Genomic DNA, 72089 nt, shown 5'->3' with positions numbered 1-72089 from the left:
TGATAGTAGACTAATGGTAAAGCCAGATCATTGAGTTGATAGTGAACTCTAGAAAAAACCAGATCATTGAGTTAATAGTGGACTCTAGATAAAGCCAGATCATTGAGTTGATAGTGAACTCTAGATAAAGCCAGATCATGACTCTAGATAAAGCCAGATCATTCAGTTAATAGTAGACTCTAGATAAAGCCAGATCATTGAGTTCATAGTGGACTCTATACAAAGCCAGATCATTGAGTTAATAGTGGACTCTAGACAAAGCCAGATCATTGAGTTGATAGTGGACTCTAGACAAAGCCAGATCATTGAGTTAATAGTGGACTCTAGACAAAGCCAGATCATTGAGAGGTGGGATTAGGTATCTTGGCTGAAAGAAGTTTGTAGATTCCACCCAAATAAAATATATCAAAGTATCACAGTGGACGCTCTCTCTCTCTCTCTCTCTCTCTCTCTCTCTCGTAACAGACATAAATTTTCTAGTCTTGACGATAATTGATGACAGTTCGTCAAATAATAATAATAATAATGAGGACTTTGTATAGCGCCTAATCTTTAGAAGCTCTAAGCGCTTTACAACATTAGACAACATGATCTTAGTAGTGGGATGATTTCGCTGCATGGACTATATTTGTGAAATTCTTCTTAGTGGCTTCATAGATTTGCTTATGAATAGTGAATCTGGTGAAAAGCCAAAGTCTCTCAGCTTTACGGTGGTCTCTTTTAGCAGTGCGAAGCTGGTCCCTAACACTGCTATACCATGGAGAACACTTTTGAATTGATACTCTGCACTGGGTAGCTGGTGCATGTTTGTCAAGCAATGAACGCAGGCACTTATCGAGTTGTTCTGCGGTAGGAGGTAAGCAAGTTGTTAGGTTAGTTTGGATGTCGTGCATTAGTTTGGTTCTATTTTTCATACGGAGGTTTCTCTTAGTAGCAGATAAAGGTGTAGGGTTAGGGACTGATACGTCAAGATGGCACTTATCGAGCTGTTCTGCGGTAGGAGGTAAGCAAGTTGTTAGGTTAGTTTGGATGTCGTGCATTAGTTTGGTTCTATTTATCATACGGAGGTTTCTCTTAGTAGCAGATAAAGGTGTAGGGTTAGGGACTGATACGTCAAGATGGCATATAATGCAGAGGTGATCTGATGCAAGGTCGTGGGATACCAGGGAGGACCGTAGAATGTTATCACCAGGTCTATGAAGAATCCAGTCAAAAATGTGACCATGTTTATGGGTGGGTTGGTTAACTGACTATCTGAGGTTGAAAACATTAATGGAATCTATGAGTTTTGATTTATTTGGGTTTCCGGGACAGTCAAAGTGGAAGTTGAAATCTCCAAGAATAATCAGGTTACCACCTATCGAATTTCCATAGTCCAGGAGATTCGGAAACTGCTCCAAAAAGAGAGAGTCAGCCAGCTTGTTTTTTTCTACTAGGAGGAGGGCGGTATAGACAGAAAAAATGGACTGACCTTTGCTCCAATGTGAGTGTGGTTTGGACTAGTTCAAACAATGTGTGGTCGAAATTGAATGTTGTGGTGTGTTTAAGACGTTTTAACATGGAGTTCTTTGTGATGATAGCAATTCCACCTCCGCGAGAATTACGGGGGAACGACTTGATGGAGTAATCAGTGGGTGTTAGATCCGCACACTTGGACTCATCGCCTGATGTTTTTAGCCATGTTTCTGTCAGGAAAAAGACATCAATATTCTGGTCGTTGATAAAATTAACTATTTATGTGCGCTTTTCCGGTGGTCCTACTGACTGGACATTGCATAATGCAATACGCAGAGGTATCACCTGGATAGCTGACACAAAGGTTGACGAATTAATAGGGATTTGAATTAGGTTATCTACATTAACGGTCGAATTTTTTTTTAAATTGTTGAGCCGAAATAAGGGAGAAAACTAGAATTCTTGTTCATGTTCTACGCCGGCCAGCTTTGAAACAACGTTTCTTTTTTCGCTACTGTTTACATTTAGATAATGATGAATGTAGTCCCAGTTCGTTTAGTTTAGAGCACAATGTCGTGTAGAGAGCCAAGGAGTGATCATTTAAAGCAATTAATGCGGGTCCATCGTAGCATAAACGGGTTGAATGGTGATTATCACGTGATGAAGGTTTGTTCAAAAACAGTGGAGCAAGACAGCTGATAAAAAGTCTAATTGTTCTCATTTCCAAAAAAAGAAGATGAAGAAACACATACGAATTTAACAGCCAATACATAATGAACACAATAACGAAGATGAAAACAGGCAACAAGCACAAATATCATGAAAACGGCAATAAAAAACGGAACAGCTGCTTCAAGCCGGTTAAACGATAGCGACCATCTTCTTGTTACAAACACTATAATCTACAACTTATAAGATCACAACTATCACCTTACTACCATAAAGATGTTTTTAGTGTGTGCATTGTTCCGAGGGGTCGCAGTTAAGACTAATAAGAGCCGCCAGAACTATCAGCTGATTGTACACAATATGTGTACATGTTCGTGTAACCCATGTTTAGTTACCGGAGATAATATTTATTGGATGCCACCACTTCTTATAGAAACTATTGGGCTACCCTTGATCCATGGCTGCACGTAGCCTTCGTAGTTCGCGGTCATTGCCTACTGAGCATGCGCATACTATGTCCTGTATCGTACACCGTACAAAGGGCGATATTTGCTACCAAAATGTGGTTCAGAATGGATTTTGATAAATTTTCAACAAAGTATTTTCATCTAATATTAGTTTCACCAAATATACATTATTGATTATAAATAATTATCCTTTTAACGTAGATTTCTAATCTTAAGACGAATTAGGATTTTCCAACAATTTTCCAAGTTTTCTCCACTATCCAAAACATTTCCAACTCCAATATTCAACACTTTTCCAACAGTATTCCAACTATCAACGGTTTTCCAGCTAAAGTCAAACTATACGATATCTAAGGTCTAGGAAAGTTCGAATCAGTAGCCAGCAAACTGATGAACAAACAACGAAGCAGCTGAGTGTATGAAGCCCAGATTCCTTGGGTATGTACAGCATCATGTAACAGTCAGGTTGAAAAGTCAATATAGCAAGACATGGGTGTCGGTTTTAATTTTAGATTTCAGCTAATTCTACAATTTATGTAGTTTTTATTATGAAATTGTTTTATCTGATTAACAATTTCACTAGTTTACAAATGTTAAGATACTAAAGTTAAAACTGTAATTTCAGTATTGAAATGTAGAACTTCAATTCCTCCTCTGATTCAGATATCAGTAACTTTCTTACTTCTATATTTCATCTAGGATCCATTTTCATGAGTTTGGAATATTTATATCTTCAACATTTAGTTCCTGCCCTCTCAGAAGATTGGTTTGACATTTCCTTTTTCAACTTCTTTATGGTGATCATTGGTGACTTTTTCTCACCACATATTGACTCTTCTTATTAGTTTATGTGTAGTCATTGAATGAGTCTCTTTTCTCTTCACATACAACAATTTTACTAATAATAATTGTGTATGGTCATTGAAAGAATATATTTTCTCATCACTTACCACACTTTTACTAATATTAATTGTGTGTGGTCATTGAATGGGTCTAATTTTTCTTCCCATACCACAATTTAACTAATATTAATTTGTGTGTGGTCATTGAATGAGTATATTTTCTCGACAAATTCCACTCTTTAACTAAGACAAATTGTGTGATCATTGGATGAGAATACTTTCTCCTAATATCACGACTTTTCTTTTCTATAAACGTACTTGTGATCATTGAGGGCATAAATTTATCTTCAAATATCACACTTTCTTAGACTGAAACTCTCAGTCTGACGAACTTTTATGCGTTTGTCGGCGAACATACTTTTCCTCCAGATACCACATTAAACTTGAAGTAGTATTGGTTTAGGACGCCGTAGGAGGGACACAATCCGTTTTTTTATTATCAGTCGCTTGACAAATTGTCTCCCTTAATCCATTGCACTCCTAGTAGAGTTAGCAATATATGCGAGAAGTTCAAGTAATAAAATCGTCTCCTGGCCAAAATTGTGAATTATACGAATAAAGAGAACCTCTCAGTAGTATTTCATCCACACATTCATTAAGAAATAATAAACTTACTAGGATGAAGTCAAAGAGATAAAGAAAGTTGGTGATTTTTTTCCCTGCACGTCAGTGACCGCAAGCAAGAATAAATATGGGCAATACAAGAAAATACCCATTCGTCAGACCCGAAGTCAAAGTGCACATCTTCACCATTGTGAAATATTTACGTTAATCCAGGCGATTGATGATTATTCGGTTCATTGCTGTATTTTTTTTTAATTTTGCATCTTTACTATTTTGACTTCAAAGAATGGATGACCCAAAGAGGGAGTACTGATATGTATTACTCATCTTGGTCTGTAAGAAATTATATAACTATCTAATTATACATTTTAGTACTATATTAGATCCTATACAATTTAACTAGTTTCTCTACCTGTCTAGGTTTGTATCTCTCCCTGTCTCTGCTGAATGTATCCATATGCGTCTTGGTATCTGTCCATATGATCAATGACAATACATGTACCAATGTGTGCGTGTACGGTAAAGGACACTGCATACGGGAGCATGAAAAATGGTACTTGGAGATTTAAAAATTAAAAGTGGCTTCGTATTATAAATATCTAGGGCTGGTCTTCTCATCACTTAGTATTTGGCATAAATGCCAAAATATTCAGTATGGAAGGTATTATTCTCAGTCAATGACAAGTTGCATAGGTTTGGAAAATTATAAATTGACATGTTTAACAATATGTTATCTGTTCAATCATGTGGGGCTGAAATTTGGGGCCTAAGTGAACTGTTTGATATTGAGAGAGTACGTGCGAACTACTGTAAATGTGTACTGATAGTTACAAGCTGTACCGCAAGACGCTTGGCAATGGCTGTAATTGACGGTAACAGTCTTCAATACTTTTGCATGATTAAGATTATAAAATACTGGCATCCAAAATGTCCAACCGAAGGCTTCCTGAAATTGGATTCAAAATGCAACTATAATTAAGTTCAAGACAAACACATACTCATTTCTCATCGTTTGGAAATGCCCGGTGCAATCAGGATATTGTTTACAGATGTAAGTTGTAAAATAGGGCTGATGAAATCAAATGTAGACCCATTTCCTATGTATACCCATTTCCTATGGGTTTAGAGAGGCTTGGTATAATCAAGGTGTTGGAGATGAACTCATATTTACGTAAATATTGACACAAAAACCTGGAATGCAAAATTAATGAACTGGATATATTAAGAGTTTACATATTCATTAAATCAAACTTTAGTCGAGAACTAAATCTTGATATCATGGCAAACCTGTTGTATCTTAACTTATTTTGCATGCATAGTGACATTCTGAATATTAGTGTCAGTATGGGTAGATAAAATTATACTCTATACTACATATACAATTATAACCGATACCACATATACGATTATAGGCGTACTCCATACCACAAAAAACGGTTATACTCCATACAACATATCCGATTATACTGCATACCACAAAAAACGGTTATACTCCATACAACATATCCGATTATACTCCATACCACATATACCGTTATACTCAATACCGCAGATACAATTATACCCATACTACAAATACAATTATAATCCATACCATATATACAATAATAGGCCTACTAGATACCACATATACGGTTATACTCCATACGACAGATACGATTATACTCCATACGACATATACGGTTATACTCCATACGACATATACGGTTATACTCCATACGACAGATACGATTATACTCCATACGACAGATACGGTTATACTCCATACGACATATACGGTTATACTCCATACGACAGATACGATTATACTCCATACGACAGATACGGTTATACTCCATACGACAGATACGGTTATACTCCATACGACAGATACGGTTATACTCCATAACACAAAAGAATATATCTCTTTTGTAAAAGTAAAATTAGATCGGAATGGAGATTTTGAAATGCTTCGCAAAATGTATTTACCTAAATGTGTTTTTATCGACCCTTCAAAGGATAATTTGTATGCACTGCGAGGTAGAAACAATGATACATTTAACTCAGTATTTGCACATTTAGTATATGCACTCAAGCATAGAAAGGTATTCCAAGATACGTATGATGTAAACTAGTACAAACAATAATGACATTAGTCATTGTTTTGTTCATGTATATTTCTTCTCTTTCTCTCTACATATTTATTTTCTTTCTCTCTGCATATTTCTTTCCTTTCTGCCTGTGTCATTCATACCTTTGTACTATTTGTTCATCTGTCATGCAAAGTAGAAAGTAAATGTAAGTTGTATTCTGCCCTTTGATATACAGAACGGAAACAACAAGAATCTTTAAAACCGGATCGGATGGATGATAATGGTATAATTCATTACATCTTTGTGTATGTCATTCCCTCACGTGCATATTATTTGTGAATGTTATTATATTTTATGTGCTAGAGGCCCACATAATCTTAATAGAGACTAGTAAATGAACAACGATGATAAACTTATCAAAGTAACAGAGTTATGATGAATGATAATGTATCGAATTCATGGTTACTTCCTGTCAGTCAATCATGCTTACGTCCACATTATATTTTTGCCTATGGCATATAATAAGACCACTTGCTGTTGCCAGTCGTTGCACTGGTAAAGCACCATATAACGCAGATTAGCTTTTGGGAGCATATCCGTTGTTTTTACGTGACTTAACAAAACGTGTGTACTTCCATATCCGCAATTTTGATTATCTAGCGGGTCTAGCCACACAAACCGGCACCTAACAACATTGTTCATCCCACATAATTATGAAGGCATGTCTCATTTTGTGCGCAAGGATATAATATAACATCAAACTCTGTTGTGCGTATCAACTGCACGAGACCAAATGCATGACTTGACTCCTTTTTTCTTCAAGTAAAACATTGAAAGTTCAGCCATCTTTGTTATTCTTTCATAAACAAATAGATCCATCAATAAACAGATGCATAAACAAATGGATACACAAACAAGTAACAACATGTAATGATTTTCAAGTAACATGGGTTGAAATCAATCATTTGATTATTGTTCATTAAAAAAAAAAACACTTGTAAATATATGTTACTACGGGCTAAGGATTATTTCCACTGGACCGAGTTCCAGTAATCAAACGAGTAATACAAATAACCTAAGAATTCCTTAAAACGGGGCGCTATGAATTCATTCTCAATAATCCCAGAATAATATTTAAGCCCAATGAACACTTTGTAATTCCAAAGAGAAATCCAACCAAGTGTTTCTGCTAAAATAATATCTAAACACAAAATTCAGCATTTTTGCTGACTGATATTAGAAAATAGGAAATATGAATTAACTAATTTGTCCACCTTTACGTCTTTATATGCATCCTTACGGCCCTAAATTGTAATTATTACTCGATACCTGACTCAAGTCACAATAATGTCACAAAAGAACCAACCCGATCAGAATTAGTCCAAACTGGTAAAAGATTTATTATAAATATTAATATTAAAGATCGTAAACACCGATGTATTATTATTATTATTATTACGAGAAATCCCGCACACACAACTAGGATATATAGCAGTTGCTTTTGGAATGATAAATCTAAATGATATTGGGTATTTGTTTAAAATGGCTGGAGATTACAGCAGTATTTAAAGAGGAAGAATACTATTGATAGTGGACTTTATATAAACCCAGATCATTGAGAGGTGGTGCCAGTATTTTGGCGGAAAGAAGTATGTGGATAAATACTATAGATTCTTTATCACGTTTTTGGCCCGACTTGGATTTTAGAACGTTACGACCGATAACCGTAATATCCAAATTCATTTATTTTTCTAAATGTGCTCGTCCATGTCGATGAATGCCGATGACGTTGGGCATGCATGTAGTAAACAATTTATACTGATATTTTACTGCCAGAACTCGTATGTAATGGTAATATACATTTTCAAAATACAACATACATTAGCTGAAGAAGAAAAACAAATGAGGAAGTTTACCATTTGATGAAAGTACCAACATACATTTACAACCAGTAATCATGAGCATGGGACAGCTCAGACATTGTTCATTATACTGTGACTGCAACGCAAATTAAAAAGGACAAAAACAAATCAAAATACTTATTAGGACATAAGTGTTGAGTAAAAGTATTAAGATTGAAATTTTCTCTAAATTGCATTAAAAGTAATTTTTCATTAAATTATATTGAGGGCAATTTTATTTATTTGTGTACTACAACTGTACACTATTTTATTAAAGATTGCGCTTTTTCGAGCAAGCGAAAAAAAATCTTTGTACTATAAAATACATTTCTCTTGTATCCAAAATTCAGCAAATTAAGCTGCTGAACAGAAAAATTCCTAAATTCCTTTTGGATGAGTGAGCTAGAAGATTCGCGCGTTTCTTGAAACGAATAAACCGATGCAGCAGAACTGTCTGTCTGGTGACGCACACAGACGCTAAACAGCTTCAGGGGAAAAAGACGAGAGCCTCTTTCTGATTTGAAATGAACGAACGCAAGTACTTAGGCGAATGTCCATATCTGGTCGTGAGTTTACGTTGAAAATTGCGTATAAATTGCAAACAAGCTTGTGCAAAATCAGCTTATCGAGAATCAGAAGCCTCAGTCTTTCCTTACAGGTAAGCATAGTCTGTGTTCGTAAATTTCTTTAAAGCATATGGACTTTTTAATGGTTGAGATTTTCACGGTAAAGTTCAATCTGGACTCGAATTTTGCAACATTTTCGTGAGTTCTCTCTATGTTATATTATAAAGAGTGGAATGTTTAATTGTTTCAAAAAATGTATACTCATTCGTAGGTATGGTATTGACTATTGGAGAAGACGAAATCGCTACCAACTTCATGTTTAGATTTAATTTAGAAAAAAAATATTCTTTAAGTAATAAAGAATGTTTTGGTAGCCTATTCAAAATTAGTATTCTATTTTAAATTTAGAAAGATACATTTTTTTTCAAAATGATTGGTGTATTAATCGCAACTATTGAATTTTGTACTTTTTGTCTATCATGAATTTAGTCGAGATTTAGTTATCTGTATTATATTCTAAAAGGCAGAAATTATGCAAATATATATACATTTTTAAATAAAGTTCGTTCATCGAGGATTAGAAGTCTCAGTCTTTCCTTACAGTCGTTCCCGTATTACCTCTCTCGCATCGCATTCTTCTCCAAGATGTAACCGTATCCACCCTGTTTTGACTGACACCTTTTGGCTAAGAAAGCCTTAATTCTTTCTTTTCTCTCTTTCTAATCATGGGCAAGACATTTCTTAAGTTATGAGATTTTCCTTCTCATATCAAGAAATGAGAAGAAGGTTTCGATCAAAATCCATTTTATAACACTTACTAAACTATTTCTGCCGAAACCATTTCGACTGGGCTTTCCTTTTATCTCACCTCCGGGAAGGAAGGCCGATTTTTATTCAACCTCAAAAGCCATCACAGACCACATTTGATTGTCCCATTCCTTAAAACACCTCAAAAACATTTCGTATTTGGCATAAACACTCCATATTAAACTACGACAATCAATGTATAACTTGTTCTGTAACGATGTTAGACTATACTCAGCGACGCATCATTGCACCGGTCGCAATGACTGCTAGAACAGTTACAGTACGGGGCCTCCTGTGAGTACGGCATTTGGAAATATACGTTTGAACAAGTTTTTTATGATATTGAACTTTTCCCGTCGCTTTGAAATTACTCTCTCCCCCCCCCCCCCTCTCTCTCTCATCGCTCATGTGTTCTAGTGGTTAGAGCGTCCGCCTCGGATGCTGGAGGCCGTGGATTGGATCCCCGACCGAGTCATAGCAAAGACTTACTAAAATGGTACTAACAACTGACTCGCTTGGCGCTCAGCATTAATAGATTAGTCTTAGGACCGGTCGGTTTGGTGTCAGGATAATGTGACTGGGTTGGACATCATGCTACATGTCTGCGGCATGATGCCCCAGTGTTAGACATCACTATAAACTGCCACACTGTAGACATCGTAGCGATATGACTGAAAAATTGTTAATGCTACGTTAAAAATCCAAATCACATCACACATTACTCTCTCTCTCTCTCTCTCTCTCTCTCTCTCTCTCTCTCTCTCTCTCTCTCTCTCTCTATATATATATATATATATATATATATATATATATATATATATATATATATATATATATATATATATATATATATATGAAAAGAATGATATGCAGGTGAAATCCGAACAAAATATTCAGCCCTACATACTTGTATATATTTTATGGTTAAAATGTATCTTTCCAATCGTGAGAACCTCTATACTGAACAATATGGTATTCCACCTTTATTTGACTATATAACTTACACATGCTTACATAATATTTTGTCCGAAATTGGGCCTTTAATATGCGAGTAATTCAAGTAAACGCTTGGCACAAATAAGAAACTTGTCATTCTAGCTTCTAACCACAAAAATAGCAAAAACCATTGCATCAATATATTTCGTCAAATGGTGGGAAACTATTTACGCATTTTGTCGTAGGCCATGAACCTGGACATTCTTGATGCTCTTTTTCTTTACGGAATTTCGGATGTACATGTAAGCTCTTTTTCGTTACGGAAATTTTGGATGTACCTGGAAGCTCTTTTTCGTTACGGAAATTTCGGATGTAAATAGAAGCTCCTTTTCGTTACGGAAATTTCGTATGAACATGGAAGCTATTTTGGTTAAGGAAATTTCGGATGTACGTGGAAGTTCAGCATTACAAAGATAACAGACAGCATTTTCGCAGTAATATAGAAGGGAGATAATTCTCTTTCCAAAGCCTTCTTTCTACAAATTATCTAAAGTCACCGAGGTGAAATTTTTTGACATCGCCGGCTATTCACAGAACTTCGCTATGTAGCCACTTAGCCAAACCTTAATGATATATATGCCATTGAGCATTGCGCCTATGATTAAATAGTGGATGCTTTGCAGCAATATAACCTATTTTAACGCGACATATGCCTTTAATCAAACAGTACATGGTATGCAGCAACGTATTTCAACGCGAAGTATTATATTCAGCGTTTCGTCTATCGAACACTCAGTAAATGCTACGCAGCACCATTGCATATTCTGCCAGTTTTTTTTATAGGAATTATGTGTTCTCTATGCAGCGAATTATTGCATAATCCGCCATTCTCTATGAATTATGTGTTCTCTATGCAACGAATTATTACCTATCAAGCATTCTTTTGGAATTACGTGTTCATCATGCAGCGAATTATTGCATTACTTGCCGTTCTCAAAGAATTGTGTTTACTATGCAGTGAAACTCAGAAATATAATGAAATAGTTTCAATGCATACTGGAAAACTTTAATTAGTTTATTGGAAAAATGAAACGCTTCATGAAAGTCCAACCCTTCAACATTCAAGAGTATAGTTGATTCACAGTAATCGAAGCTACCAAAAAATATATTCCAACGTTACTTTTATCATTTATAGTTAGTAAAAATAAATATATTCCTTGAATATACCATACAAATAATTTATTTTCTTGCCTGAGTAAAAATGAAATTAAAACCGCTATTCAGCAATGCGGAAGAAACTGTTATTCATCGGTACAGACTGTATATACCTGAATACAGTCAGTGGACACTGCAGGAACCGTTAACCTGCAGTGGAAATATTTACCCGGATACTATCAGTGGACACTGAAGGAACGACTAATTTACAATGGAAATATGTAACTGGATACTCTCAGTGGACAATGTAGGAACGGATAATCTACATTTAAAAACATATACCTGGATATTATCAGTGGACACCGAAGGAACGGCTAATCTGCAGTGGAAATATATACCTGGATACTCTCAGTGGACACTGTAGGAGCCGTTAATCTGCAGTGGAAATATATACCCGGATACTATCAGTGGACACTGTAGGAACGGTTAATCTACAGTGGAAATATATACCTGAATACAATCAGTGGACACTGTAGGAACCGTTAATCTGCAGCGGCTACTATTTGGCAGTTTAGTGAGCTAATTAGAAATAAAAGCAAAGTTTATTCATAACGAAGATACGTTTTTTTATAGATCAATTATTGATTCATTCACTATTCAGTGAATTAGAAATTCTGATATTTCATATTAAAATCGGGCTTGAAAAAAATGACTCTATAACAAACTGTAAGCGTGAATGAGTGGTTTGAATGTCGTAAGTGTTTTTACAAAATAATTTACATCAGAAATGACGAGCAATTCGTTCCTTGGCTATCTGTGCCATCTGATATGGCTAAATTAGAACACCAAAAAGAAAAATATCACTTTGAAACCACTATTAACATCTACGGAGCGTATATAACTACAAGATGGGGTATCGAAGCTTTCTTATTTGCGTTGGAGAACAAAAAAAGTTACTTGCTACATACTCATGCAAATTGTTCACTCTTGCAATGTATAAGAAGCACACGTCATATTCACAAAAGAAAGACAACAACTATATTTATTTCACAATGTCACATCGCAAAATAATATAAGAGAAAAATTTATCTACGATATTACTGTGTATACAGAGTGCGAGAGCTCAAACTTCACACGTCACATGACGTATGTCACATAATACTGACCAACCAATATCGCTAGTTTGGTATGCTTCTGACGGAAAATGAATTGGTGGTAAAACTATTTTAGTAATATTAAATTCAATCCCTATCAGAAAATCTATTGTTCCTAGCATTATTCCTTATCTATTAGCTTGCGAAGTGCACCGTCTATCGGCTTCTAAAGGTGACACTAGTGCGACCAATCATTTTATCTATCGCTATGTACACCCTGTTAATACATCTTGAGCATTTGATACACTTCAAACTATTTAGTAAACATAACGTGTCCCACTTTCAGGTCAATACAAATCTAAGATGAAGATATGGTGCAGATAAATGTGGTTTGATTGCATCACGAGACCTTAATCTATAAGCTCCAATTTCTCAACACATGGATGGAACGCGTCAACATTAGTCAGTTATATGTAAATATTATGTCATCTAGAGTATAGGAGTCTGGATGAATTCAAACAAAATCTATCGCATTGTACTTCACCTAGAGTATAGGAGTCTGGATGAATTCAAGCCAAATCTATCACATTGTACTTCACCTAGAGTATAGAAGTCTGGATGAATTCGAGCCAAATCTATCACATTGTACTTCACCTAGAGTATAGGAGTCTGGATGAATTCAAACAAAATCTATCACATTGTACTTCACCTAGAGAATAGGAGTCTGGATGAATTCAAGCCAAATCTATCACATTGTACTTCACCTAGAGTATAGGAGTCTGGATGAATTCAAACAAAATCTATCACATTGTACTTCACCTAGAGTGTATGAATCTAGATGAATTCAAACAAAATCTATCACATTGTACTTCACCTAGAGTATAGGAGTCTGGATGAATTCAAACAAAATCTATCACATTGTACTTCGCCTAGAGTATAGGAGTCTGGATGAATTCAAGCCAAATCTATCACATTGTACTTCACCTAGAGTATAGGAGTCTGGATGAATTCCAACAAAATCTATCACATTGTACTTCACCTAGAGTATAGGAGTCTGGATGAATTCATACAAAATCTATCACATTGTACTTCACCTAGAGTATAGGAGTCTGGATGAATTCAAGCCAAATCTATCACATTGTACTTCACCTAGAGTATAGGAGTCTGGATGAATTCGAGCCAAATCTATCACATTGTACTTCACCTAGAGTATAGGAGTCTGGATGAATTCAAACAAAATCTATCACATTGTACTTCACCTAGAGTATAGGAGTCTGGATGAATTCAAACAAAATCAATCACATTGTACTTCAGGCTAATGCAAAACAACTGCCGTGGCCATATGCACTTGTTTTTGCTAGAGAAGAATGAGAAATATTGACCACACCCACTCTCGTTAATCATAATAAAGTAAGTCATGTAACAAACTCGTACGATTTTAAAGCTTCACCCTCGCTGGTGTTGTGCTTATGTTATTTATCCAGTTGGTACGTTTATTCACTGGTTAAATATTTCAACAGAAAAAGAAACATTCCAAATTTGATTTCCATGTACGATTTAAGTACATTGCAGATCATTTAATAACCACTTTTGCACGTAGTTTCTCCGTGGCTTTGCTAATACTTCCAGTGAGTCACGCAGAGAATAAGCTACATCATTTCTGATTGGTGGTTGCTGTTTTACTCTGGACATGAAAAACAATAATCACCGATCAGAAGTCAATATAACATATTTCATTGTGTAACACACCGGGAATATCTCCATCAAATTAGACTCAAGTAGACAAGTACGCGAATCAACAGAGTAACTTAGCGTAAATGTGGTTATTAAATTATGAGTAAACCATTTCATTATACATTGGAACACATTTGGACTGCCTCTGTTCTGCTGAAGATACAGTTGGGATACGATAATTACCACAAAATCGTGAAACAGAGAGGAGGCATCACGAAGCACGTCCCCTTGTGTTAATTGCCAAAAAGCGAGCGACTGTTGTCAACAGATGTTTCTTTTCTTTTTAAATGACAAACATGAGTGTCTGTGACTACAACATATTAAAGAATTGAAAGGTAAACGACTAATACTTATTAATAACTGTTGACTATTAAAGTAACTTGTATAGATTAAGTATCGTTCTGTATTTATTCCCCCAAATCTTTTACCGATACGTGTATCTGTATTACAAAAGTATCGATGTATCGATATATCTATGAAGAGTTTCACCCGAAGTAAGACCAGTGTTATTTTACTTACTGTTCATTTGTTAAATCTGCTAATTTTCAAAATGATACTGTAAAAATATTGTTTTGTGAACATTATAACTAATTTATCTTTAGATTAGCAACGTGATGTGCATCAACATTGTCAACCTTGTAAATACGTTCATGTTATATGTTCTTGCTATTTTGTAAATGAAAAGAAAGGGAATACTGCAAATGCGTCATCTCAGTTAGTGTTGAGTTAACTAGGCTAATTAATGAAAAAATGTTGATTTTGATAAAAATGGTGTTGAATTGTTTTTATAGAAGAAATTCGTTTTCTGCTTTTCACATTCTCTCTGTCGAACTCGGTAAAAAGTAAAACGAATGTGTGTGTGTGTGTGTGATTTTGATTTTTAACGTAGCTTTAACAATTTTTCAGTCATATCTCTACGATGTCTGCAGTGTGGCGGTTTACAGTGATGTCCAGTACGGGGGCATCATGTCACAGACATATAGCACAATGTCCCATCCAGTCACATTATCCTGACAGCAGGTCAACCAGTCCTAACACTAACCTCTTAATGCTGAGCACCATGCAAGGCAGCTGTTAGTACGATTTTTGTAAGTCTTCGGTATGACTCACCCGGAATCGAACCCACGACCTCCCGCATCTGAGGCGGACGCTCTAGCCACTAGGCAACAGGAGCGGTCCTGTATCTTGTCGTTGGATGGAAAGTGTAAGGTTTTAAGCCACAATATGTGACGTATTGCATTGTATGTATGGAATAACTGACAATAATTAAAAGGAGGGTGTTAGAAAGTATCCAAAACGTTTATTTTGGAAAGTACTCAAAAGTGGGTGGTAGTAATCAAAAGGTTTTATTGGATAGTGCTCGGAAGGTGTGTTTTGAATAGAAATCAAAAGGTCCGTGTTGAATAGTAATTAAAATGAAGGTGTTTTTGTTTGATTGAAAATGCAGGTGTTAGGAATTAATAAAACAAAATTAACATTAAATTGTCCATTATCCACAGACAGTTACATCTGTACTGAAGACCGAAATGTATAGACAAAAGGAGAAATCATATGCTAAAGTTTAATATTAGATGTGTTAGTGTGCCTATCCTATTGATATAGACAACATCTAAAAGGGTATATTGCTCTATAAAGACTCTTACCCTTGCTTATATATGATATATTTGCATGTACGTAAGTACAGCGTGTCTATGAACACCCCTACCCATACTTGTGTTTGATAGCATGTATGTTTGTGTGTATGTTAGTATGATGTGTGTAAAGCGTTCATGTCTCTGTCTTTAGATTGATGTTTAGAGACTTTTCGGCGCGTTTGAGAGTATATCAAAAGTGAGATGGATAGGAATCAAAACGTGGGGAGAGTATATCAAAATTGGATATTGGGTATTATACCATAAGCTTGTGATAGCACAGTAGCTAGCGTGCTGGACACGCAAGCCAAATATTGCAGATTCGATTCCTGTCCAATCAGTCCCGGCACTCTACTGTCTTTAAAACGTTAATATACATGTTGTTTGGATCACGCTAGGAACCGCAACGATTCCTTTCGTTAGAGTATTGGACTCGCTATCGGAAGAGCGTGAGTTCCAATCATCCCAGTCATTGTCGTTTTAGCAACCGTAATGTGTCTCTGGGCAAGACATTTTACTTGAATTGCCTTGGCAACTTATGACTTTTCATGTGCGTATGTGCCTTTAAAAACAAACGAATCAATCAAGCAAGTAAGCAATAAATCTTTTTGTACTTGTAATTTTAATATATCATCTTTGTGACGAAAAACAGCCAAGGGCGAAAGAGGAAAGTTTAGATGGAGACATACGGTCACGCCTAGTTAGCGATAGCCGGCATTCCTTGCTTGTAATCTGTTTTTGTTCAACAAGTGGGCGGATGCGGCGATCCATCAATTCGAAGTACATTATTTGATCATTATTTGAATAGGCCATTAATTGATCGCATCGGGTTTACTGTCTTGTACTACAAGAATTACAGATTAATATAAACACATTCCACCGACCACTCCAGCTGAATGTAAAGGTAGATATACTCGGTAAAGACTTTTTTCATGATTTATTTGCGAAGCTGTAAAGAATATAGTGTTAACACTCTGGCTCATGTTTACAGCGCTCTCCGTTACGGATCACTGTCATCTCACCTCTGTCTGCGTGAGTTCGAGTCTAGGATTCGGCTAATGTGGGTGTGTGAGAAAGCTTGCCAGTAGCTTCTCGTGGGTCGGTGGTTCTTCCCGGGGTTTTCCTGGGTTCTTCCTCCACCATTAATACTTGCCGCCATGTATAGCCTATCGTGTGCTGAAAAATGGCATTAAAACCCCACAACAACAACTGGCTCATGTTTATGAAATGAACTGCCACTTGATTTGAATACAGTACTAATAGTAATTATGTTTAAACTTAACTGTCAATTTTAGGATGTTTAAGCTTTCAATATCACATCCATATTGTTAATACTACCTCCAGTGTTAATCATGTTTATTTCGTATGGCGGCCAGTATAACTGGCGGAGGAAGAACCGGGAAAAACTTAGCTAAGAATCATCAGCCAATGGGACCGCTCCGGTGGCCTAGTGGATAGAGTGTCCGCCTTGGATGAGGGAGGTCGTGGGTTCGATCCCAGGCTCAGTCATATCAAAGAATTACAAAAATGGTACTAACAGCTGCCTCGCTTGGCGCTCAGCATTAAGAGGTTAGTTTTAGGACTGGTCGGCCTGGTGTCAGGATAATGTGACTGGGTGGGACATCATGCTATATGTCTGCGGCATGATGCCCCAGTGATAATCACTATAAACTGTCACACTGCAGACATCGTAGCGATATGACTGAAACATTGTTAAAGCTACGTTAAAAATCCAAATCACACACACACACACACACACACACACACAGCCAACGGGAAGCTACTTGCAAGTTTTCGCACATAGCCACATTGGTCGAGCCCGAGACTCCAACCTACACAAGCAGAGGTGAGAAGGCAGTGATCGGTATAGGCACCTAAGTTAAATGGTCAGTTGTACTATTTTTGTCACCGATAAATTGGGTCATATTAAATATGTGTAATACTTTTTTCCCTCATTAATTAGTTTGGTTTGTGGCAAATTATTTTCTTCTATATTAGTTCAGTTATATTGTTCTTGTTCTTTGAGTGCCTTGGGGGAGATTGGTTTATTTACTGCAGTACTGTGTTACCCATAACGGTGGCAGTAATAATAGTCGTAATTGCACTTTAGTGTCATGTACGACACATCCTGTATGACTATTTTCGTGTGTGCGTGAACGTGGATGATAAACTGGAGTAATTTATGGTACGAAGGTCACTCATTCGCTATAGAGCAAGTTTGTAAGCATAGGATTAAAGGAATATCAACCTGTCCGACATTTGTTGCCTAGATAAAATAAAAATTGGGCTGCTATATACAAAGTGGCAGCTGTCCTATTTCCATAGTTATGAAGGCCACCTATCATTTAGGAAAGAAGTCAGCTTACAACACATATGTACGGTAAAATGACAGAAAGTAAAAGAACAAAAGGTCACAAAATCATAGGACGTAAATTCACATTCTATAATTATTACTATTAATGATTACAATAAATCGATGGTTTCACATGTAAGGAAGATTCTTAAGCAATGGAAGCCGCAAGGGAAAATCGTAAAACAATAAAGTAGCATTCAGATCTCAGAGGTTTATATAAGGCTTCTGCTTGACGGGAAAAGTAGTTTTTATTTAAAACAATATATACAATTAAAATGTGTTTCTTTCAATATCTACTTTTCAAAAGTGTTAAATTGAAAGAAATCCTTTAAAGACTTTCTTAAACATTAACATTCAAATATTCATAAACTTTTGCATTGCATTAGAAGTGAAAGTTACGACACCGTAATTTTTTCTTAGAACATATACAGTATATTTTTGGGGTTTTTGTTGCAGAATGTTGTCATTGTTGTTTTGCATATTTTCAGCAAATGATAGGCGGCCAGTATAAATGGTAGAGGAGAAACCCATGAAGAACCACCGATCTACACGAAGCTACTGGCAACCGTTCACAAATACCCACACTGGCCGAACATGAGGCTTGAACCCGCGCGGACAAAGGTGAGATGGCCGTGGGCAGTAAAAGCGAACGTTTTGTGCCACTCAGCCAACCCACTGCAGACTGTTATAAATACATTGAAAATATAATTTAAAAAAGTCATACAGCTGATATTTTATTTATTATTTTCATATGACAACGATGATGTTGCAATTAATGAAATTCGTCGTTCGTTTTAAAACATGCAACATGGTAAAATTCAAAGTGTGACTCGAATGCCCTGTTAGTCTTAGTCCAACACGTCTCGCATAACAGTGAAAATTTAACTTGTGCCCAATTTTTCTGTGACATTCTGTCTGTAACTTTCTGTGTGGCCTTCTGTCCTGCATTCTGTATGTACATGTATATACTGTAAGAACTATAGAGTTGGCGTAAGATAGTTATGTTTTACATTTAACTAGCCAAATGACCTACCTGTCATTCTCGCAACAGGCATTCATTTGTCACCAGAGGAAACGCCAATGTCATAATAGGGCGCAACAAGTAAATTGCTTGGTTCACGGAGGTTTCATGAGTGATGTTATCGTCATCATTGTTTCGACTGCGTTAGCAGATATAAAAAGGCAACGCGAGTTCCAGTTTAATTTTTGTGGCAGTGATGGTTACCGTAGCAGTCGAAGTAACAATAATTAAAAATACAGTCTGCATATTGTGTGTTAAATTTCTTGTGGGTTGTGTTACAAATATAACACCATTCATCGCAGTCTTTAAACATTGTTCCGCCATGGCCCTTGTTCAGATATCTGTAACAGCGTGTTCCACAGACGCCCCTTTTATATTTGCAGCATAATGTTCCGCCTAAGATCCTGTTCTGTTATAATTTGCAACAGTTGTCAATGTTATAGATTTAGAGCCATTTTTTAAATTTAACTTTTTTTCCTCGTACATAGGTAGCCAAGGGTCGGGGAGTCATCCTACGGACTACCTTACAACTCCTTTTCTTTCTACATATGTTTTGTCTGTACAAAGGTTTCAATTAGCAAAACATTCCTCTATTAAAGCGGGAGGAAATTACAAGAGCAAAAGAGTATATCATGAAGTAGGAACATACATACATACATACATACATATATACATACATACATACATACATACATACATACATACATATTGTCTGAAAGTACTCATTTATTCTAATAACATAAGCTTCCATCGCCAGTCTCCCTCTTTATAGTTTTATAGGAACTGGTATGTCAGTCACTATTTTCTTCTTAGAGCCTTGCAAACTTTTAGCACAGGATAACACCTTTTTCTTATAAATCCAACAATTGAATTTTATTATAATGGGTGCAGGACCAGGAGCTCTGTGTGCATATACAAACCACATAGCATGTGCTCTTTGCATGTTGATATTCGAAGTCTTTCTCTAGAACTTCTTTGAATACTTGAAAGATGTTCTCACTAGGATCATTTTGTCTCACCTCGTACAAAAGAATGTTGTAGTTTATTTCGTGCTTTTCTGTGATAAGAAGTTTTCTTCCAGATATTTAACGAACTCCTTTGTTTTCTCATCTAGAGTCTGGAGCTCTTGCTTAATATTGTTCTGCGGTTTTGTCACTCTCTCATTGCTGAAATTTCTGCTCTCTTCAGTATCAGCGATTTCAAGTTTCACTGTTTTAGTCTCCTCTTTAGAAGACTGAAGTCCTGACCTCAAAGTATTTACACTTAATCTTTCTGTCCATAGCCTGAAAGCTATCTACTGCTTTCTAATCAAGTTCATCTAATATTTTTTTGCAGTAACAACTTATCAACGGACATTTTCGTGTCAGTTTCAGACACACATTCAGCACTAACATTAAAACACACCCATCAACTTTACTGGTGACACTTCTGCTACAGAACTTTTTTTCCAGATTTGTCTTTAACAATAGTTTTCTGTGATTTGCTTTCAATCAGACTAACATTCAGGAAAGAATATTGTATTACTCCTCAGATGTGCGGGAATTTTCAGTCATTTGTTACAAAAAATGTACGTCAACTGTCTAGTTCGTACGATATAATACAAGTGTATGCATGCTGTAGGCTAATAGCTTTTTATTACCTTCAGAAAAAATATTTGTTAGAAAAGGAGAAATCTCTGTAATAATTGGCGGGTACCACCCTCCTGTAGTTGCAAATAAAACCCTAATTTTTACATCTTTCTTATTAAAAGAAGCGATTGACAAAAAAGCTCGGAAATGAGCAGGCAGGGTTTCGGCCAGAAAGATCATTTGCCGACCAAAGTTTCACTCTGAGAATCATCATCGAGGAATCCCTTGAATGGCAATACTCACTGGTTGTTAATTTTGTGATCTTCCAGAAAGCTTTTGATAGTCGCCATAGAGTCACCTTAAAGAACATCATGTATCAATACTGGGTAGCAGAAAAGTATAACTGCCGACACCATTAGAGCTGTATGCAATACGTACTTTGTTCCCATAAGCAACATACTGTCAAAATTGTTAAATGATGACACAGTGATGCAGCTATCTCCTCTTCTGTTTGGAATATCGATTGTCTGGCTCATGAAAACGTTCACAACAGGGATAATATTGGGACAATCATGGATAGTTGGGTTGAGAAAACTGGACTGAAGATCAGTGCAACAAAGCTGAAGGTACTTGAAACACAGAACCCTGACTAAATAATCAAAGTGGAGGGAAAAACGCTGGAAAGGTCAATAACTTCACATACGCGCGAACATAAGAGATTTGATTTTATGGCAGAGATATGCACCCAGATTGCCAATTGAACATCAACTGAAGATCAAACAATATGAGCCTGTGATTGAAACGCGAAATCCTTAACTCAGATGGTATCTTTGTATTGATGTATGCATCGGAAAGTTTAAGGTACAAAATAAATAATGGAAAATAAACTTGACTCAGAAAGGTAAAAGGAATACATTGGAGGAAAGACAACAGTAGCAAAGAAATAAAAGAGGAATTTCAACAGGAATTATATCGACAATCATTAGAAAGAAGAGATATCGACAATCATTAGAAAGAAGAGATGAACATACACTGTGCTGATAATTGCCAAATAAACATTATCGAAAACAGTTGTTGCTACTCCATGGTCTTAAACTAAGTAGCAGAAAAGAACAAAAACTAACAAGCTTTGTAGCATGCAAAACTTCATTTAGTTTCCAAGAATACAAAGTGGAAATTTAAAAATAAATTGCAGTATTGTGAATAGATACCAAAATAGTCCTAAAAGTTCTATCACAAGTTCAATTGTATAGAGTTTCCAATTGAAAATCAGTGGTTTTCCAAGTAAACTCCAATATTGTATGTGTTGATGTGCCTGTAGCGTTGAATGTGCTAATGTGCCATTGGTCTGGAACGTGGCGATGCGCTAACAGCTTTTTGATGTATCAGAATAATATGAACAAAAATGTTCTTGACTAAAACCACTGTAAGTCCAAATTAATGTTTAAGTCCAAGAATATTATTGAGCACTTTGTAATTCCAGTGAATAATATTCGAATAGATAAAACCACCCAAACTAAAACCTGAGCCCAACAATAAGATTCACACAAAGAAGGGCTGAAATATTACCTGGAGTTATTATTTTGATTTTATTCTAGGTCGTTAATTACTAAAGTTCCTGCGAGAAATAATCTTACCAATTCAGTGGAGTGAAATAATATAATATTTATCACTCCCTGGCAATGGACACTGATAACATTATGACCGAGAAATTTGAATTTATTCTTAGAGGATCGTGTAGTCGAACCGAGATGAATTCCAACAATATCTAAATTCCCTTTTTTCTGATTCTGTTATTTTATCTTGCTTTGCGAAGGAATATTGTGCTGCTGCTTATGTCTTCTGTGTGAATATTCTCCAAACAAAGCAAAATATAAACGGTAAACCGCTGACATCGCGTTGGATCCGGTAAGACATTTGCTACGACGATATGTTATACACTTTGTTTGCAAAGACGTTTAAGCATAAAATAAAATGAAAATGTGTTTGTTACGTTGGTGAAAAACTTGTGGCAAATAACAGCCCTTTCAAGTGCACTGCATCCTGCAGAAATCGCTTATGACAGGGATTGTGTAAGATAAATGAAGCAAACTGACAGCAAACAGTTTCGACTCTCAATGAAGTTTTGTCAAAAGCAAACATGAAACAGAGACAAGACAAACAATAAACACAAAAGAAAGTGTTGAAATCACACAAATCAAAATGACTAGGTATAATAGAAGCACTGTTTTAAAATATTCCATGTAGCGCCAAATTAGTTTAACAAGTTCTCTTCTTCTTTTCATTTCGTCTTTAGGAATAGAGTAAAAATAAGTTACGAAACACTGCTTGGTTTTTGGATGCGGATAACTGTACCTTATTGGAAGCCGACTATAATAAATTTATTGACTTTGCCAAATTTTATTTATTTATTTTCAGCATTACCTAATTGTCCATGCAGATGGTGGTCTAGACATGATTTCTATTCATTCTGTTATTAAATCCATCAAGCTCAGTTGAATTAAACGCCTTATTGCAAATGAAGAAAGGCCTTGGCAGAAAATTGTTACAAAACATGCCTCGAGGACAATATCGAGGATCTATATAATACAAATTAGAGAAGACAAAATGAACAGCCATTAGTTAATGTATAAATGACACATTTGGCTAATATTACCAGTTTCTCAGTAATGTGGAGAAAGGAGCTCTAGTCAGAATGGGCGTCACGTGTTGTTAAAAATTTCGTTGCTATTAATAGCTTTCATTTGTTTACAAAATGACTGACAAATTGAACAACATGTTTCAAAAATCTTTTTGATAATCGAAGCTCATTATTAAATTATTAAATTCTGGAGCATTGGGTCACAAGGTGTACACTGATAATGTCAGTGGAAAATTTTCAATTATTTTAAACATATCTGGTCATTGAGAAAGAAAAATTAAAAAGTTTCTTGACAATGGAACTCTCTTATGAATCTAACTGTAGGAACAAATACTGGTCTTGACAAATAAGTACATAACCATGTATACAGACCTTAATAGTTCTAATCAATTAATTATTCTGGATTTATGAAAAATGAAATTCGAATTTATGTATTTGTTAAGTGTGTCAATACACTAATACGTTTTCATAAAAATGAGCATAGGATACATATATTGATTATTTTAATTTGTATGGGCCACTTTATACATTTTATGGGCCATTTTATACATTGTATGGGCCACTTTATACATTGTATGGGCCACTTTATACATTGTATGGGCCATTTTATACATTGTTTGGGCCACTTTTATAACATCCTGAACAAGGCTAATATTGATTGCGTTTCTGCTATTATTTACCCAAGGACCATGAATGGTATTAAAACGTGATTTCTAAAGTCTAACAAATATGCTTATCATTCAGCTGTTGGAGTACAGATGTTAGGAAGTTGTATATATATATATATATATATATATATATATATATATATATATATATATATATATATATATATATATATATATATATATATATAAGGACAAATAGGTATCTCTGATCAAAAGATGATATTCAGCAGGTCAGAAAGCAGTCTAAAACTAAAGCTAAAAAAAGACAAATGCTATGTGTATAAAACCATATACAATATATCACCACACCGTGTCCAGTTAACAGGGTGGAGTACAGATAGACAAAACTAATCTCAGCAACTAACATGTACATGTTGCTTGAATGGTGTTTAATATTACTAAATGGAATAATTAACGTTGTATACATTGCTGGATGATTGTTGTAGAACTATCTTTGACAGGATGCCTGGCAAGTTGTCAGGCAAGTGTTGTACTTTATAAAATATGCGCCTATTTAGTTCATTAGGATTATGAAAGGATACAAACAAAACCTTGTCCAGTTAGATAACTAGCAGACTAAAATATGACTTGTGAGGAGTACATGCCGACGGCTAGCCAGTTATAACCTACCATTTGATTTTAAAGGGCGCAATTCCATAATGAATTAGTGTACACTTTAACAAGTCATGGAGGACAGTGTCTAAAGCCTTTCAAACTCAACAAAAATATTTCTAGTTAGTCCCCTTTTTTAAAGCATTTAGTCCAATCATCAATAACACAAACCAGCAATAATAATCCCATCTCCAATGTAATATACATTATAATTACATTTCTTTGCGAATAACTCGGGAGGGTAGTGACTAAGTTATCAATTTCAGTTTTTCTGGATAGCAACGATATCTGTTATTTTCAACATCTATAAACGAAAGTAACTCCAACTATTTACCCTTAATGCTATTTATCTTTACTGAGGCTATTGTTATTGCCTTTGTGTATGTACGAGGTCTTACCACTTCCATCCTTATATAAGATGTTAAATATATTTTTATTTTGTATTGGTGGTTTGCTTTCAAAACAGGAGTGGGAGAAAATTAGAATGTCATATTTACGACGTATACAGGTACAATATGCAGTTTTAATTTCAGTTTATTCTATTACCAACGCATGGGCAGTCGTTTTTTTTTTTTATCCATGAGTTACACTGCACAGCCTTGTATGAATTTACGACCTGGCCATTTAACGGTTTAGCTGGAATAATTATATCTTAAGCAGCCATCGCGTTGAATGGTTGGATCCTTTTCTTTTACCTGCTTTGAACATAATCTTTAGTGGATTTTACTGGGGCTAGGCTTGAATCCAATATATCACCTGCCAAAATCAGGAATAATGTGAGGTTAGTGTGATATCCTTGTTCGAATTGTCCTAATAAATCTGATTTATTGCGACTGCCAGGTATGTTGACATCGACAAAATGTTTCAGGAGGACAGTTGTTGTTGTAGGATTTAACGCCATTTTTCAGCACAAGATAGGCTATACATAGTGGCCAGTATAATTGGTGGAGGAAGAACACTGGAAGACACCGGGAAGAACCACCGACCCACTAGAAGTTACTGGCAGGCTTTCTCACGTACCAACGTTAGCCGAGCCTGAGACTCGAACTAACGCAGACAGAGGTGAGATTGCAGTGATCCGTAACGGTGAACGCTTTAGACCACTCGGCCACTAGGGGGCCCTCAGGTAGACAGGATGGCTCATATCTGGTTGGCGAGATTGTCTATCCGCACCTCGACTGAGATGAACTGACAGCGCGGGACAAATTGTGATGCAAAGCAAAATGGTTGGTACACTGTAAAAATGTGTTTGTTTAATATTAAAAAATTGTCAAGTTAAGCATACAAATTCTGCGATTAAAATAGAAGGTGCCCTTAAAATTATGTTTGATAGTAATCACAACTTAAAATTCCAGAAAAATGATTAAAAACACCATATTCTACTGACAACGAAAGGCAAATTCTTCATGGCTTACGCATGCGCCCAAAGTTGTTGCAAAACGTAAAATTGTGTCTACTCATTGGATCACATCCTCTGGCAAATGTTCAGTTTTGGAAGTGCGTAGACTTTGCTCTTTAACTTTCCATGTAACTAAATGTTACTCGGTGTCTGTAATCTCCAAATTACTAACTGGAAGTGATCAATTAAAAAAGGAATAAAAGAATGGAACGTATATAGTTTGTCAACCAATATAAAGCAACTATTTGGATTAGGTTTTTATCCCTCTTTGTCATTTGACTTAATTGCTCATTAATGAAGTTTGTCTGTAAACGCCCACGCTCTTTTTAAAGGGTTAGGGTTGATAAGCGGATTGTACCTTCATTCAAGGTGTCCGCTTTATTCGGTTCTCGTTATCTAGGAGATGATCGCTCTCGGTGTTATTGCCCTGATCGAGTAAACTTATAGGTAGAGATCTGAACAGATATATAGAACAGAACGACTCGAGCCTTCGTACATAGAAAATCAAAATTTAATCAATTACATAAACAATGGTGATAGCACAATACATTAGGAAGATACGCTTCTCTTTGGAATAAATCTTTCACCGAATTTCAAAACACAAATATATTTTTAAAAATAGCTGATCTTCTTTTACTGATAGAATTAGTTCATCATACGATCGAGTGAACAATCAAAGTAGTTGCCTTGTACAATTGCATAACCTGCTTATCTCTGGTTCACTCCAATTTCACATTAGCTGTTTTCTGTCCTTTCGCCTTTTTCCTCTTTTTTTTTCTTCCAACCTCCCTACAGTCTCGCCTATTTTTGGTCCTCAAACTTTGTGTGGGTAGGTGGATATGCAATCATGTAGATACACAGATACGTGGATACCTCAGTGTGTAGGTACATCTGAGGACACTTCTGGGAATACGTCTGAGAAGCTATTTTCCCCTTTAAAAAAAACAACGGAATAACCTAAATTTCATGTCGGTTATTCTACTGGGGATAGAACATTACTCCCCTCTCATTATCAGATCTTACTATCAGTACTGAAACAGATACCACAGACTATTAGTCAGAACAAGCATGGCAGATCAAAACAAACCTAGTTTCATAATATTTAAAGTACTTCCTAATGGCTAACTGATCACTTGGCATTAACACACGAGACTTAGAAGTTACGCTCTCGTCTCAATTAATTACACAAATGAATGAATGAAATTCACTACCTGCCTCAGTTACCTTATGTTCAGCGAATACGCACATTCGAGTCTTTAGCATACATGAAATTACCTAAGATCGGTGAATTCACACGGCTTCTCGTAACTCATATTAACTAAAGTAAGACATTACATTCTTAGAACCTTATTCCTATAAAAACAAGACGACTAATTCAAACAATCCGACAACCTTATACAAAAGAAGATTAATGTACGAATTTGATCTACGAATTTGATCTACGAATTTAAACAACTAAATTCATGCACATATTAGCAAAGAATTCAAGTAAATCATTATATTGGTGTCAACGAATTTCATGAATTTGACGCAAATACTTTTTGTGCTTTCAAACATTGTTCGTTTATACCGCCAAAACTGGATCCGTCGACCTTTAAGACATCCGGTCCCTTGGACATATGTTTTACGAGAGAATTTCTTCCAAATTGACTCTCGGAGTCCCCTGTACCATTACTCTTGCAGCAAAGCTTAGACTAATTAGATTTTGGAGGGGGGGGGGGGAATATTTACAGCTAGGAAATTTAGTGTGGGAAACACGCCCCTATTTAGCGTAACCAATCAGGATGATAAATATATTTACCTCTTTTTATCTAGGCGCCAAAATTGGGGTCAACTTGGAATAGGTCTTCAAATAACTGTTTCTGGAATTTTTTCAAGTTTGACAGTTCCACTATGAAATCGAAGTTAGACGTGTACCTAATAGTCCGTCTCGTGGTTAAGGAAACGAATGCTTAATTTAAAATTTCTACCACTACCGACCAGATATTTGGAATCACTGCAGTATAGCGATTTAACAAGCCCTGCCTCGATAATTCTAATTAATTGTTCTCTGGCCAAAACTATTGATCTTTTCGTCGATCGACAGAAATTTGCCCTATCACATTCTCTAAAGTACAAATTATGCTACAAACAATCTGTATTGCAAAAATCATTTCCACGATTTTCTATTGTTTATTACATAACCATATGAATTAAATACATTTCTTCTCGTGGTGAATACGAATACGAGGGAGCGATTACAAAGAATATCTTCACCTACTGGAAACAGGACAATAGTCCGTATGTTAAAATCACTGACACTTATTTTCACACGGTCTGATCACGGTACATCCAGCTCAGGTGAAGTTTTCGCTAATCTGCAGTTTGTTGTTTCAAGCAATTAGAGCGATTGCTTACTTTGTACTGAATAAAGTATTTAACCCATGAGCTGGTCGATGAAAACATCAACTGCCCATCCATCTGAAACTTACCGTAAGACTGCCATGGTATGCATAGCTGAAATATGTATCGTAATACTAATAATTATTAATACAGTAATAATCGAACATAATACTGAATTGCGTGGTGTTCTTTTTTTGTCGTATATGCAATTATAATTTATCTTCAGTTGTCAATATTGTTTTTCTTTACATTTATATTTATCAAAGAAGAATGTGGTATCAAAAATTATCGGACATCATCTCCACTTCTACTTGATTGATGACTGGTCGAGTGACTGACATATGGTAATTTAGTAAATATTGGCTTGGCCTATCAAGACAAACTTGACGAAGCGTGAAAGTGACGCATGGAAGAAAGCATTGCATGGCCCACGTCTAAAGCGTGTGCCATAAAAGAAAACATATCTGCTACAATTTCATTTCAAAGGATATAAAACTGTTGGTGGACATTCGGGGAGTAATAGACCTGTGCAAGAAAGGTAGGTGAAAGCTGCCGTTTAATCAAATGCAATGGAATCTTTATATGTTAGACGAGGAAAAAAACCACCTGTAACAAATAAGAGAATGTGGCATTCGTTTATGACAGCGATCTTGTCTTGTCTGATAAGTGCGTTTGGCCATTATAAATGTTAGTTTTACGTTTAACGATAGGATCTTAACAAAGATAATGAACCCAGGCATAAGTATTCCTCATGTAAAAGCTAAATTATACCTAATTCATGGTTTGAAATGTTGCACGAGCTAATAGCACATTCCCAGCGAAGAAAACTAAAATTGATCAATAAAAGATCCCTTGTGACAAGTTTCGTTTAACCCAGTGTAACCATGTACATATCTTGTCCATCATGCAGGGACCAGTTTTTATGTACAAATAGATGAACCGAATTAAATGGAAAAAATAGCGACACAAATTTACAGAGAGAGAGAGAGAGAGAGAGAGAGAGTAATAGGATAGAAAATGACAAAGACAGACAGCCGGATCATAAATTTGACATTTACAATATATGACAAAAATAAATAAATAAAATAAGCCCAGCGTCACTGTCACAAAAATATCCACTGCATAAAAAGTCTGAAATGCTGTATATTGAAATTAGAACAGACCTATAACTTATAATTGTTGCACTTACAAATTTGACTATATGAACATTGTATTAAGGAACAAGATTTTCAGTGATGAAAGTAAGCAAATTGAGATATCAAGAGACATCCTGGGTAAGCTACCATGGTGTGTTGTTGGGTAAGGCGCTTTACCACGATTAAATGCAAAAACACCTACTTGTGTTGTGCCGTAAAGCACACAAACTGTGTGTGTATGTGTGTGTATGTGCGTGTGTTTGCGCGTGTGTGTGTTTGTGCAGTGCCCACTAGAAAATAAATTTATTAACCTAATATTATAACTTCTATCGAGCCTTTGAACGCAATGAATTAAACGTACTCGACAAGCTTCTCTAATTTGATTTGTAAAATTCTGTTTGGTCATGAAGAAACATACTGATTCAATTTGGCCAATGCACATACTAGTTTAGTAAAATGAACAAAGTACATTCAGATTCCTCGTTCGTTACATCGTATATTTGCAGTCAGTTTTTTGTTACAACAGGAGATGGTATTACACGTGCTACACAACTGAAAATATGATATGGATATTTTAATTTATATATAACACAGTATTCATGTGATACATATAGGCACGAAATAATCACAAAAAGAGGGAAATAATCACGACAAAGGGGGAAATAACCACGACAAGGGGAAAATAATCACTGACTATAGGGAAATACTCATTAAAAGGGGGAAATAATCACTACAAACGGGAAATAATCACGTCTAGAGGGAAATAATTACAAACTGAGACTGACATTAAGACCACAAGGAACACACTCCACACTCTTAATAGTTTTGGCCAGGAAGTTGGGCCTGCTTTTATACAATAATTTCTGGTCCCAAGACACACATGCTCATATTTGTAGGAAACAAAGGAACAATTCTATCCACCATATTCGTTGAAAGAAAACTTATCTCGAGATACACTAAGAAAAAAAGATCATGGTTATAAGGCTATAAAGGCCCAAACTCCAGACTCAATAGTGGGTATTATAACTGATTCAAATAAAGCTAAGACATGTTTTCACTCTTATTAGAGTATATGTCATGCTTGCTTGTACGATGGTTTACACGATCTGCACATTTCATGAACATGATATTCCACATACAGGCAATATCTATAAACTAGTCTTGAAGAAACGTGGCATTAATATGACAAGCACCTTTGCAACAAAAGAAACACATCGTGTCCTACATTTTTTCATTGACTGGCTGTGGTCAAGTTTTGAGGTTTAGCTCATAATCACTTTAAATTTGATATTTAGAAGTTAGAAACCAAAAAAAAAGAAGGTGACTGTAACGTACATTTTGTTATCTACTAACACAGCTTAAGTACTTAATTTTTGAGTGTCTGTTTGTCTGCCTGTCTGTCTCTTTATATATATATATATATATATATATATATATATATATATATATATATATATATATATATATATATATATATATATATATATATATATATATATAGTGTGTATATGTGTATTCTAGCTATATAATAAGGAAGTAGGTATGAATATGTTTGTTTAGTGGTAAACTATTCATAGTAATAACTATACGTTATGTATTGTGATAGGTTACCCTCAGCCTATAAACTCGAAATTGGGCATCTGAATGAATATATGACATAGGTGAATGGACTGCATGCTTGTCATGTGCAGCCGCATTTGTTGTGGCTAATCAGTGCAGTTATTGATCCATGACCTATGCATGTAGCACTGGCTGTTACTCAAACCTTGCTCAGAACTCATGATTGTCACACAGTAAAGTCTGGTTCCCATGGAAGGATAATAATTGCTTCTTAAGCAGAAACAATGTACAAATATGGTCCAAATAATATTCTATAAGAACAGCATCACTCTGTCTTGTTTTATATCAACCTACTGTATTCTTGTTCATTACATATCATAGAAACAAGAATCATTATTATTGCCTTTCACAGGACAGCAGCACAACACGGTCTATATGATGCAGTTTTCAATGTTAATCTGGTATACTTCTCAAAGATTAATATTTGCAATAAAAAGAGAATATTGCACGCCTCCCCTGTCCCCATGGCATACTAAGGGTAAATGGCACCCGCGGCGACAATGAAAGTCCAAAAGGGTTTCGCCGCCCCAAGACCTCTTGCGTCCATTGTTTTGGCGCGTCGTCCGTGCACACCCCACCCCCCTCCGTTAGTCCGCTACTGCACCCCATAAGTATTTACAAACGGGCAAACATTGTCAAAATGACTTCAGTCTCAGCTTATTTTCGGCACAATGCTTGATACTTATAATGGCTGTCGTAGACTATTATGATGATTAATACTTACCATGGCTGTCGTAGACAATTATGATGATTAATATTTACATGGCTGTCGTAGACTATTATGATAATTAATATTTACCATGGCTGCCGTATACTATTATGATAATATTTGCTATGGCTGCCGTATACTATTATGATAATTAATACTTACCATGGCTGCTGTAGACTATTATGATAATCAATATTTACAAAGGCTGCCGTAGACTATTATGATAATATTTGCTATGGCTGCCGTATACTATTATGATAATTAATACTTACCATGGCTGCTGTAGACTATTATGATAATCAATATTTACAATGGCTGCCGTAGACTATTTTGATAATATTTGCTATGGCTGCCGTATACTATTATGATAATTAATACTTACCATGGCTGCTGTAGACTATTATGATAATCAATATTTGCAAAGGCTGCCGTAGACTATTATGATAATATTTGCTATGGCTGCCGTATACTATTATGATAATTAATACTTACCATGGCTGCTGTAGACTATTATGATAATCAATATTTACAATGGCTGCCGTAGACTATTATGATAATATTTGCTATGGTTGCCGTATACTATTATGATAATTAATACTTACCATGGCTGCTGTAGACTATTATGATAATCAATATTTACAATGGCTGCCGTATGCTATTATGATAATTAATACTTACCATGGCTGCCGTATACTATTATGATAATTAATATTTACCTTGGCTGCCGTAGACTATTATGATACTCAATATTTACAATGGCTGCCGTAGACTATTATGATAATCAATATTTACCTTGGCTGCCGTAGACTATTATGATAATTAATATTTACCTTGGCTGCCGTATACTATTATGATAATCAATATTTACCTTGGCTACCGTAGACTATTATGATAATAAATATTTACCTTGGCTGCCGTAGACTATTATGATAATATTTACGATGGCTGATGTAGACTTTTAACGATTGTTACAGCTAAGCTGTGCTTTAGTTGAACACTCTTTCTTGAATCTGGAATCCAAAACGTATATCACGGTATTATCGATCTGTTACTTGCTTATTTAAAACAATAGTTGACACGTAATCAATGCAGATCTAAAATAAATTGTGATGTGTTTATTTATTACTAACATTCATATTTTTTTTTCTCCCAAATATTATTGCATAAAGATGAATTCGGATGAAGAACAATTTTAATTTTTACTAAGTTTGAAGACAATAAATACAGACAAAATTATACGTCGGAAATTCTGGTTTAAACATATTATGTTGCCTAATTTGTAGCACATGGGAACAGCCCTTACCCAAATACACAAACATATAGGTTAAAAGTGGCAACGACTAACACTACATGTATATACATATGCCTGGATCATACACACTGCATTAATACATATGAATAATGAAACATGCATTATAATACAAAAGCTAATGCAAAATAAGTGTAATGCACACCATTTAAAAAAAAGAGAACGGAAGGTCGAAGGTGGTGGGGTGGTCGATAAAGGGATTCCTTGTAAAGGGAAGGAGGGAGATCGTGCCAGAAGCTTGTTTGTCTACGACGAGTATTGCCATTTTGATTAGTCTCTTTAGTATAAGTGGAAGATTTTAAAGATAAGGCTGTTTATGCTATTTTATAGGTCTGCTGATTCAACAGCAAACATTGACACTTGAGGTAATCATTTCAAAAAATGCATTAGTTGCAGCCTTGGTACTGTGTATTTCTTATAATTAAAAATACAATTGTAGGCAGTCTCATTATCATTCTCTACATGTGTACAATTGCCTATCAGAGAGACTACTCTACATGTGTACAATGGCATGTCAGAGACTACTCTATATGTGTACAATTGCCTATCAGATAGACTGTTCTACATGAGAACAATGGTCTACCAGAGAGACAACTCTACATGTGTACAATTGCCTATCAGAGAGACTACTCTACATGTGTACAATAGCATGTCAGAGAGACTACTCTACATGTGTACAATTACCTATCAGAGAGACTAATCTACATATGTACAATGGCATGTCAGAGAGACTACTCTACATGTGTACAATGGCCTGTCAGAGCCTACTCTACATGTGTACAATGGCATGTCAGAGCGACTACTCTACAAGTGTACAATGGCATGTCAGAGAGACTACTCTACATGTGTACAATAGCCTATCAGAGAGACTACTCTACATGTGTACAATAGCCTATCAGATAGACTACTCTACATGTGTACAATTGCCTATCAGAGACTACTCTACATGTGTACAATGGCATGTCAGACTACAATACATGTGTACAATTGTCTATCAGAGAGACTACTCTACATGTGTACAATGGCATATCAGAGAGACTACTCTACATGTGCACAATTGTCTATCAGAGAGAATGCTCTGCATGTGTACAATGGCATGTCAGAGAGACTATTCTACATGTGTACAATGGCATGTCGAAGAGACTACTCTACATGTGTACAATTGCCTATCAGAGAGAATACTCTACATGTGTACAATAGCCTATCAGAGAGACTACTCTACATGCGTACAATGGCCTATCAGAGAGACTACTCTACATGTGTACAATTGCCTATCAGAGAGACTACTCTACATGTGTATAATGGCATGTCAGAGAGACTATACATGTGTACAACGGCCTATCAGAGACTACTCTACATGTGTACATTGGTCTATCAGAGAGACTACTCTACATGTGTACAATGGCCTATCAGAGAGACTACTCTACATGTGTACAATTGCCTATTAGAGAGACTATTCTACATGTATACAATGACATGTCGGATAGTCTACTATACATGTGTTAAATGGTCTGAGAGACTACTTGAATATAAATCGTTGATTAAATCACTGCAGTTGTTTCTCAAACTAATACGAATAATGTGCAGGAAGTATAACACGTGTACTGTGAAGTGCTGTATATAACAATATTAGACATTAATTACTTAGCTTTTAAAGCTATCGGGTTGTTTTTTTTTTGTCTATTAACTACGTTTATTATGTATGGTGAAGTTAACGTTCAAAATAGTTAATATGTTAATTATATTTAACGACATCAGAAAATATAATCTTAATCTTGTTTCAACGTGATATGAAATAAGAGTTGTAACAAATTTGCTTCCTAATTAGCAAAACCTCAAATCACAAACCATGTAACGGACTAAAAAATGATTTACGACTATCATTGTCAACATTAACTTTGATGTTTTAAAATAAAAATCATATTTTAGCGTAGAGGAGTTATTCCCTTCAAATTATCCAAGCGCGTGCCTCGTCATGTACACAACACCATGGCGTGAATCTAAGAGTAGGAACGTTGTTTTAATATTATGACAAAGAGCACTCCTTCAAAAATATAAAATTTTAACCAAACTTCTAAGAATTACATAAAAATATTGATTTAGATTTGTTACAATGCATTAACTTTAAAAAATCAGTCTGACCGATTTAATATGGCGCGGACATAATGCGTGTGAATGCTAAAACGGGCCCTGTCGTGTTTTCACACAGAACACCGAGACACTGTTGATTCCTCCTACACACACATGCACCTCATCTCTCTCTTCTCTCTCTTAAATAAAATTTCGTATTATTTTTATTTAACGTTTTCAAACCAATGTTTATTGACTGCGGGACATAAAAGATGGAGTAATAGTTTGTCTCGCCAAAACTTCCACAAGAGAGATAATGGAACTATTCCTACATAAACTAAAATTCCTGTCCACTACATAGAATAATTGTCAAGTTACGTAATTGCACAGATACTTGACGATCAAAACATTGTTATTTATATTTAAGTTGTTTTGTTGTTGTTTGGTTTTTGGTTGTTTTTTTTAATTGTATTTCATGATATGCTGTAGATTATGCAAAATTGTATTTTTGTAGCTGACCTTGTCCAAAATTATTGACAGTTTTGCAACAAAAAAAAAAAATAAATAATTATTTACCTTTTCTGACTGAAAGATAAATATTAGGATAATTATCTTGATCTGAGTCAAGGACATTGTGTTTATCGTGTTCTTTATTATAATTGTAGTAACGGGCCTTCTAATTATAACTAAGATGTGGTCTTGTAAACATTTGGAACATTCTAGAATGAAATTTTCCATTAAGTAGTAATGTTTTGTTTTTGAAATGCTATAGAAATATAAAGTCTTCTTTACTGGAAAAATAATATTTCTGCAATAACATCTGAAACAGAAATCAGTCTTCTTGTTGTGTCCAGTATTTCATATGGGTTGGAATGTATTTATTCCAATTATTTATTTAATGGAAATACAAAGTGCGTAGTTAATAAAACTATTCTTGAAAATAGATACTTGTATTTGCAGTGAAATTTAAACAAGAATATAATTTTGGATATTATTAATGGGATTCAACAACATCATTATTATTCAGACTATACAGGCAATCAATACTTCCATCGTTTGATTTATTTCGGAACACCACTAAAGTTTATTCAGAACTTTAGTCATTATAACTTCACTACAAAACCTGTTGGTTTTCGTTCTTTTCTGTGACTTTGTTTAAGACCATAGATTCGTAACAACATGGCTCTGTAGCTTCATCCCTTAAGCCATTCTCGTTACATGGGCAATTTTATAATTTTTCCCAAGACAACTTATTTGCAGCTGAAGACCCTAATAATGCTGGCTCCTTACAAATTGCAAGAATACGCCAAAGACGGCAAGCATTGTTGAGAAAAATATCAGAAAAGTTGAATTTCTCATTGTTCATTGAATTAACTTTTTCTATCTCCATATCAGCAGTATGCTTAAAAATGTAAGCATTTGATTCTACCATTAATAGGGCGATTGTTACAGAAAATAAAAACTATTCTAGTCCAAGAAATTCACACTTTTAGGAAGAAAAAAAAAGAAGAAAATGGAATCCTCGAAATGCAATTGTAATTATTGAAACGTAAAATACAATATTTTCACGAACCTGCTGGACAGTTTTACCTAAGAATGGCAGAAACTGTATAGAAACTACGACTTCAGGAGCATATTGGTATTGGGCAATATTATGGTAATAGCTATTGCCTTTTGTAAGAAAAATATTTATGCCGAAATATTTTGTGGACACCTGAATGATAAAAGAATGGATTATTGTCGTACATGCTGAAAAAACGTTTTAGATAATTCTTTTTCTTTTCTTGTTGAATTAGTGTGCTGCACATTTTGAGAAATTACGTTCTAGGTGTAGTTTCTTGTGATGGGCTCTTATGCTGATTAAGAAACATTCTGCCAAAACGAGCGCAAATAATCAAGTAAAGAGCGTTAGTTTTATAATTAAATAAGGTGGAAAGACCATGTTATTCGGGTTCATTCGAAATCTACTAGTGACTGGATGATGAGGTCTGGATTTTTATATTTAGAATGATGGATGATGAGGTCTGGATTTTATGTGGTTAATGCCGTTTTTCAGCACATGATAGAATATATAATATATGGTGGCCAGAGTAACTAGTGGAGGAAGAACCCGGGAAAACCCCGGAAAGAACCACCGACCAATGGGAAGCTATTGGTGAGCTTCCTCATATACCCACATAGGCTGAGGCCGAGACTCGAACCCACACGGACAGAGGTGAGATGGCAATGATCAGTAAAAACGGGCTCTTTTGTTCACTTGGCCACCCGCTGTCCATGAGTTAATGTCAACAATGATGCTTGTGTGTGTGTGTGTGTGTGCGTGTGTGTGTGTGTGTGTGTGTGTGTGATATCTTTATTTTTAACGTAGCTGTAACAATTTTTCATTCTTATCGTTACGATGTCTGCTTTGTAACAATTTATAGTGATGTCTAGCACTGGGCATCATGCCGTAGACATGTAGCACGGTGTCTCACCAAGTCACATTATCCTGACACCAGGTCGACAAGTCCTAACACTAACCTCGTAATGCTGAGCGCCAAGCGAGGCAGCTGTAAATACCATTTATCGTTAAGTCTTTGGTATGACTCGACCGGGGATAGAACCCACGACCCACCGCATCCGAGGCGGACGCTCTAACCGATGATTTTGTGATTACAGTCTAAAGCAGTTGTTTTTGTTGTGTGTTTCTTTTATTGATTCGTGTGGGACGAATATCTCAGAAGCGAGGCATGGTGTTAAAAAGCTCATTTGATCGTTAATATTCCAGTCAACTGGTGGTGGTGGAATCTTTTGAGACAGAATGCTAGCTATGGTCAAAGATGAAGGTCACTGGGCAATAGGTTACATTTTTAGATGAGTGATACATGTTTAAGCTTTGGATTTGACAGTTACTGAGAAGCAGGATAAAATTGTTATCAGAGACTGTAATACAATTTACAAGATATGCTAGCGAATCTTGAGTCAAAAGATTAAAACTCCGGGCCACAGGGGTCAGTTGTTTAAAGTTCTTAAGAAAACTGTTTTTCTCATACGTTCATCACCAGGAGTCAGAAATTAACCCTATTAACCAGGCGTAGTTGTCATCATTGTTGAAGGCAAATCAGAGGTCAAATAGAAACGTCGCAAAAAGAGGAAGCTTTTAGCTTTGGCGGTAAATCTGTATACATTTTGTTTGTACGAACAAACTGTTACTTTACAAAAGAGTTTAATAAAGGAAACAAACAAAATCCCTAGGTATGGGTACTCAAAGGCTGAATGTCAAGGTAACAGGTCATAAGGCAGTGTGTTGCCAAGATACAATAAATATAGATGTCTTATTAAATATAACAGATTTACTTTATTTCATCATTTAGGATATTTTCTGTCGGTGTTTTGAGCACGTTGTAATCAGTATTATGCATTTGTAACATCCTCAACGAAAGTCTTTTTGTAAACGTGACATGTGGCGCCTGCTCCTTAATGTATTTCTTACTGCCAGTGTCATCAGAACTTCAGACTAACAAATTTCCCAGACTAAGTGTTTTCCACAAATTGTGAATAAATCCTTTTTTTTCTTCTTTCTCTTTCGCTATTTCTTTACGTTCATATCTACCCTCTTTCTCAATATCTTACTCTGCCCTCTTAAACGTACAAATATTACCCCTTTATTTCTTTCTCTGGAACGAACGCTATTCTCAGGTTCTATCTTTAAACTCCTTTTGTCTTTTCTAGCAAGAGCAGAAAATTCACGGATTACTCTATAATTGCAGGTCAAGGGAAGAGGTTACCTCATCTCGTATTTGTCTGGGTTAGATGGACTGCTTGGATATGTTTTAACATAATAAGTAAGATAAAGACATTAATTAAACGCCACAAATAAAGTACGTGGACTACGTGTCAAGTACTTTTTATTTTTATTTTCCACTAGTGCCTATGATAAATGTGTGTGTATGATTTGGATTTTTAACTTAGCTTTAACAATTAGCTTTAACAATTTTTCAGTCATATAGCTAAGTTTTCTACAGTGTGACAGTTTAAAGTGATATCTAGTACTGGGGGAATTATGCCGCAGACATATAGCATGGTGTCCCACCCAGTCACATTAACTTGACACCAGACCGACCAGTCCTAACATTAACCTCTTAACGCTGAGCGCCTAGCGAGGATCAGATTTGTCTTTCTTTTTGTGTCACCATCTTGCCCAACAACAGGTCGCGAGTTCGAAACTCGAGGGGCATCCCAATTTTCATACCTTCATACTTTCTTTTAAACTCGCTCGTATCAAAATATTTTAATTTTTAATGAAAAAATGTTTCGTTTATTTTATGTTGACGTTTTCTTTTATCAACCCCTTTCCTAAGTCAGTCAATAATGTATCATTTTGCTTGTCCCGGCTGCTAAACAAGAGGTCGCGAGCTCGAAACTCCAGGTAGATTTACAAGTTTTGTTTGCTCTATTGTATTTTTATGCTGAAATTTTCTTTTAAACTCGCTTCATCCGAATTTTTTTAATATTCTTTGTAACAATTTTATTTTTTGTTGACACTTTCTTTTGTCACTCGAGTCCTAGGACACGTGCAGTTCGGCTACCAAACAAGAAATCGCGAGGTAGAATTTCGCGCCGGAATCCCAATTTATTTTAATACCTTTTTGTAATTTTGTGTGCACAAAGACATATTTATCTACATATACTGTACTATGTGCATGGATCATTTACCTTTCTTTTTTAATTCATATGCCTTTCTGAAATGCTTTTACTGCTTGCGGGTAGTCATTTTTTACCCCGGAAACCGAATTTTCCACTCCCAAACTTTAAAGAGGGAATTATTATAGTATACGGTCCACAGAAGACATGATTCCTTTTCACGCCTATTGATATAAACGTTTCGCTTATGAGACGAGGTCAATACTTAATTCTGAATTTAAATTAAGAACCCCGCCTGCCCCCCCCCCACCTTATGTTTGAAGCCTGAATAAGAGAGTTTCTTTTGGCTTAGCATAGAACTCCAAAAGTCCGATTTGGGCATTCTATATCCCTCAAATGTCAGTCCTTTGCGGAAATGCCAGGGATGCGATAGTATGACAGATTCTGGAGACCTACATATTATCGTATCTAAATGTAATATCTTTAAATAATATAATTATAATTATCGTATCTAAATGTAATATCTTTAAATAATATAATTATAATTATCGTATCTAAATGTAATATCTTTAAATAATATAATTATAATTATCGTATCTAAATGTAATATTTTTAAATAATATGATTATAATTATCGTATCTAAATGTAATATCTTTAAATAATATAATTATAATTATCGTATCTAAATGTAATATCTTTAAATAATATAATTATAATTATCGTATCTAAATGTAATATCTTTAAATAATATAATTATAATTATCGTATCTAAATGTAATATTTTTAAATAATATAATTATAATTTGACCACATGTTTGTGTGTGATTTTGATTGTGAATAAATCACTTTTTAGATGAATATTTGAGATACTTCCCACATTGAACAGTTCAGTAATGGAATTTCATCACTAAATGAACGTTTACGTTTGTTCTGGGTTTGAAGATAAAGAAGGAGAATAACATCTACATTCATCTGAGTTTAAGTTTGAATCATTTTTCTTTACTAAAACCCTCTGGAACGCTATTTAACTAGATTTCTATAACTGACTTCACATTTTTTCAACGCGTCATGCCTGGGAGTGGTGGGTGTCATTAAATACCAGCATAGACGAAGAAAAGAGGATGAATTTTACTATTTTATTAACATCGATGAATATTTGAATCCTATTTGACTGCAGTCAACAATGACTGACACCGACTATTTTGGTATTCGATTCAGCTCTATAATTTGACGTCTGAGTAGTTTTCACTATGGCTGACGGGAGATAAATGTGCGCTGTCATGTATGGCAGGCCAAGTCCATCATCCCAGGGTTTTATGCAAGACAATAAATTTCAGACAATTATTGAGAACCTTGGCCTAATTGAAGTGTAGTGACTGAAATGGATAATTTTATACATCTACAACAATTATAAATATCTTACTTATATCTTACTCAGAACAAAATAAGTACAACCACGTGTACATAAAGTTTTATCACACGGCCTTGTGTCTACAATAGTACTTACATAAACACATTACAGACTGATCGCAATATATATCTCTGTATGTGTGTATATATCTATATCTATATATCTATATATATCTATATCTATATATATGTATATATATGTCTCTATATATATATGTCTATATATATATGTATATATATGTCTATATATGTATATGTATATATATGTTTATATATGTATATGTATATATGTCTATATATGTATATGTATATATGTCTATATATGTATATGTATATATATGTCTATATATGTATATGTATATATATGTCTATATATGTATATGTATATATATGTCTATATATGTATATGTATATATATGTCTATATATGTATATGTATATATATGTCTATATATGTATATGTATATATATGTCTATATATGTATATGTATATATATGTCTATATATGTATATGTATATATCTATATATGTATATGTATATGTGTATGTATATATGTATGTGTGTGTGTATATATATATGAGTGTGTATATATATATGTGTATATATATATATATATATATATATATATATATATATATATATATATATATATATATATATGTATGTATGTATGTATGTATGTATATGTATATATATATATATATATATATATATATATATATATATATATATATATATATATATATATATATATATATATATTTATATATATTTATATAAAGTAAGACTTGTGCAGAAATGTATGTACCTGTGTATTGAATATGGGTCATATTTGTATATTTCCCAGTATAGTCACACATAGACCACATGGCAGATGGGTCATTAATGACCAAATGTGTTATCCTCGTTAAAGATAGTTTATTAATATTATTATTATTATTATTATTATTATTATTATTATTATTATATGAGTAGCTTCTCGAGGGTCGGTGGTTCTTTCCGTGGTTTTCCCGGGTTCTTCCTCCACCATTAATACTAGCCGCCATGTATAGTCTATCGTGTGCTGAAAAATCTCGTTAAACCCTACAACAACAACAACAAAAATTATTATATATGCGTAGAAAGATACATATAGATAAATGCGAGTGCCAGAATCTCAAAATATCTTCAACAATTCCAGCCAAACTGGTTTAGCCATGTCTGGCAGTTAATATTAAATACAATTTCCTCATATGAAGCGAGTACGTTTATAAGCATACAGAAGGTTTTCTAAGGAACTACATTACGTGCAAATTATTAATATTTCCATTTTAGTCTCTTCTGATTTTCGTAATAATATTTTATTAGTGGATTTTGCGTGAATACATTGGTAACGACATCAAACGTCTTTCATGTTACATTGAAAAACGTACCTTTTAGTCACTTCATAATTACTATCGACTTCTTTATTATGCGTGCTTGTGTGTTTGACATGCAGACAGACAGACAGACAGATGCTAAAGAAAGACAATTTCAAGACTAAACTACGCGTGGTATTGAAGTCATTCCGGTATCCTGAGGGTTTTGAGGAGTTTATAGTAAACAGCTTCGATAAGAAAATATCAAATTTAAAGAGAGAAAGAGGAAAATGGACAAAGTTAAAGAATAATCAGGAGAGAGAGAGAGAGAGAGAGAGAGAGAGAGAGAGAGTTGTTGTTGTGGAGTTTAACGCCATTTTTCAGCACACGATAGGCTATGTATGGCGGCCAGTATTAATGGTGGAGGAAGAACCCGGGAAAACCCCGGGAAGAACCACCGACCCACGAGAAGCTACTGGCATGCTTTCTCACATACCCACATTGGTCGAATCCTAGACTCGGACCCACGCAGACAGAGGTGAGATGGCAGTGATCCGTAACGGAGAGCGCTTTAGACCGCTCGGCCACTCGGGGCCCCAGAGAGAGAGAGATAGAGAGAGCATTAGTGTCTTTGTGTGAAAAGTGCACAAATTTAGAAAAGCCGTTATTTTTTATTATAGTTTTAATATACGCATTTAATGATGAATTAGCGGAACAATATTCGCTGCTATCGAAAATTGTATACTATTAAATTAATAAATAGATTTACTCCACACAGATATAGTCCTTATCACAGGAAACATCTTAGGAATGAAAAAGGTACTTTGAAATCATTATTATATGTGCATTAGAATTATAAAATGATATTTTGATATTTAATATTTCTTTATTGAAAATCATTTGAGTGAATCTGCGATTTATAATACTCCATTGTCCGTTTCCGTCGGCGAAGCATCTAAAGTGAAGTGTTGGCTGTTTAACAAAGCGCTGATACTTAATTAAAATAAATTGATTGGTCTATGATGTTTAATCAAAATGAATAACATCAATCACAATTAAATAATCAACTGGTTTACCTATAAGCATTTTGTTAGTAATCCATGGAATTAGCCTTAAAAGCTCTCTTTTTTATGTTGCAAAGACTTAAGCTTAGCCTGTTGTCTGCCATAATCTGTGTCGGCGCGTATGTCAAGTGCTGCGTTAATTAGGCGTGTCCTTGGGCAGTTTCCTGGTCTTGTCTCGTACATCAAACTACTACCACTCCTGTTAACAGCAATTAATGTTTCATTGTGTCAGTAATTTAGCAGCTAAAGTATATTTCCAAGTTTTAACTGAGGTTCTGTTTTATGGGGATATTTTAAGCGTAAAATTGGAATTTGGGATCGAAAATATTTCGGTATTCAGAGTTGAGTGGTTCCGGTTTACTGGGGAAAGATGATATTAAAGAAGGAATGTTTCGGAAGAAGAAACCATTGTCCTGAGGGCATTCCGATAACCAGAGGGTTCGGTTTTTAGGCGTATCGAGCAAAAGTCTTATATATAAGAAAATATAAATTAAATGAGGGAAGGAGGGAAAATGGACAAAGACGAATAACCAGAGAGAGAGAGAGAGAGAGAGAGCGCATTAAAATGCTTGGTTTGATTTGCTAATCAGAAACGATTGTAATTTATAATCTTATTCATTCATCATCAATTGGTTCATTCATTTTTTATTTTAAACTCGTTCATTGATTTGATACTTTCTCCCTCATTTACTTGAGTTATTTATAGTATTTAACCCGCATCCCATAGACTGGCATATCTAGCCAGAGCCACCTGGGTTCATTTGATGATATATATATATATATATATATATATATATATATATATATATATATATATATATATATATATATATATATATATATATATATATATATACACACATACTCGTAATCTAAAGAGTATATACAACATTCTGCCCTGTTGGATGAGCAGTTAACTGGATAAGGGATGTTTAGGTCCATAAAATATTATGGATGATACACGGATAGAACAAGATTGTCATTTATTATTTTATCAATCCTTCATTTGTTCGTTCATTCATTCTTTATTGTTTCCTTGTTCATTGTTTTGATACTGGCTCATCATTTGTTTCAGTCGTTGATAGTTTTTGACCCGCATTTCATAAAACTGGCATAAACTGGCATGTCTAGCCCGAGCTATCGCGGCTAAGCTGATTCCCACTCATTAATGATATACATTGTTCGTATCTTGGCTGCACTGAGCGACTTCTTAATTAGACATTGGTGTTAGATCGATTGCCATCTTCTCCAGAAAACCCCCAACTAAAAATCGATTGTTTGCTATATTCTTATTCAGGCAAGGTCAGAGTTTATAAAAAAAAGATAGCTAAGAGAACTGACTTTTCAAGATGCGTATCGAAAGCGAAAATAATAGTTGACGGTGATATGCGAGTGCCTTTACTATTACTAAATCACATCGAAAACATGTGTTAGGGAATATATCCCCCATAATGCTCCTCACATCCAACATATTTAGTCGTGCATGTGACCAGTGTCTCACAAGAGGCAAGACATTCATGTTCGTCAGTCTATCGCCCTGATTCTGGATTTTTCTTTTATAGCACTGAATTTGCCATTATAAATAATATCAATATTACCACATGGGAGACTACAGATCCACAGATCCCGCCCCCCCCCCCCCCCGTTTTATATCATTTATTTTAATATCCTTCTTGTAGTTATATGCCTGTTGTAAATAAGAATTAAAATGTGACCGTGTCTGTCCGTTATTTAAGAATTTGGTTTCTGTGTGACAACTATAGTTTTGCCTCGCATATATTACAAAGACCTTGCGATTTACCCCATAAAATGAGTGGAAGCTTATCGATTTTGTCTGTGATCTGTCCCATAAATTGAGCGGAAGCTTATCGATTTTGTCTATGATCTACCGATTCTACCCCATAAACTGAGTGGACGCTTGTCGATATTGTCTGTGATCTGTCCCATAAATTGAGCGGAAATTAATCGATTTTGTCTGTGATCTTCCCCATAAATTGAGTGGAAGCTTGTCGATTTTGTCTGTGATCTGCCTCATGGAATGAATGGAATCGTATCGATTTTGTCTGTGATCTGCCTCATGGAATGAATGGAATCGTATCGATTTTGTCTGTGATCTGCCTCATGGAATGAATGGAATCGTATCAATTTTGTCTGTGATTTGCTTCATGGAATGAGCTGAAGCTGTCGATTTTGTCTGCCGCATGGAATGAGTGGAAGTTTGTAGATCTTGTCTGTGATTTGACCTATACAGTAAGTGGAATCAAATGGAAGCTGATCGATTTTGTCTTTGAGTTTCCCTATGGAAGGGGTAGAAGCTTGTCGGTTTAGTCTGTGATTTGCCTTGTAGAATGTTATTCATGTTGTTGTGGGTTTAATGCCATCTTTCAGGCTATACATATATACATAGCGGCCTGTTTAACTGGCATAGGAAGAACCACCGACACATACATATAAAGCACATAAACAACAAAACATAAACCTAGAAATGTGTTCATATAAAACGGGTGGGGCCCCGAGTGGCAGAGTGGTCTAAAGCGCTCTCCGTTACGGATCACTGCCATCTCACCTCTGTCTGCGTGGGTTCGAGTCTAGGATTCGGCCAGTGTGGGTATATGAGAAAGCTTGCAGTAGCTTCTCGTGGGTCGGTGGTTCTTCTTTACGGGGTTGTCCCGGGTTCTTCCTCCACCATTAATACTGGCCGCCATGCATAGCATAGCCTATCGTGTGCTGAAGAAAGGCGTTAAACCCCACAACAACAACAACATATAAAACAGGTATGTACCATTACGGTGTCCGAAAATTTATCTAAACACAACACCTAACTAAAGCGCGACAGATGAACTATAGTAAATACTTTAAACTCAGAAAGAAAGAAAGAAAGAAAGAAAGAAAGAAAGAAAGAAAGAAAGAAAGAAAGAAAGACAGATGAACTGTAGTAAATACTTTAAACTCAGAAAGAAAGAAAGAAAGAAAAAAAGAAAGGAAGGAAGGAAGGAAGGAAGGAAGGGAAAAAGACGGAAAGAAAGATAAATGGAATGACTGAATAAATGCTGATATCATCAGTGGGTTACTAGTCTAATGATGTTCACTAATACGGGATGCAACACAAAAAGAATATCCAGAAATATTTGGTTTAACTACGTACACAGTACGTTGGAAAATTTGCAAGTCTAAATTCACGAGATGTGCAAAACGAAATGGTGGAAAATATAACGAGTAATGCCACTATTAAGATACTGAAATCTTTCTTCACCTTTCCACAGAGTCGTCAAAACGTTGCAAGCTATGGGCGACAATCCACCTCTTTTTTATCACCCGTGGCTGCCTAATCGCGTAAAGAAAAAAGACAGCATCTAGCATGTAATAATGTAACAACCCCAACACAAAAAAGAATATGTCCGATTTATCGATCATACTAAAATGAAAAACTTTGACCCTGTTCTAACAGCGTGAAAGGTCAGGGTGGGTCAAATGGCGACACAATTGTATTCATTCTCGCAGTGATGTTCATGAAAAATGAACATATCTGCGCACGTTTGATAAAGGAGCGTAGTGGATTTTTTTCTGTGGGTTTGAATGTAAGCCTATTTTTTCTTGGGCCACGAAATACTACAGATCGCTGTAACCTATAATTGAAACCTTTTGGTTTTTGCCTTCGACTAATGTTGCGTTGGGAGATGAGTAATGTTACAAATGGTCATTCGTCAGTCCATGCAAATTGTTTCGTTCATTTATTTGTTGTTGTCGATTCTCTATATGTTATTTAAATGCCTCATCTTATCGCATGTGTTGATTGTCACCTGGCTCCAGGAGTATGTTTAATTGGCACTTTGATCATATTAAACAAATAAGGATCCAAAATACTGAAGGTCAAAGACGGGGAAGCAGGGATAGTGGCTAAGATCATCTTATTTATAACTATTAATTTCAATTAAAATGTTTTACGATTTGTGACGACATTGTGTTTATATGAGGTGGTGGCCTATGCAAATGGAGTATACCTACTTTGGAAATGGCAACTATTATAATCTTGGGCATTTTAAAACGCATTATAAACTTCCAATTGTGCAACATATAATTATTATTTATACACGATGATAAAATTGTACAACCTTTTCGACTGTAAAGCAATTGATAATGAGGAGAATTTCACCTCTTGTAAGTGGATTTGATGAACTCCGTCGCACATCACCTAGTTACGTACGTTAATTATATACTCTTTTTCACGCACACACACTAACATAATTCCACAGAGTCTTGCTTGGAATAAGAAATTAAATATATACATTTCAGTGTAGACACACTAACACGAGTCCATACATTCTCTTTCTGCTATCTTGTAGTAAGCTAGGGGATGTTGTGATAAGGGCCAGTCCGTACGTTCTTATGTCTGGGTATAATGCTATTGAACTCCATTTAAAGCTAGATACATACACTGTGTATGAATGATATTCACATGGGTGTAAATTGTGCCAAAGAATTAATTTTGTTCTGACCCCGGGATCGGCCTAAAGTAACCCTTCCATAAATTTCAAATAATTCGACATTTGTTTGTCCGACATGTTTACAAGTGGGTGTGCATAAACAATGATAATAGGCACATGAAACAACTGGAATCCTTGTGTTATGACCCAAAGTCTTTCACTATCCCTATGGAATTGAGTGGCTTGTTCATAACACATAAACTATTAAGATTTTCACTGTGTGCTCTTATTGGCAATGCCAAATATACATACCTGCAAGTTGTATTGACATCAGATCCCATTCTATGAGGCGCCGTAGCGGACAAAAGCTGGTCCAATTAGTAAGTTGCAGTTGAAATTTCGATGTCGTATGTCGAGAAATCCAAAATCACGCGTTGGATCAAATTGCATGTCCTTAAAGTTCCGTTTCTAGATCGAAATGTTAGATTTTATATTTGAATTATACAGTGGTGGTTTAAAGTTCTATTTCCTATGTCAACGTTTTACAGTGTATAAATTGAATTACACAATGGTGGTTGAAATTTCAGTATCATATGTCAAGAATCCCTAATTCACATGTTGAATGTAGCTGGTTGTGATGAAAGTTCCATTGCAAATGGCGAGTATTTCACCTGTTGAATTTCACAGAAACGAGAAGCAGCCTTCTTGTTTACAAATACGAGGTCCGTTCACGAGAACGACCTCTAGTGAAGAAATTCATAGTAATTCTCGACCGGTGAATGGTAACTTGTAAATGCACGAAATGTAATAACGCCTCATAATTGAATACACGAATGGTGCATCTTAATACTCGATGTTATTTTGAATTGCTAAAGTGGACATTGGGTAATATTACTTTTATCACCAACACATCATTTCACAATATAAAATAACAGTTCTGACAAGCGCAATAAAATGTCCAACCACCGCTGTGTAATCCAACAGATACAATCTAAAAACTCAACATGCGAAATGGAACTTTCAACATAATCAATGTGATTCAACATGTTAAAATTAAAGTCTCGACATATGACATTAAAATTTCAACAACCGCCGTATAATGCAGAAGATAAAATTTAAAAACTCGACATTGAACATCGAATTTTCAACCAGCGCTGTGTAATTCAACAGATGAAATCTAAATACTCAACATGTGAAATGGAACTTTCAACATAAGCACATTGAACCAGTACGTAAATAAAGTATGCTCTACGTATGACATTTAAATTTCAATCACCGCCGTGTAATTCAAACGAAACAATCTAAAACCTCCACATAGAAAATATAACTTTCAGCCACTACTGTTTAATTCAACAGATACAATCTAAAATCTCGACCTAGAAAATGGAACTTTAAGTACAAGCAGCCACTACTGTTTAATTCAACAGATACAATCTAAAATCTCGACCTAGAAAATGGAACTTTAAGGACAAGCATTTTTGATGCAACGTGTGATATTAGAATTATGGACATATGACACTAAATTTCAATGGCAACATTCTGATTGGACCAGCTTTTGTCCGCTACGGTGCCTCATACCATTCCTCTCACTACGGGACATGACATCTGAGTCATACCTTTGAATATATCAACATCCTCTACCCAATAACCATCTACGTACTTATTGGGCATGAACAGACAAAATTCACACAGCCTACTGATGTTTCCTCCTGAGGCAGTCCTTATCCTTCGTGACCTACTCAAGAAGCTACAACTCTTGGTTGCAGATAGCAACGGGGAAGCGCGGTTATCTGTGTTTTGAAAGCACAACCTTCAAGTCGATTTATTATTATACTTTCAAATTCAAGTGTTAAAATTATGAAGCATCGACGCCTTATGTATATCGGAAAGCTCATTTTTTGAATTGTATTGCATATAAGTTTGCAACATTTTCTTTATTATTATTATTATTATTATTATTATTAATTTCAGAGCATTTGCCAAGTGAATGAGCGAAAACAGTGGACCATGACAAACTTACCAATATGCTAACGTGCTTTGGTCTCTGCTCGCTAAAGCAAAAATTGATAATTCTGTAAGTATTGCAAAGGGGTTTATACACTATTTTGCTTGGACTAGAAAATAAAGAAGACTGCTGTAATTATTGTAAGCTTGTTTCAAAATTGGTAATATTACTACGTGTTACAATTGTTGTCACATTGCAGTATTACTAAGTTTTACAATTGTTGTCACATTGTAGTATTACTACGTTTTACAATTGTTGTCAGACTGCAATAATACTAAGTTTTACAATTGTTGTCACATTGTAATATTACTACGTTTTACAGTTGCTGTCACATTGTAATATTACTACGTTTTACAGTTGCTGTCACATTGTAATATTACTAAGTTTTACAGTTGCTGTCACTTGTAATATTACTACGTTTTACAGTTGCTGTCACATTGTAATATTACCACGTTTTACAATAGTTGTCACATTATAATATTACTACGTTTTACAATTGTTGTCACATTGCAATATTACTACGTTTTACAGTTGCTGTCACATTGTAATATTACTACGTTTTACGGTTGCTGTCACACTGTAATATTACCACGTTTTACAATAGTTGTCATATTGATATCTCATACACATCATTTGTTATCTCACCACAACTGTTACCAATGACTGGGAAGAGACGGAGTCACGTTTTATGTTATAAAATATGGTCCATTACAAATGAAAAATGGCCCGAGCAAAGATTAAAGGGTGGATACCGATGAATTGATTAAAAATCGGCCAGAACAAGTAATTATAAACCATACCACGGAATAGACTCTCGCGTGAATGAGAGATATTGCCACACATGGAACAGTGATGGATATGATCACACGGAGACACGCGAAAGTCGGATTGAACGATGGCAAAAAACAACAATACAAAGCTCAGTCTAGAATGTTCTAATGGAAGTTTGTGGATGAAAAGAAAAAAAAACATTACATGTAGTAGTTAATTTAGTCAGGTTCGTCCAGATTCAAAGTCTATTACAATCTAATTTCAAATGACCACAGTTATGTCCATTATAGAGAGCGACACGACTTCACAATTTTGCACGTGAATTACAATATTAAAATTCGCATTTAAGAGAAATTATTATTATTATTGTTATTATTATTATTATCATTATTATTATTATTTGTTTGCTTTTTCAGAATTTTTCTGAGCATATCCTCTTTCTGGTTCATCTTGCAAATTTCTCTCTATGAACCACAGCTCCAACGTATAAATTCAACTTTTAGCAGCGCATCATCATGCAGGGAAGTACTGCATTCACCCAGGAAAGACGGTGTGGAAATGAGACCAACAGCAAGCCACATAAACTGCTCCACGAAAAAGAATCACGTGGCCTTCCTCAAAGTTCACAAAGCAGGCAGCACCACTATCATGAACATATTTATTCGATTTGCGATTCAGAATAAACTTAATATCGTACTTCCGAAAAGGACATCAGGTTATGGATTCAATTATATTGGATATGAAGACACCGTCCGCCGTGAAAATATAGTACCATTGCCCTATAATGAAACATACGATATATTATGCAACCATGTTATGTATGAAAGAGAAGCATTCCAATCCATACTGCCCAAAGATACTGTGAATATTGGAATAATTCGAGAACCGGCCAGTCATATGATGTCGGCGGGAACTTATTATGGCCTTTATCACGGTCTTGTGAAAAATGCGGTTGAGATGGGATTGTCAAAAGCCAACATCGTTAGCGAATTTTTAGAGAATCCTTTTAATTGGAATGTATCAACTGCATTTGTTCACAACAGAATGTCCTTCGATTTAGGTCTAGAAAGGGAATCATTTTACAATGAAACCGAAATAGACAGACTTTTGAAAACTCTCGATGAAGATTTTTCTCTCATTATGTTGATGGAGTATTTTGATGAATCACTTGTTTTAATGAAAAGAATTCTTTGTTGGGAGACCAAAGATATTATATATGTTCCCCTAAATACTCTCCAAAGAGGAGCAAGTTTTGCATTAAAATCCGACGATATAAAGAACCTAAAAAAGTGGAACTATGCAGACTACAGATTGTATGAACATTTCCAACAAGTTTTCTGGGACAAGGTGCATGCGGAAGGAAGTGACTTTTTTCTAGAGGTTCAAGAATACAAGTTAATCCTCAAGCAAGTAAAAAAATATTGCGCTGAAGTTGAATCAGACAACAATTTGGAGTTAGAACCTCTTTACATTTCTGAATCTCCGTGGAGCAAGGAATTTCAAACGACATCGCACGACTGTTTAGTTATGACGGCTGATGAACTTCCTCTCTTAAGATCTCTGATTAGAATTGCCTGGAAGAGGTATACCAGTGCATCGAAATTAATTTGAAAACAAAGTACAAACATGCGTACACAAATTGTACCCGTTAAGGTGATAATTATTGACTAAGCAGCTTTATAAAAAGAAATATGACTGAACGTACGCACGTATGTAGGACTTTATTTCCTAACAAAATTGGATCAAGTTGTCAATTTCAATAATAATACCATAAGAAGACTTTAGTTGAGAGTAATGTACATGTAGCACGTTAATAGTGTAATATACATGTACAGGTACAACGAATGCCACTAGGTCTCCGAATGAAAATTTGAGATTATTTTGTTCCTGTCTCAATTTATGTTGCAGACCAAATCATCTGTAATATAATTTTCAGCAGGATAAACAAGGAAAATGCAAAAAATAAATGTTTCATCTACAAAAATGCCTTTTGTGACAGCATCCGATAATCTGGACCTTAAGTATGACATAATATCATACCGATATTGTTAAATAAAAATAATGATTACCGTTTAAAACATATTTAGAATTAACGTTCATACAAATGTTAAATTCTTCACCATTATCTTTAGACATTATGGACCAATCATGCCGAACTCAAAGATCAGAAACTTGAAACGTATTATTAATGCAAACGTGGTTATAACATCAAAGGAGTACCGGAGTGTATCACAGAAAACACATGTTGACAGAAATCTTATTAATTAATATAAAAGAGCGACATACACGTATTGACCTTTGAAACTGAACGATTGCCAATTTATAGCTAAGTATATTGGAAGAGAGAAGGTACTGGGTGTTCGAGTAAAAGGAAGGGCGGCTTTATTTCTAAAAATATAATCCGCCAGTTTGAGAAGTAACTCAGATTGAAGTAGGAGAACTTCAGTGAAACTTCTCTTTGGTTCTCGTCATCTCATTCGGGTACGAAATAATTAACCGTAGTTTGAATCAGCAGATTACTATTCATATTCATATATTCTACACATATATTCTACATGGCACAGAACAAAAAATATATTGCCCTAGAAGGAGATTTTTAGACCTCATGGAACAGTGCCAAAAATATATTGCCCTGGATGGAGATTATTAGACCACATGCCACAGTACCAAATTTGCATTGCCTTTGATGGAGATTATTAGACCACATGCCACAGTACCAAATTTGCATTGCCTTTGATGGAGATTATTAGACCACATGCCACAGTACCAAATTTGCATTGCCTTTGATGGAGATTATTAGACTACATGACACAGTACCAAATTTGCATTGCCTTTGATGGAGATCATTAGACCACATGGCACAGTACCAAAAATACATTGACTTAAAAGGAGAGTATTAGTCTCTTAACAAGATTTTTGTGTTGCATAGCATAACAGTGCGTGCCAGGTATTCTTATGTGGAGATCTTACAATTTAACAGTGCGTACCACGATTACTGGTGTGGAAATGTTTTGTTACTTAGCAATGGATACCACTCGTTCTCGTGTGGAAATGTTGCACCTTAACATTGAGTACCACATTTACTCGCTTGGAGATCTTGCATCTTACCAACGCGTACCACTTTTGCTCGTGTAGAGGTGATGCAGCTTGAAAGTGAATACCACTTTACTCATGTGGTCGTGGTTGCAACTTAACAGTGCGTGCCACTTTTGCTCATGCGGAGATGTTGCACCTGAACAATTCGTGCCACCTTTACTCATGTGGAGGTGGTTGCAACTTAACTGCGTACTGTTTATTCATAGGGAGAGGTTGCATAACCTAACAGTGAGTACTACGTTTGCAATGTGAAGATGCTGCAAAAGCTACCAATACGTACCTCTTTTTTTACTCATCTGGAAATGATTCATAATGTAACAGTACGTACCACGTTTGCTCATATGAAGATGTTGCAATTTAAAAGTGCGTATCATGTCTACTCATGTGGAAATGTTGCATAACCTACCAGTGGGTACAATGTTTACTCATGTGGAAATGTTGCATAACCTACCAGTGGGTACAATGTTTACTCATGTGGAAATGTTGCATAACCTACCAGTGCGTACAATGTTTACTCATGTGGAAATGTTGCATAACCTACCAGTGCGTACAATGTTTCCTCTTGCGAAGACTATGTAGTGTAGCAGTGTGTATCAACTTTACTCCTTGGAAATGTATAAAGACAAAAAATGACACGTTCTAAAAATGTTTCACATAAATTTGAATTTAAATTACTAAGACGCTATACCCAGAAAGTTTCGTACTTGTTGCTAAGGAGATGCAATCCTGTGTATATTCTGACTGAACGTAGTATCTGCGTAAGCTATTAATCGCTCTAAATTTATCATTAATATTTTAAATTTTTATTTGTGAATCGAAAATCAGATAATGTATCAATATTGCACAACTAAATATCGATATGTATCTGGCTTCTTGTTTGAATATAAATTACTTTGCTTTTATTATAATAATTAAAAATATAAGCCAATTGACTCAGTGAGCTAAATGGATGGTCCTTTAATGTTTATTATACTTATATATATGAAAGCGACATGCATTATCGCAATGTGTTCACATTGTTGTTAGGTAGTGGTTTTAAAACCGTTAATCTTGTTCTCAGTACGCTCCTAACGTGAGAGAAGAGACAGAGGATCCTTCAATAAATTTCATCCTTCACTTAAATGTACGTTCAACGTATCAAAACAAAGTATTATTTTGATGCAGATATCGTTTAAACTGATGTAACTATGTATCAACTAGTGTACATTATAAAGCATAACTATTCATCAATATGTTGAATATTCTTCGTGTCATCCAGTTTCATGAAAAGACCCAAGATCCAAGCCATGAAATGAAGAAGGCTTATCACTATTGATGACACGCTCAGAAATTCACTGACTGAATTAACGCCCAAGCAATTTCAAAAAAAGAAATCGCCCAAATGATATAATTGTTGCAGCTTTCGATAAGGTATTTTGTCTCACACAGTTTGATTCATTAAAATGATCACGGACGAAGACGAAAATAGCATTCCTTCCGTGGTTGAGAATTACCATTTGCTCTCTGAGCTAGATAGGATTATCATCAAACATTGGGATTTTTTGCAGCTGTCTTGTAATGTAAGTGTTTAAGTCACTCCACAAAAGCAATCAAACAGTTCGTTACAGATGAACTCAGAATTTTCAATATTTACTTTTCCGTTTTAAATTCATAAAGAAGCCACATGCAAGAGACGAATTTACTAATAAATGTAACAGACACATGTGTTCTTACATATCTATTATTAAAAAATATTTAATGGGCAGTAACTCTAAAGAAATATTTAAAATGAATCATGATACTAGCTGAACAACTTTAAATCTTGTTAATTGGAATACTTCAAAATGTGCAATACGCTGGACAGACTAATTCGCAATTAAGATAAGAATTCTTTATTCAGACTACATAGTCCATACGTCAAAAATTAAAATATAGACATTAATTAAAAATATTGGAAACATGAAAGAACATGTATATCATACGTACAAGTATACAGATGTATCTACACAATTAACTGCGCTCTGCATTGTTAAGAATGAAATTAAGTGGCACATTTAAAGAGTAATTTGTTCCATCTGTTAATAATACTAGAATTTAAATGAATGTCGTAGTTCCAAAGAGATTTCAATATACAGTTCTTACTACTAGATATTCTTGTCATCATTGAGAATACATACTTTCTTATTACTTCATCAAAACTGAATACATTATAATTTACAAACATGTTGGAGGCACTGTTCCATCTATAATAGAAAACGAAGACTATTACTACAGCCAATAACTAGTTTTCTTTTCATACGTTCACTAAAGTTTGTCGATAGAGGAGCACAATACATACTGCAGCAATAAGGTTTGAATTATCTAATTTTGATATTCAATAAACGATTCTTAACTTTGCGTAGAAGCATGTTTGATGATGAAGTACAAAAAAATCGGTAATGTCTCATCATATCTTCATTATCTGACCGATTGGATTACAAAATATTACCCTACTACGTATAACTGTTGACATACATAAGAGCATTGCCGTTAAGATATACGGGGTGGGGGTGTGATGTTAATTTGAAAGAATTTGGTTGAAAAAACACGCATACTGATTTTTTTTGTATTATAGATGATATCATTCTCAAATGCGTATTGTTCACATATCTTTAATAATTACCTTAAACCTGCGATTGAAGCACTTTTCAATGCCACATCATCAGCAAAACTAAACGGGATATATATATATATATATATATATATATATATATATATATATATATATATATATATATATATATATATATATATATATATATATATAATTTTTTTTGGGGGGAGGGGGGCCCGAGTGGTCTAAAGCGCTCTCTCTTATGGATCACTGCCATCTCACCTTTGTCTGCGTGGGTTCGAGTCTCGGAATCGGCCAATCTGGGTATGTGAGAAAGCTTGACAGTAGCTTCTCGTGGGTCGGTGGTTCTTTCCGGGGTTTTCCCGGGTTCTTCCTCCACCATTAATACTGGCCACCATGTATAGCCTATCGTGTGCTGAAAAATGGCGTTAAACCGCACAACACCAACACCATATATATATATATATATATATATATATATATATATATATATATATATATATATATATATATATATATATATATATATATTAAATAACAAAGGGGAAAGAACACCTCCCAGCCTGACCCCATTGGTTACATGGAAAGTGCTGGATATTCCACTTCCCCATCGCACATAATACAACCGTTTGCCACACCAGTTAACTAAAATATAAACTATGTAGACAGGTCTTTTAATATGAATGAACTTTGTAAAGAGTAACCAATGACTGACCATATAAAATGCCTTACTACCATCGAAAAAGCTTGCAAACACTAGCCTGCCAAGTTCTACATAATAGCTGACAGTTTCCTTAAAGGCATAGTCATAAATCTGTTAAATGCTGCTTTTTAAAGCCAAATTGTTGATCGGAGATTGCGACTTCACATCTTTGCAGTATGCTGTATTCAAATATTTTTGAAATAATAGGCGTAAGATCTGTAGGTCTGTAGTTGTTTTGATCTAAATGCATGAATAAAGACAAAGTTTACATAAATAACTTTATCGATCCATTATTTTCGTGTCGTGTCGAAATAAAGTTTGATGACGGCTTCAGCAGATTATAATATTTTTCATCCAGATGAATTTGTATTTTTGATTTTCAACTGCAAGGTCTACTTAAATGAACATGTTGGATTCCTCGTTTGAATCCTGATGGATAAATGTATTAGATTATAGGATGACTTCATTGTTTGATAAATTCATATTATTCAATCAATTAAAATAATTAAAGGAAATAAAAATGTTCGTCTCTATTTCTGTATTTACCTTATAATTAGCAAGATTTGATTAGATTAGTGCTTTATGTGCAAAATTCAAAGATGAGATTGGGAGAGGGGGGAATGTAATACTTAAGACCGATCAATGACTGTACAATATTAAACCCCAGATCAGATTTAATTTTAGTCCACCATAAACTAGCAAGTTATAGAAAGTAAGTATGAACGTGCAAAACACTACATGTCCCCGTAGAAAACGGCTAACGTAGAAATGTCAAGACACGGAAACTGAAAAACCGTCTTTGACTATTACTAGAATTTCAAGGGATATAAATGTACCCAAAATCCATATGATAACGCGCATATAATTCGCTAGGTGACAAACTAATATGCCTGTGCAATACTATATCGTGTATAATTTCGTTGACGGCGAGCCAGGCAAGCTTTTAATATGCAGTACTTTGAATTGGCTCAGAAAGAGACCGGTGCAGACTTTAATTGTAACATGCATTATTTTGATATACACCTAGAAAACTTGTATGCGGGCATGCATATTTACAAGTCCCTGTTATATAAATCTTTGTTATATTAGTAACTGTAAAACAACAACAACAATATGTAACATGTTTCTTCGTGCAGTTAAACTCGCAATGTCTCTGTTGGGTGAAAAGTCAGAAATATACCGCATCGCGCTGCATAGAGTGCCCTAATGTCGGCCTTGTTTCCGGTTGCAATTTTAGTTTCGCTTTGAAGTTTGACGAAATAAAGATAATACATATTTACTGGCACATGCTTGATTATTTCTTTATATATTAATATCGTTTGGCAATTACTAGAAACACGAGGCTAAGAAAGTAGTTGCAGAAATCTGCTTCTCTAGGTGAAGAACAACTATGTGCGAATGTTCAGCCATCACTTCTTTCTTACAGGGTAGATCATGGGAAAGTCCATATCAGACGCCAACATATGGAGCCTTCAAAATCCTTTAATAAATTATTTATATTGGTCTTCTTTGCGGCTTTAAAATAATGTATGGTTCATTTACCTTTACTTCAACTCTAGCGAACGGCAATATACTGCAGACAAGCGAATTATTATATTACCAAAGTATGTAGCACCTGACGATTGACTGAGATACTATCATTGAGTTTAGTACCCATATGGTGCGAGTGATACAAGGACCCCGTCTTGTGTCTGATTTGGATGTGGAATGAGTAAATTGAGAAGGATAAAAGTGTCCTTCTTAGGTAAAGGAGGAACGTCACTGGTACATTTCTAAACAGACCATACCTTTTATAATTTGTGTGAAAGACTAATTTGAAGGTCATTGTCGTGAGGTCACGATTGCATCAGATATTCATTGCTCGCACTGACCTGTCCGCCAATTCTGAGTCGTTCTCACTCGAGAAATGTATGACATATCTTGTGAAAGCGTTATGTTGCCCATCCTCCATTTCATCTTTGGTTTGATTGACAGTGACGTAGATCGGCGTGAAGGTTATACAAGAAAAAAAAAAACAAACAACAACGTTATGAAACACCTGATAAAAGCTTTTAAACGAAATATAAGCTATAAAGATACATATAGAGAAAATGTTGAAAAGAGATTGCGTACTTACACGCACAAAAATGATAGTGGAAGCGGACTAGATGATTTTTATATAACGACCGAAGGTATGAACAATAACCAGGTATGTGAAATACGTAACGAAGAAATATCAGATTATAATCTAGTAAAATTAAAGGTAAAAAGTAAGATGGGGACAAGGACGGTGTCAATTTATAATGCACTTTTAGAGCAGGAGAAATATGTAAAAGAAATTAAAAGTATGCTAAAAGAATTTATGCTAAAGGAACATACAATACTATTACTACTACTACTACTACTACTAATAATAATAATAATGTGGGAGACATTGAAAAGAGAAATGAGAAGAAAAAAAATGAGCAAACAATATAGTAATATTACACAAGGACTAAGAGGGAATTTAACATAGATATGAGATAAAGAAATTAAGTAATCTTACAGAGGAAGAAATAAGGGAGGGGACTAATGAAATAAAGAAACGAGAAATATATAAAGCACAAGGTGCGAGAATAAGAACTAGAAAATTTGCATATATATAACAAAGCAAACGGGTCATATGAAAAACAGAACAATTAAGGGAAAGAGGAAAAACGGACGAAGTCAAAAGGAATAATCAGACATACAGAAGAAATGATGATATATTAAGAGAAGAAAGAGAAGGCTATAAGGACATGTACACAACACAAAATATCCAGTAAACGAAACAAAAGAGGAATACCACAATAATTTTTTTTAAACAGGTAAATGAAATAGGAAAACAATGTGAGAGACTTATCATACAACAGGAGATAAACAAAGGCAATAACTCAACTTAGCAATATCAAATCCCTGATGGACTCACAGCAATCTGTTTCATTACATTCCATAATAACATGACTATTATTATCGAACACTTACATAACAATATATCACTAAAAGGGGAAATGACTGAAACAAGGAAGGAGGTAAATATAACGATAATTTATAAGTGAAATAGTGAAAGAGAGGCCTAACATTGAAAAAAGGGAATAGATCAAGCTTTGAAATATATATTAAAACTTTTAAGTAAGATAATACCAAATAGATTGAAAAATATTAATAAAAATGAAATCTGTGGAGAGGGGCAGAAACGTTACTTAACATGCGCTAACAATAAGTTCTGTTATAGACTTCATTGAAGGCGAGGAGAAAATGGCGCATTACTGTTATTTGAATAGGAAAAAAGATTTCGATCGCATTGAAAATGTGTTTACTGAAACAGTACTAAGAAAATTTCGCTTTCCATAAAATAATATTTCGTCAATGTAATGCAACAATGTTTAAAGATTTAAGATCAAAAGTAATCATAAATGGAGCTAAAACAGAGCACTTCATGATACAACGGTCAGGAAGCAAGGATAACCCTTATCCATGCTTATATATGTTCTGTCAATAGAAATACTATATATGAAAATTAGTAACAATGCGAACATAAACGGAGTAAAAGATACGAAAAAGACCTAAAATCTCTAATGCATGCAGATGATTACTTGAATTTCATAAAGGAAAGTGTACACATGACAATTTTGATAAGGAATTCATATAATTTGGCAAAGCTTCGTGGTCAAGAGTCGACCATAATCAAACAGAAAGCTTATTGACTGGAAACTGGAGGGGAATCACCCTGGACTCACACTTCATCTTATCAAGGAATCTGTAAAGGCAATCGGAATAACCTATGGAAAACAATTCGACACAGATTAACTATGAACAAATACTAGAAAAAAGCTAAAACACAGATATACATTTGGTCATTTACACCATTAAAAATAATGGAAAGAGTGCAAGTCACAAAGATATATATCTACAGCCAAATACTGTACACACTAATAGCGATTGATTTCACACCGCTAGATAAAAAAGTGATAACATTTATATGGGAAGGGACAATTTACTGCTTACTAAGGTATTACCTATTTTAATTAATAGAAGAGTGTGGCGTGGAGTAAGGATGACACAACTTCAATATATTCAAAATACTATCATTGTAAATAGGATAAAGAATCTAATAACAAAAAAACGTATGCATGGGCAGCTATATATGAGAGAGAGAGAGAGAGAGAGAGAGAGAGAGAGAGAGAAAGAGAACGAGAGAGCGAGAGTGAGCGAGACAGCGCGCGAGAGAGAGAGAGATCGCGAGAGAGAGAGAGCGAGAGCGAGACAGAGAGAGAGAGCGAGAGAGAGAGAGAGAGAGCGAGAGCGAGAGAGAGCGAGAGAGAGAATCACTTCGAATTTTCATGTAGACATGAGAGAATTAGATAGCCAGATAGATAGATAGATAAGATTAGCCAGATAGATAGATAAAATTAGCCAGATAGATAAGATTAGCAAGATAGATAGATATATAGATAGATAGATAGATAAGATTAGCCAGATAGATAGATAGATAAGACTAGCCAGATAGTTACATAGATAGATAGATAAATAGATAGATAGATAGATAGATAAGATTAGCCAGATAGATAGATAAGAATAGCCAGATAGATAGATAGATACATAGATAGATAGATAAATAGATAGATTGATAGATAAGATTAGATAGATAGATAGATAGATAGATAGATAGATAGATAAGAGTATCCAGATAGATAGATAAAATTAGCCAGATAGATAGATAGATAAGATTAGCCAGATAGATAGATAGATAGATAGATAAGATTAGCCAGATAGATAGATAGATAAATAAAGATTAGCCAGATAGATAGATATATAGATAACATTAGCCAGATAGATAGATAAGATTAGCTAGATAGATAGATAGATAGATAGACTGACAGACAGACAGATAGATAGACAGATAGATAGATAGATCTCTTCCAATTTTTATGCTCACCAGAGAAAGTTCTAAAACAATAACAATCAAACATGATGATACATATATTTGTGCAATATGGACAAAAGATGACAATATAGAAAGAGAAAAATCAAAAAACATCTACGATATACTAATTAAAGAAAGTTATACAAAAAAAAGATACAATGTAGAATACGGAAACCCAGACGTGCCATTTGAGAACATACGAAAAAGATGGGAATAAATAAGGTCAACAGCACAACAAAGCTACATATACACTTATCTACATGAAGAATGGCTCACTGGTGAAATGGCTTCTAGGAGATATATAATAAGAACCATTCCAGTGTGCCCACTGACACAGAAGATATAAGTAGAACCATTCCAGTATGCCCATTGATATAGATATAATCGGAGCAATTCCAGTATGCCCACTATGTAGCATGCATTCTTTTTAAATATCACATAAAGATAAAATATAGAGAAGCAACGTAATGAAGGAATACAGTAATAAGCACTCTATTAGCTAGATACGGTAAAGTCAATGACAAACAAATACTATATACAAGTAACATATATAATGACTCTATATATTGAGAAGTTGTTTAATACATCACATACATAATAAAGCTCGTATGGAACAAAGGATTTATCTATATCTAGCCACAGGACGCCGGAATTGTACTACTACTACTACTACTAAACAATTTAGTGACTGTGTCTGCCTGGAAATGGGAGGGGAACAATAGGAGAGAGGTAGGTATACTACACCCAATGGGAATAGTTTCAGTAACCGAAACGACCTATCTCCTGCAGGTGCCTATCCCGACCTGTTGTGAAGAGGGAGACATAGTCAGTAAAGCTCTAAGAAGGCTAAGCCAGGCGATCTTGCATAAGCTACCGTTATCACTTACAATTATAGGTGCACAAAACGAATAACCCAGGGGAAATGAATTTGTGCCAACCCAAGAAAAGGATGCAATGAAGGGGTGATGCCAAAGCTACGTGGCTAACTCGAGGTAGCACATATCGCTCTGGGGCGACTGAAAAAGGGGGTGGGGGCACATAAATACAACATGACAAAAACAATAAAACAAGGGGAAGAAACCAACAAATAGAAAGCCTCTAAAATGCGAGTAAGCCAAGCAAACGTACACAACAAGCACGTATACAACAAATATATATATTTTTTCGACTTAATTTGTTGGTTTTTCTTTTTTTCTTTCTTTCTCTCTTTCCAGTATGACATGTTTAGATAAATAAGAGTATTAGGAACAAGAGCCTGTAGGATGAAAATAGATGGGGATATCAATCCAATAAGGATGTGGTAGCCATCTGTCACTGTCACGTGCTACCTTAAAATGCTCAAACTCTTGACAATTAATTTTGTTTGCTAAATAGTGATTTTAAAAATGAAAGAAAACGGAAGGAATGACACTGGAAGCCGGTCCATGCCAACATACGGGGATATAGCAAGGCAACACATATTAGCATAAATACATGTAGCACCCACTGTACAATTAAGGATCCCTAGCAGGGATCACTGTGAACAATTGGGCAAGGAAACCAGCCGATAGACTAATTTCAGTAGGAGGGGAGTACGAACCTTACTAAGTTTTAGTCCATGATACGGAAAGGAAAGGAATCTTGTGAAACAATCCTAAAGAGGTACCTATGCATAAATAACAACAGGTAATATGAATCCTTACCAAAACTGAATTAAATTTAGCCCAAAGTCCTCTTCATTTATTTTAAATGAAAAATTACGGAGCGAAATACAAAATAGGGAAAAATAAATATATATAAAATCGTTTAATATTTTCGGAACAAAAGGGTGACTCATCGAGGGTCGCTAGCTTAACATAGCTAGAAAAAGGAGAGGGATAGTAGACTTCATAGTTACTAAGAATTTTATTTCATGTAGTGACCTGGAGGAATATGCATTTCTCACAGCAATTACGTTACTCTAATAATATAATTTTACACTCTTAAAATATCGCCTTGTACGTGTAAAGAAGGACATACATAATACATTTATTATACATGGTATCAATCAGACCATCACCATAACTCCTATCACCAATAGGAATAATAATAATAATAATAATAATAATAATTATAATAACATTATGTAACACAGGTTTTGTTCCTGGGTATGCGTTTTTTTGGTTATTGCTTATGCCTAAAAAGTATAGAAAATGGCTTTTATTCCCCATACACTTTACTTTTGTGACCAGGCAAGGGCTATTTTGAAATGTACCTATTTCCAATGAGAAAACGGCAGAATGTGTGTCTTTTCGTTTACATAAAGTCTGAAAAAAACATATGAATCAAAATTAACATGTATTTATAGTAAAGTAATACAAAAATGACAAGAAACGATTTAGAAGTGAGTAATTTACGACTATACTGTATGTCGTGGAAATGTATAAATCCCTTTATTTATGAAATACATGTACTCGGGTTTCGTTTTTCGTGTACAACTATACCCGAGGGTGATTTAGGCATAATGTACAATATTTCGAAACAGTGAGTTCGGTCCTTCCTATGCCGCACGTGCGAAGTGCTTTCGATGGGAAAAACCGAATACTTCCAGCGCTCAGGCGATATAGGGCTGCATCGTCTGTGTATAAATGTCTTACCGTAAGATTAAATCTTCACATTACGGAACGTCTTGACAGTGAGCGGTCAAGTAAGGACTTGCACGTCTTCAGCTCTAGAGGTATGTGAATTATTTATTAATTTCTTGTGTCTAAGTTATAACTATGGTACTACCACGTTTATGTTTATATATTTTTATGTAGCTTCGGCTTACGTATGATAATGCAAATATTTTCTATTCTTGTTTGTGATTTGGCAAGAGAATGTTTAGCAATATGATGTTGCATTTTTAAGAAATGTTTAGTACTGTGGCATTCTTATCGGGTATGGGTAGGTTCACTTCTGAACATGTTTATTGTTTTGTAATTATTGTGCAGGTAATTTGTACAGCTTATCGCATATAACGTCATTATGTTTTATCGTATATGCCCGTGTCATGCATAATTTACGGTGTTTTTTTTAGCTGATAGGAGTCGTCGTGGTACCAGCTAACCATAGAAATTGACCATAGCAGCTGTAAAGCTGAACCATAGCAGCCGTAGAGCTGAGTGATCAGATTTGCTGGTCGAGTAGCAGGTGATCGGGCCTTGCTGACCGATTGGTGGGCGCTGATTGCTTGATTGACCAAATAATTGAATGGTGGTCGATGACCACCTGAAATACTACTGCTTGAATGACTAGTGTGACTGGTAGCCCATTGTGCTTATGACAGAGTGTGTAAGTCCATAAATGTAATTTTAAGCCGTTTGCTAATTTTGGGGTTTGTAATACCCAGTGTTTTAAGATTGTAACGATATTTCGTATTATATCTGTTCCTATGTTGTCATCATTTTACTATTTCAGTCTAATTCGCCATTTGTCACTGTTTGAGTGAATTCATTTTTACTATTTGAGTAAAACACATCATTCTTTTCGTTGTGTGAAATTACTGAATCATTCACCTTTGTCCTTGTACTGTCTAAGGTCATTTATTTGTATTTTCATGTGATGCGTTATTAGGTTCACGCGGATTTAGGTAATTTGTCCAATATTTGGATAGTATATGCGCACATATTAATCATAATTCTTTTCTCATTCACGTTATTCATCATAAACATTGTAATTGTATCATCATCAAAAGTGTTTGGTTATAAATCCGAAATGCAACCCAGTTGTCTTGTTATACTGTAAATCACTTTCACAAATCAGCCCCCAAATGAAGTTTCAACAAGATAACCGAGTGGGATTTCGAATTTACAACAGAACACTTTTGATGGAGATACAAATACAATGTTTAATGATGAAGGAGAAAAGAATTATGATTAATACGTGCGCATAAAGTCCAAATATTGGATCAATTAACATAATCCGCACGAACTAAATAATAAAAATACAAATAAATGACTTTAAATAGTACAAGTAAAAGGTGTGAATGATTCACAGTGATTTCAAAACGAAAGTATGACGTGTTTTCCTAAAATAGTAAAACCTGGTATTTTACTCATATAGTAAAAATGTATGCTCTCAAATAGTGAAAATGATGAAGACAATGGGACAGATGTTCAAAATATCTTTACAGTCCAAAAACACAATGGGTATTACAAACCTCAAAGATTAGCCCACGGCTAGAAGATTACATGTATGGAGTTACACAACCCGTCAACAGCACACTTGGCTACCAGTCACACTGGTTAATCAAGCAGTCAGGTTGGTCAATCAAGCAATCAGCGCACACCAATCCCGGTCAGCAACCCCCGAATACCTACTACTCGACCAGCAACACTTTACTCAGCTCTACGGCAGTTATGGTTCAGCTTCACAGCTGCTACGGCCAATTCCTTTGGTTAGCTCTACAGTTTGTGCCACGACGACTCTGATCACTCCGACCACTGAGATCACTTTGGTAACTCTGATCCCTTTGGTCAGCTGAACATACATCTAACACCGTGTACTATGCATGAAAAGGGTATAAACGATAAAACGTAATGATGTTATATACGGTAAGCTACACAGATTACATTATCGGCACAATAATTACAAAACAATGCACAATTTCAGAAGTGAACCCAATCGTGCCCGACAAAATCCTACAGTACTAAACGTTTATTAAAAATGCAATTTTATATAGTGTTAATATAAATCTCTTGCTAAGTCACAAACAAGAATATAAAATATTTGCATGATACTACGTAAGCCGAAGCTACATAGAAAATATATAAAAATAAAACGTGGTAGTACAATAATTATAACTTATACAGAAGAAATTAATAACTCAGATACCTATACAGCTGAAGATGTGCAAGTCTTTAATGTAGACCGCTCACTGACAAGACGTTCCGTAACTTAAAGATTTTGTCTTACGGTGAGGCATTTATAAACAGACGATGCCGCATTACATTTCTATGCGCGGGAAGTATTCGGTTATTCCCATCTCGAAAGCACTTTGCACGTGCGGCATAGGATGAACCAAACTATCCATTTAGAAATATTTGTACAATATACATAACTCGCCATCGGATATCGCTATAAACAAAAACGAAACCCGAGAACATGTGTTAAATAAATAAAAGGATTTATACAATTCAGTGACAGATATATCCCATCATGTTCTCCTTATAATACCCTTGGTAGTGGCGTTCAAAATCCAGTATATCTGGCGGAAGCGCTAGCCTTGCTCCTCTGCTTACGCGCCTATATTCTCCTTGAATTTAATAAGATGAGCTTCAGTGATCTGGACTTCGGGGGATATCTTGTAGTAAATTTTGCCGTAGTTCTCAATCAGCCCCACACATTTTTCGGCATTGTGATTGCACAGGAAGCCCCGAACCACTGTAACAAAGCTGTTCCAAGCCGCTTTCTCTTTACTAGTGAGATTCTTGGGGAATTCAATGCACTCCAGGATCATCGTTACCTGTGGTCCGAAGAAGACACCAGCTTTGACCTTTGCCTCGGACAGCTTAGGGAAGAATTCTTGAAGCTACTTGAAGTCTGCCAGCTTCTTATGTAGAGATCTGAAAAATTGTTTCATTAGGCCCAATTTGATGTGCAGTGGTGGCATCAGCACCTTCCGGGGTCCGCCAGTGGCTCCAACTTGACGCTGTTCCTCCCCTCAGAGAACTCGGTCCCCTGTAGTTAGTCCTGCCTATGATAGTGCGCTTAGGCGTCCCTGCTGTCCCAAAGGCAAATATAGCAGGAAAACGTTGTAAAACAGCCTTGGAGACCCATTCGCAATGCCACCATTTTGAAGTCTCCGATGACTCCTAGCCGTACTCATCATACTTCAAGGCGTTCAGCAAGGTCTTGATGATGTTCCAATCATTCTTGAGGTTCACCGATTGAGCCAGGGGAAGAGACGGGTACTTGTTCCCATTATGGAGCAGCTCGGTTCTGAGGCTCCTGGATGAGCTGTCAATGAAGACGCGCAACTCATTCTGGTTACAGGTGATTCCGATTGTCTCCAACAGACTGGTCACATTGTGGCAGAGCACATTATTACGGGTGAAGAAGCTGAAAAAAGCTTGGTGACGCTTCCTCTGATCTGCGACTTGTACACTTGCATCCAACAAGTTCCACTGCTTGAGTCTTGACGTCAAAACTAGGCAATGGACTTGGTAAAACCAAGATCTCTCATCAATTCGTTGAGGTCTTTCTGGTTGGGGTAGTATGAGTTTCACTCATCAGCTCCACCTCTGCAATTGTCATCTGGATCTACAACGTCTTCATCGCTCTGTCTTGCTAATCTCGTCTTAAGACGGGTGCTCTCTCTCCCTCTCCAGAGCAGTGGGTACGGGGAGCTCAGGGCAGTGTGGTACCGGGGAAATGGATTGAAGGAAAGTCCGGACACGTGATAGCAGGTGCATTTTTGCCAGTCGACATTTGGAAGGGTCCACCATGCAGAAGTATCAGTTGGTTGAGTGGTCAGTGGGTTCCCGCTAAATTCTTGCAATAGTGAACTTCTTGGCTTTCTTTTCCCCTCTGTACCATTCTACAAAAATTACAGTTTTTTTCACCAGTGACTAATATGTAAGAGATTCTCGCAACATTTGTCATATATGACATAGTTTTTCAATAAGATTGAAAACTGTAAAACTGTTTAAAGTTAAAACTTTCATAATTGTAAAAAGTGTAACAAATTTTATAACATAAAATGTCCATCTTACCCTCCATTGTTTTTTCCCCAGTGTTCACAGGTGAAATTAGGTGCCCAGTGTTTGTTTTGATCCCCGACAGACATGCCAAAATATGCCTTGTAGGCCTCACACATCTTAGCAGATGCTTCCACGGAGTACTTTTTCGCTCTTATCTTGATAAGTTGGCCTCATACAGCAGAATGAGTCTGCAGGGCGCTTGCAGTATCTTTATGCCATCTCAGAACAATGCAGACATGTATCCACATAGGCAGCTGGAACTAAACTGAACTGGTTGGCTAAGGACCCCTGTATTCATACTACTATTTTTATTACTGGAAAGTTCTAGAAGTTACTTCAAGTTTACTCAGCACTGAATCTATCTGGAATGTTCTGGGTGTCGCAGAACAGAAATCGAGTGGGTTTTGGACCAAATGAATAATACAAATACAATGTGTGAAAGATGGAAATTTATGAAATGAATTAGTAAAGAAAAATATATGGTATATAAATACAATGATTCTCTCACACTCTCAACATACGATTGATCCAATCACTCTACACAAACATTGACACATTGAAAATAAACAAAAAATGTGAGTTAAATATGAAATACAGATTCAAGAAACCTCATGGACTGCAGATACGTTTTAAATAATGTTATGCACTATGAGCGAGATTCACATAATCTCAAGGAATACAACTAATAAGATTCAAATAATCTTATGTAAATAAAAATGTGCTCAATTGAAACAAAAAATTGGTACACACATATGCTTCTTGACCCTTGTACACTCGTACGATTCATGAACTGATGAACCGCAGTTTCACCGAGTCCTTGGATTGGCCCACAGTTTTATCGGCCGCTCGCATCCTTCACTGATCCACCACATGTGCAGTCATACGTATACACAAGTACAGACAGCATACAGTCCCCTTGAATTAGCTAAGTCTACTTCCGTGGCTCCACCACATGTACACATATCGACAGCACGCAGCCCTAAATACTCTGGAAACTCCAGACGGCTCCAGACAGCTTTAGACAGCTTCAGACAGCTCTAGTCAGCTATAATAAAACCAAACTGGTCATACTAATGGGTTCTGAAAAATCTCTAGATATATGCTAATACATTAAACTCTAATAGCAACTTGTAATTCAAAGTTCACAACGTTCAAATCTGGGTTGTAACAAATGCATCATTACACGATATGACATTACAAACCGAATAAGCTTCGCATATCAAATGAAATATAAATTTAATACTTACCCCTATGGCCGGAGAACAATGGAGAGCATACACTCCTTGACGAGATCCAAAACGACCAGTGTGTCGGTTAGAAATTGGTCTTCCTTAAATCCACTGGAGAGTGAGTAATAGTCAGGGTAAAATACCCGTGCATATCATGCTTTTAATGTCCCTCGTCGCAAGCAATTTCCGGCGAAGTACATGTTAGTACAGTCGCTTACCTGGAAAAACACTTATTCACCCTAGATAACGCATGTACAACGAAAAATAGTCAAATAGTTCTAAGGCAAAACCAAGTTTTTTGCCTAATTCTGTGACATTGGGAAAAAGGTAAATTTCAAAATATCACTGTCCTGGTCACAAAAGCAAAGTTTGTGGGCAATAATAGCCATTTTATATACTTTTGAGGCATAAGCAATTAGGAAATGACACTTACTACCCATGAACGAAAAAAGTGTTACTTTATAATTATAAAGGCAGACACAGTAATATCAGAAGCAATTTGTGGTATCGATGACTGACATGGCAATAGGAATATTATACACATATTTCATATACCATATTATTATTATTATTATTATTATTATTATCATCATCATCATCATCATCATCATTATCATTATTATTATTATTATATCCAGAGTAATATGTTTGCTTTTCCTTTATTTTAACTTATGTGGTATTACCTGATCATTTTGAACCAAATGGAGAAAATATCTGTCGTAAATAAGGCAATAAATAAATGTTAACAAAGTCCTGGAAATTATTCAAAGACCAGCCCAGTTACTCGCAAACAATACATACGTTCTCAATAGTAGAAGAGAACGCAGTATTCTCATGTTACGTTTTTAGGCTCGAATAAACAGTAATACAAGAAAGAGTGAAAACAAGCTTTGAAAAAATACAATAATTTGTTTCCCTGGAAAAATTCTGTAAAAATGAAAAATATGAACTTACGATTTTATAGAATCAAATTAAAAAATAATCAAAGAATAATCCACGAATAAAGTTTTGAAGTCCTAATAACAAAATGTTCTAATGATTTCAAGTTCGAGTCCAGACGAAGAATCAAAGATGGAAGACGATAACGTATGCTGTAACCTGTGGTGTTGAAGTCTACAGTTCCTTGTAGAAATAAGAATTATCACTCCGGTTTCTGAAATCCAAATAAAGTTTTATAAGAACTGTCTCTATTCAGGAATTTCATAGGAGCACACGTAATTTTTTAGGAAAATTAGAATTAATCCTTTTTGAATCAAAGTAATTTGAAATAACTCCAACAGCACAAAATACAACTTCCAGTGTAAGAGCCCAGCTAACACTGAGGATATCTCTCCAAAACAAAGGTTATGTCGTATTCAAAAACGCAAAAGGGGGTCACGTGATCATGTTCCAGCACCTCGTCGAAATTAATTACTTGTTAAATATCACGTACACCCAATGTGGCTATGACGAAAACAAATCATTTTATTCTAAGAAATAAAATTTTAAAAAATTGTTTACATCTGAAACATGTAGTCCCATCATGACCTCGACAACAACCAATCATTTTAAAATAAAAATAGAACTTATTTACGTGGTTGCTGCTAATTTTGAATCAAGGTCAGGATCTAGATCAACACCTGGTGTTTACTAAAACAGTCAAGGTGAAATTATTTTCTGGAAAAAGTATAAAAAAAGTATCATCTCCAGTAAATAAATTTACCTTGCAATAGGATGTAATAAAATTTTTAAAAAAATGACCAATAAACAATTAAGTTGAAATAAATA

General features: G+C 35.3%; 1 protein-coding gene and 1 long non-coding RNA gene across 3 annotated transcripts; both read left to right on the top strand.

Moving 5' to 3' along the window:
* Nucleotides 1-14270: 14270 nt before the first annotated feature.
* LOC149797828 (uncharacterized) lies at nt 14271-19029 on the top strand. Its single transcript, XR_016421560.1, has 2 exons — nt 14271-14657; nt 18795-19029. It is a non-coding gene; the product is annotated as an uncharacterized LOC149797828 (long non-coding RNA).
* Nucleotides 19030-29002: 9973 nt separating this feature from the next.
* On the top strand, nt 29003-58001 carry LOC149797827 (galactosylceramide sulfotransferase-like). 2 transcript variants are annotated; one of them, XM_089962844.1, is made up of 4 exons: nt 29003-29135; nt 39191-39265; nt 50272-50374; nt 51493-58001. In XM_089962844.1, exons 3-4 carry the CDS (start codon nt 50325-50327, stop codon nt 52685-52687), a joined length of 1245 nt encoding a protein of 414 aa, XP_089818970.1. In that variant the 5' UTR covers nt 29003-29135; nt 39191-39265; nt 50272-50324; the 3' UTR covers nt 52688-58001. The 2 variants fall into 2 exon arrangements, with proteins under 2 accessions (XP_089818970.1, XP_089818969.1); XM_089962843.1 differs by lacking the exon at nt 39191-39265.
* Nucleotides 58002-72089: the final 14088 nt, after the last annotated feature.

The sequence above is a fragment of the Sinohyriopsis cumingii genome, chromosome 6 (genome assembly GCF_028554795.1).
Source record: "Sinohyriopsis cumingii isolate HCF-2022 chromosome 6, ASM2855479v2, whole genome shotgun sequence".
In the NCBI taxonomy this organism is placed as follows: Eukaryota; Metazoa; Mollusca; class Bivalvia; order Unionida; family Unionidae; genus Sinohyriopsis; species Sinohyriopsis cumingii.
The sequence above is the reverse complement of the archived record's forward strand: the minus strand, read 5'-3'. Positions and strand labels throughout refer to the sequence as shown.

Bases quoted from the DNA above. Each gene is read 5' to 3' on its own strand.
- LOC149797827 (XM_089962843.1), top strand. From the start codon at position 50,325: ATGCTAACGTGCTTTGGTCTCTGCTCGCTAAAGCAAAAATTGATAATT. The intron at 50,375-51,492 runs GTAAGTATTGCA...TTGCTTTTTCAG, and splicing joins AAGCAAAAATTGATAATTCT to AATTTTTCTGAGCATATCCT.